Source organism: Salvelinus namaycush, unplaced genomic scaffold, assembly GCF_016432855.1.
Source record: "Salvelinus namaycush isolate Seneca unplaced genomic scaffold, SaNama_1.0 Scaffold312, whole genome shotgun sequence".
In the NCBI taxonomy this organism is placed as follows: domain Eukaryota; kingdom Metazoa; phylum Chordata; class Actinopteri; order Salmoniformes; family Salmonidae; genus Salvelinus; species Salvelinus namaycush.
The window spans coordinates 7,714-79,802 of record NW_024060031.1 but is presented as its reverse complement, the minus strand read 5'-3'; the positions used below and the strand labels follow the sequence as shown (position 1 = coordinate 79,802).

The window sequence follows — 72,089 nt, the reverse complement described above, 5'->3', positions numbered from 1 at the left end:
ACTAGACTAGTATTGATGTGTCTACATGTGTTGCCTGCTAGGCTGAACACTGGACTAGTATTGATGTGTCTTTACATGTGCTGCCTGCTGGGCTGAACACTGGACTAGTATTGATGTGTCTTTACATGTGTTGCCTGCTAGGCTGAACACTGGACTAGTATTGATGTGTCTACATGTGCTGCCTGCTAGGCTGAACACTGGACTAGTATTGATGTGTCTTTCTTTACATGTGTTGCCTGCTGGGCTGAACACTGGACTAGTATTGATGTGTCTTTACATGTGTTGCCTGCTAGGCTGAACACTGGACTAGTATTGATGTGTCTACATGTGCTGCCTGCTAGGCTGAACACTGGACTAGTATTGATGTGTCTTTACATGTGCTGCCTGCTGGGCTGAACACTGGACTAGTATTGATGTGTCTACATGTGCTGCCTGCTAGGCTGAACACTGGACTAGTATTGATGTGTCTTTCTTTACATGTGTTGCCTGCTGGGCTGAACACTGGACTAGTATTGATGTGTCTTTACATGTGTTGCCTGCTAGGCTGAACACTGGACTAGTATTGATGTGTCTACATGTGCTGCCTGCTAGGCTGAACACTGGACTAGTATTGATGTGTCTACATGTGTTGCCTGCTGGGCTGAACACTGGACTAGTATTGATGTGTCTTTACATGTGTTGCCTGCTGGGCTGAACACTGGACTAGTATTGATGTGTCTTTACATGTGTTGCCTGCTGGGCTGAACACTGGACTAGTATTGATGTGTCTACATGTGCTGCCTGCTAGGCTGAACACTGGACTAGTATTGATGTGTCTTTACATGTGCTGCCTGCTGGGCTGAACACTGGACTAGTATTGATGTGTCTTTCTCTACATGTGTTGCCTGCTGGGCTGAACACAGGACTAGTATTGATGTGTCTACATGTGTTGCCTGCTGGGCTGAACACTGGACTAGTATTGATGTGTCTACATGTGTTGCCTGCTGGGCTGAACACTGGACTAGTATTGATGTGTCTACATGTGTTGCCTGCTGGGCTGAACACTGGACTAGTATTGATGTGTCTACATGTGTTGCCTGCTGGGCTGAACACTGGACTAGTATTGATGTGTCTACATGTGTTGCCTGCTGGGCTGAACACTGGACTAGTATTGATGTGTCTTTACATGTGTTGCCTGCTAGGCTGAACACTGGACTAGTATTGATGTGTCTTTACATGTGTTGCCTGCTGGGCTGAACACTGGACTAGTATTGATGTGTCTACATGTGTTGCCTGCTGGGCTGAACACTGGACTAGTATTGATGTGTCTACATGTGTTGCCTGCTGGGCTGAACACTGGACTAGTATTGATGTGTCTACATGTGTTGCCTGCTGGGCTGAACACTGGACTAGTATTGATGTGTCTTTACATGTGTTGCCTGCTAGGCTGAACACTGGACTAGTATTGATGTGTCTTTACATGTGTTGCCTGCTGGGCTGAACACTGGACTAGTATTGATGTGTCTTTACATGTGTTGCCTGCTGGGCTGAACACTGGACTAGTATTGATGTGTCTTTACATGTGTTGCCTGCTAGGCTGAACACTAGACTAGTATTGATGTGTCTTTACATGTGCTGCCTGCTAGGCTGAACACTGGACTAGTATTGATGTGTCTTTACATGTGTTGCCTGCTAGGCTGAACACTGGACTAGTATTGATGTGTCTACATGTGCTGCCTGCTGGGCTGAACACTGGACTAGTATTGATGTGTCTACATGTGCTGCCTGCTGGGCTGAACACTGGACTAGTATTGATGTGTCTTTACATGTGCTGCCTGCTAGGCTGAACACTGGACTAGTATTGATGTGTCTTTACATGTGTTGCCTGCTGGGCTGAACACTGGACTAGTATTGATGTGTCTACATGTGTTGCCTGCTGGGCTGAACACTGGACTAGTATTGATGTGTCTACATGTGTTGCCTGCTAGGCTGAACACTGGACTAGTATTGATGTGTCTTTACATGTGCTGCCTGCTAGGCTGAACACTGGACTAGTATTGATGTGTCTACATGTGTTGCCTGCTGGGCTGAACACTGGACTAGTATTGATGTGTCTACATGTGTTGCCTGCTAGGCTGAACACTGGACTAGTATTGATGTGTCTTTACATGTGCTGCCTGCTAGGCTGAACACTGGACTAGTATTGATGTGTCTTTACATGTGTTGCCTGCTGGGCTGAACACTGGACTAGTATTGATGTGTCTTTACATGTGTTGCCTGCTAGGCTGAACACTGGACTAGTATTGATGTGTCTTTACATGTGTTGCCTGCTGGGCTGAACACTGGACTAGTATTGATGTGTCTACATGTGCTGCCTGCTGGGCTGAACACTGGACTAGTATTGATGTGTCTTTACATGTGTTGCCTGCTAGGCTGAACACTGGACTAGTATTGATGTGTCTTTACATGTGTTGCCTGCTGGGCTGAACACTGGATGTCTACATGTGTTGCCTGCTAGGCTGAACACTGGACTAGTATTGATGTGTCTTTACATGTGTTGCCTGCTAGGCTGAACACTGGACTAGTATTGATGTGTCTTTACATGTGTTGCCTGCTAGGCTGAACACTGGACTAGTATTGGAATGTTTGTTTATAAATGTGTTACTTAATCCCTAAGGCGTGGGTGGTCAGCTGGCAATATGACTTCATTCAACAGTTCTTGTGGCATTCTCTTCCAATTCAACAATACCGGTGGCATTATCTTCCATTCAACGGTACTGGTGGCATTATCTTCCATTCAACGGTACTGGTGGCATTATCTTCCCATTCAACAGTACTGGTGGCATTATCTTCCCATTCAACAGTACTGGTGGCATTATCTTCCATTCAACGGTACTGGTGGCATTATCTTCCATTCAACAGTAATGGTGGCATTATCTTCCCATTCAACAATGATGGTGGCATTATCTTCCATTCAACAACACTGATGGCATTATCTTCCCATTCAACAATACTGGTGGCATTATCTTCTCATTCAACAATACTGGTGGCATTATCTTCCATTCAGTGGTACTGGTGGCATTATCTTCCCATACAACAGTACTGGTGGCATTATCTATTCTCATTCAACAGTACGGGTGGCATTATCTTCCCATTCGGCAGTACTGGTGGCATTATCTTCCCATTCAGCAGTACTGGTGGCATTATCTTCCATTCAACCATACTGGTGGCATTATCTTCCCATTCAACAGTACTGGTGGCATTATCTTCCCATTCAGCAGTACTGGTGGCATTATCTTCCCATTCAACAGTACTGGTGGCATTATCTTCCCATTCAGCAGTACTGGTGGCATTATCTTCCCATTCAACAGTACTGGTGGCATTATCTTCCCATTCAACAGTACTGGTGGCATTATCTTCCCATTCAACAGTACTGGGGGCATTATCTTCCCATTCAACAGTACTGGTGGCATTATCTTCCCATTCAACAGTACTGGTGGCATTATCTTCCATTCAACGGTACTGGTGGCATTATCTTCCATTCAACAGTAATGGTGGCATTATCTTCCCATTCAACAATGATGGTGGCATTATCTTCCATTCAACAACACTGATGGCATTATCTTCCCATTCAACAATACTGGTGGCATTATCTTCTCATTCAACAATACTGGTGGCATTATCTTGCATTCAGTGGTACTGGTGGCATTATCTTCCCATACAACAGTACTGGTGGCATTATCTTCTCATTCAACAGTACTGGTGGCATTATCTTCCCATTCGGCAGTACTGGTGGCATTATCTTCCCATTCAACAGTACTGGTGGCATTATCTTCCCATTCAGCAGTACTGGTGGCATTATCTTCCCATTCAACAGTACTGGTGATATTATCTTCCCATTCAACAGTACTGGTGGCATTACACATAGTTATCAGAGCATAATGTCACTCCTACACATGCACACAGTGTTATCAGAGCTATGGTGACACTCCTCTCTGGCTGATGTTATGCTCTTGGGCTGTGTCCCAAATGGCCCTCCATTCCCTTTAGGGTGAACTATTGTTGCACTGCTATCGATGGGCTCTGGTCAAAATAAGTGCCCTATATACGGAATAGGGTGTAATTTGGGACGCACACTAGTCTCTCCTAATAGAAGTTACAGTGTGTGTGGCTACAGTCAGCTCAGCCAATAGCAGCAGGACAGGTTCAGGAGGAGGCTGAGCTTCAGACCAACAATGACACGCACGCACACACACACACACCGAATACAACAGGTGCGCTGAATACACCTTACAGTGAAATGCTTACTTACAAGCCCTTAACCAACAATGCAGTTAAGAAAATACCCCCCAAAAAGTAAGAGATAAGAATATCAAATAATTAAAGAGCAGCAGTAAAATAACAAAAGCGAGATTATATACAAGGGGTACAGGTACAGAGTCAATGTGGAGGCTATATACAGGGGGTACCGGTACAGAGTCAATGTGGAGGCTATATACAGGGGGTACAGGTACAGAGTCAATGTGGAGGCTATATACAGGGGGTACAGGTACAGAGTCAATGTGGAGGCTATATACAGGGGGTACAGGTACAGAGTCAATGTGGAGGTTATATACAGGGGGTACAGGTACAGAGTCAATGTGGAGGCTATATACAGGGGGTACAGGTACAGAGTCAATGTGGAGGTTATATACAGGGGGTACCGGTACAGAGTCAATGTGGAGGCTATATACAGGGGGTACCGGTACAGAGTCAATGTGGAGGTTATATACAGGGGGTACCGGTACAGAGTCAATGTGGAGGCTATATACAGGGGGTACAGGTACAGAGTCAATGTGGAGGTTATATACAGGGGGTACCGGTACAGAGTCAATGTGGAGGCTATATACAGGGGGTACCGGTACAGAGTCAATGTGGAGGTTATATACAGGGGGTACCGGTACAGAGTCAATGTCCGTGGGCATCGGTGTTGAGGTAATTGAGGTAATTATGTACATACAGGTAGGGTTATTAAAGTTGCTATGCATAGATAATAACAGATAATAACAGAGAGTAGCGTAGAAGGGAAATGTACAATTTCATGACCAACAAGGAACAATTTTGGTTGCTCGAGTAAAATGCAAATAGTCTAGGTAGTCATATGGCTTGGGGGTAGAAGCTGTTTAGAAGCCTCTTGGACCAAGACTTGGCGCTCCGGTACCGCTTGCCGTCCAGTAGCAGAGAGAACAGTCTTTGACTAGGGTGGCTGGAGTCTTTGACAATTTTTAGGGCATTTCTCTGACACTGTCTGGTATAGAGGTCCTGGATGGCAGGAAGCTTGGCACCGATGATGTACTGGGCCGAACGCACTACCCTCTGTAGTGCCTTGCGGTCGGAGGCCGAGCAGTTGCCATACTAGACAGTGATGCAATCTTTCAGGATGCTCTCGATGGTGCAGCTGTAAAACCGTTTGAGGATCTGATGGCCCATGCCAAATCTTTATAGTCTCCTGAGGGGGAATAGGTTTTGTCGTGCCCTCTTCACGACTGTCTTGATGTGCTTGGACCATGTTAGTTTGTTGGGGATGTGTACGCCAAGGAACTTGAAGCTCTCAACCTGCTCCACTGCAGCCCCGTTGATGAGAATAGGGCCGTGCTCAGTCCTCTTTTTCCTGTAGTCCACAATCATCTCCTTTGTCTTGATCACGTTGAGGGAGAGGTTGTTGCCCTTACATAACACGGTCAGGTCTCTGACCTCCTCCCTATAGGCTGGCTCATCATTGTCGGTGATCAGGCCTACCACTGTTGTGTCATCGGCAAACTTAATGATGGTGTTGGAGTTGTGCGTAGCCGTGCAGTCATGAGTGAACAGGGAGTACAGGAAGAGACTGAGCATGTACCCCTGAGGGGCCCCCGTGTTGAGGATCAGCGTGGATCAGGTTGGCTGATGTGTTGTTACCTACCCTTACCACCTGGGGGTGACCCGTCAGGAAGTCTAGGATCCAGTTGCAGAGGGAGGTGTTTAGTCCCAGGGTCCTTAGCTTGGTGATGAGCATTCTCACATAGGTGTTCCTTTTGTCCAGGTGAGAAAGAGCAGTGTGGGGTGCAATAGAGATTGCATAAGGTTGAACATGTCAGTGGAGACACCTGCCAGTGGGTCAGCACATGCTCGGAGCACACATCCTGGTAATTAGTCCGTGTGAATGTTGACCTGTTTAAAGGTCTTACTCACATTGGCTGCGGCGAGAGTGATGACACAGTCATACGGGTCATGCAGGTTTCAGTGTTACTTACCTCGAACCGAGCATAGAAGTTATTTATCTCATCTGGTAGGCTCGTGTCACTGAGCAGCTCTCGGCTGGGCTTCTCTTTGTAGTCTGAAATAGTTTGCAAGCCCTGCCACATCCGACGAGCATCGGAGCCGGTGTAGCACGATTCGATCTTAGTCCTATATTGACACTTTGCCTGTTTGATGGTTCGTCGGAGGGCATAGCGGGATTTCTTATAAGCTAACGGGTTAGGGTCCCGCTCCTTGAAAGCGGCAGCTCTACCCTTTAGCTCAGTGCGAATGTTGCCTGTAATCCATGACTTCTGGTTGGGGTATGTACGCACAGTCACAGTGGGGACAACGTCATCGATGCACTTTGTCACGCCCTGGCCTTAGTATTCTTTGTTTTCTTTATTATTTTAGTTAGGTCAGGGTGTGACATGGGAAGTTTGTGTGTTTTGTCTAGTTTAGGGTGTGTGTATTGTTTAGGGGGTGTTGTATAGTGTATGGGGTTGTGTTCAGGAGAGAGTTCTAGGAAAGTCTATGGTTGCCTGGTTTGGTTCTCAATCAGAGACAGATGTCATTAATTGTCTCTGATTGGGAGCCATATTTAAGGCAGCCATAGGCTTTAGGTGATTGTGGGAGATTGTCTATGTTGAACGTAAGTAGCTTGTGTGTGCACTTTCGTTTGTAGCTTCACGGTTGTTTGTTGTTTTGTATAGTTTGTATAAGTGTTTCGTTTCGTGTTCATCTTCGTCGTAAAATAAAAGAAGATGTATTCATATCACGCTGCGCCTTGGTCCATTCATTCACCTCAAGACGACCGTGACAGAATCTCCCACCACACATGGATCAAGCATCGTGAGCGGAACCAACAACAGCGGCAAAGTAACCAGGACTCGTGGACATGGGAGGATGTATTGGACGGCAAGGGTTGCTACACATGGGAGGAGATCCGAGCTGGAAGAGATCGCCTTCCATGGGAACAGCTGGAGGCGATTAGGAGAGCAGAGGCAACCGGAGAGAGGAACCGAAGTTATGAGGGTACGCGACTAGCAAGGAAGCCTGTGAGCAAACCCCAAAAATGTATTGGGGGGGGGCTAAGAGGTAGTGGGCCGAGGGCAGGTAGGAGACCTGCGCCCACTTCCCAGGCTAACCGTGGAGAGCGGGAGTACGGGCAGACACCGTGTTACGCAGTAGAGCGCACGGTGTCTCCTGTACGTGTGCATAGCCCGGTGCGGGTTATTCCACCTCCCCGCACTGGCAGGGCTAGATTGAGTATTGAGCCGGATGTCATGAAGCCGGCCCTACATATCTGGCCACCAGTGCGTCTCCTCGGGCCGGTTTACATGGCACCAGCCTTACGCATGGTGTCCCCGGTTCGCCTACATAGCCCGGTGCGGGTTATTCCACCTCCCCGCACTGGTCGGGCGACGGGGAGCATTCAACCAGGTAAGGTTGGGCAGGCTCAATGCTCAAGGGAGCCAGTACGCCTGCACGGTCCGGTATTTCCGGTGCCACCTCCCCGCCCCAGCCCAGTACCACCAGTGCCTACTCCACGCACCAGGCTTCCAGTGCGTTTCCAGAGCCCTGTTCCTCCTCCACGCACTCTTCCTATGGTGCGTGTCTCCAGTCCAGTACCACCAGTTCCAGCACCACGCACTAAGCCTCCTGTGCGTCTCCAGAGCCCTGTACGCACTGTTCCTTCTCCCCGTACTCGCCCTGATGTGCGTGCCCTCAGCCCGGTACCACCAGTGCCGGTACCACGCACCAGGCCTATAGTACGCCTTGAGAGTCCAGTGTGCCCTGTTGTTGTTCCCCGCACTAGCCTGAAGGTGCATGTCCTTAGCCCGGTACCTCCAGTTCCGGCACCACGCACCAGGCCTACAGTGCGTCTCAGCCGGCCTGAACTGCCCGTCTGCCCAACGGCGCCCGAATTGCCCGTCTGCCCAACGGCGTCTGAACTGTCCGTCTGCCCTACGCCGCATGAGCTGCCCGTCTGTATTGAGCCTTCAAAGCCGCCCGTCTGCCATGAGCCTGCAAAGCCGCCCGTCTGCCATGAGCCTACAGAGCCGTCCGCCAGACAGGAGCCGCTAGAGCCGTCCGCCAGACAGGAGCCGCTAGAGCCTTCCGCCAGACAGGATCAGCCAGAGCCTTACGCCAGACCGGATCAGCCAGAGCCTTCCGCCAGACCGGATCAGCCAGAGCCTTCCGCCAGACCGGATCAGCCAGAGCCGTCAGCGAGCCATGACCAGCCAGAGCCGTCAGCGAGCCATGACCAGCCAGAGCCGTCAGCGAGCCATGACCAGCCAGAGCCGTCAGCGAGCCATGACCAGCCAGAGCCGTCAGCGAGCCATGACCAGCCAGAGCCGTCATCCAGCCATGACCAGCTAGAGCCGTCATCCAGCCATGACCAGCTAGAGCCGTCATCCAGCCATGACCAGCCAGAGCCATCATCCAGCCATGACCAGCCAGAGCCGTCATCCAGCCAGGATCCACCAGAGCCAGCCAGCCAGGATCCGCCAGAGCCAGCCAGCCAGGATCCGCCAGAGCCAGCCAGCCAGGATCCGCCAGAGCCAGCCAGCCAGGATCCGCCAGAGCCAGCCAGCCAGGATCCGCCAGCCAGTCCGGTGTTGTCCCTCAGTCCGGAGCTGCCGTCCCTCAGTCCGGAGCTGCCCCTTATCCTGGTGCTGCCCCTTATCCTGGTGCTGCCCCTTATCCTGGTGCTGCCCCTTAGTCCGGTGCTGCCCCTTAGTCCGGTGCTGCCCCTTAGTCCGGTGCTGCCACTTAGTCCGGTGCTGCCCCTTAATCCAGTGGGGTTAATTTGGAGGAGGATACGAAAGCGGGTAGTGACTATGGTGGGGTGGGGACCACGACCAGCGCCAGAGCCGCCACCGTGGACAGACGCCCACCCAGACCCTCCCCTAGACTTTATGCTGGTGCGTCCGGAGTTCGCACCTTGAGGGGGGGGTTATGTCACGCCCTGGCCTTAGTATTCTTTGTTTTCTTTATTATTTTAGTTAGGTCAGGGTGTGACATGGGAAGTTTGTGTGTTTTGTCTAGTTTAGGGTGTGTGTATTGTTTAGGGGGTGTTGTATAGTGTATGGGGTTGTGTTCAGGAGAGAGTTCTAGGAAAGTCTATGGTTGCCTGGTTTGGTTCTCAATCAGAGACAGATGTCATTAATTGTCTCTGATTGGGAGCCATATTTAAGGCAGCCATAGGCTTTAGGTGATTGTGGGAGATTGTCTATGTTGAACGTAAGTAGCTTGTGTGTGCACTTTCGTTTGTAGCTTCACGGTTGTTTGTTGTTTTGTATAGTTTGTATAAGTGTTTCGTTTCGTGTTCATCTTCGTCGTAAAATAAAAGAAGATGTATTCATATCACGCTGCGCCTTGGTCCATTCATTCACCTCAAGACGACCGTGACACACTTATTGATAAAGCCAGTGACTGATGTGGTGTACTCCTCAATGTCATTGGAAGAATCCTGGAATTTTCCAGTCTGTGCTAGCAAAACAGTCCTGTAGTTTAGCATCTGCTTCATCTTTTTTATAGACAGAGTCACTGGGGCTTCCTGCTTTCTAGGCAGAGTTCCTCTGTCCAGTGTCTGTGTTCTTTTGCACATCTTAATTTTTAGTTTTTTTTTGGCCAGTCTGAGATATGGCTTTTTCTTTGCAACTCTGCCTAGAAGGTCAGCATCCCGGAGTCAGCTCTTCACTGTTGACGTTGAGACTGGTATTTTGCGGGTACTATTTAATGAAGCTGCCAGTTGCGGACTTGTGAGGCGTCTGTATCTCAAACTAGACACTCTAATGTACTTGTCCTCTTCCTCAGTTGTGCGCCGGGGCCTCCCACTCCTCTTTCTATTCTGGTTAGAGCCAGTTTGCAGTGTTCTGTGAAGGGAGTAGTATACAGCGGTGTACGAGATCTTCAGCTTCTTGGCAATTTCTCGCCTGGTATAGCCTTCATTAATCAGAACAAGAATAGACTGATGAGTTTCAGAAGAAAGTTCTTTGGTTCTGGCCATTCAGAGCCTGTAAGGTTATATTGCACTGTAGGCTAAACAGTGAATTCGGAATGTATTCATATCCCTTCACCTTTTCCACATTTGTTACGTTACAGCCTTATTCTAAAATGTATTAAATAAAATGTGTCCCTCATCGATCTACACACACAATACCCCATAATTACGAAGCAAGAACTGGTTTTTAAAAATGTTTGCAAATTGATTAAACAAAACTCAAACTGAAATACCCTATTTACATAAGTATTCAGACCCTTTGCTATGAGACTAGAAATTGAGCTCAGGTGCATCCTGTTTCCATTGATCATCCTTGAGATGTTTCTTCAACTTGTTTGGAGTTCACCTGTTGTAAATGAAATTAATTGGACAAGATTTGGAAAGGCACACACCTGTCTATATAAGGTCCTACATTTGACAGTGCATGTCAGAGCAAAAGCCAAGCGATGAGGTCAAAGGAATTGTCCGTAGAGCTCAGAGACAGGATTGTGTCGAGGCACAGATCTGGGGAAGGGTACCAAAAAATGTCCCCAAGAACACAGTGGCCTCCATCATTCTTTAATGGAAGAAGTTTGGAACCACCAAGACTCTTCTTAGAGCTGGCCGCTTGGCCAAATTGAGCAATGGGGGAGAAGGGCCTTGGTCAGGGAGGTGTCCAAGAACCCAATAGTCACTCTGACAGAGCTCCAGAGTTATTCTGTGGAGATGGGAGAAACTTCCAGAAGGACAACCATCCCTGCAGCACTCCACCAATCAGGCCTTTATGGTAGAGTGGACAGACGGAAGCCACTCCTCAGTGAAAGGCAAATGACAGCCGACTTGGAGTTTGCCAAAAGGCACCTAAAGGACTTTGACCATGAGAAACAAGTTTCTCTGGTGTGATGAAACCAAGATTGAACTCTTTCGCCTGAATGCCAAGCATCACGTCTGGAAGAAGCCTGGCACCGTCCCCACAGTGAAGTACTGTGGTGGCAGCATCGTGCTGTGGTGATGTTTTTCAGCGGCAGGGACTGGGAGACTAGTCAGGATTGAGTGAAAGATAAACGAAGCAAAGTAGAAAGAGATCCTTGATGAAATCTTGCTCCAGAGTGCACAGGACCTCAGACTTGGGTGAAGGTTCACCTTCCAAAAGGAAAACGACCCTAAGCACAAATCCAAGACAACGCAGGAGTGACTTCGGGACATGTCTCTGAATGTCCTTGAGTGGCCCAGCCAGAGCCCGGACTTGAACATGATCGAACATCTCTGGAGAGACATGAAAATGGTTGTGCAGCGACGCCCCCCATCAAACCTGACAGAGCTTGAGAGGATCTGCAGAGAAGAATTTGAGAAATTCCCCAAATACAGGTGTACCAAACTTGTAGCTTCATACCGAAGAAGACTTGAGGCTGTAATCGCTCCCGAAGTTGATTCAACAAAGTACTGAGTAAAGGGTCTGAATACTTATGTAAATGTGAATTTTGTGTTTTTACAATTGTTTTTTCTTCGTCATTATGGGGTTATTGTTAGATTCTGAATAAAAGCATGTAATCCATTTTAGAATAACGTAACAAAATGTGGAAAAAGTGAAGGGGTCTGAATACTTTCCGAATGCACTGTATGTTGAAGGCAAAAATAGGCTATCGCGCTGTAGGCTATATAAAGGCTATATGAAGCTATCACACTGTAGGCTATATGAAGGCTATATGAAGCTATCCCACTGTAGGCTATATGAAGGCTATATGAAGCTATCACACTGTAGGCTATATGAAGGCTATATGAAGCTATATGAAGGCTATATGAAGGCTATATGAAGGCTATATGAAGCTATCCCACTGTAGGCTATATGAAGGCTATATGAAGCTATCCCACTGTAGGCTATATGAAGGCTATATGAAGCTATCCCACTGTAGGCTATATGAAGGCTATATGAAGCTATCCCACTGTAGGCTATATGAAGGCTATATGAAGCTATCCCACTGTAGGCTATATGAAGGCTATATGAAGGCTATATGAAGCTATCCCACTGTAGGCTATATGAAGGCTATATGAAGCTATCCCACTGTAGGCTATATGAAGGCTATATGAAGGCTATATGAAGGCTATATGAAGCTATCCCACTGTAGGCTATATGAAGGCTATATGAAGCTATCCCACTGTAGGCTATATGAAGGCTATATGAAGGTTATATGAAGCTATCCCACTGTAGGCTATATGAAGGCTATATGAAGCTATATGAAGCTATCCCACTGTAGGCTATATGTAAGCTATCACACTGTAGGCTATATGAAGGCTATATGAAGGCTATATGAAGGCTATATGAAGGCTATATGAAGGCTATATGAAGGCTATATGAAGGCTATATGAAGCTATCACACTGTAGGCTATATGAAGGCTATATGAAGGCTATATGAAGGCTATATGAAGGCTATATGAAGGCTATATGAAGGCTATATGAAGGCTATATGAAGGCACCGTGTTCTTGTTTGTCCACTGCAGTTATCACGATTCAGGTCCACACGTGTTTCGCAACTCCGTAGTTGGTGAAGAAATGGTGCATGTAGTTGATGACTGCGCTGCTGCCTTTGCTGGAGGACAATCCAGCATCAATCAAGTAGTTGACTTGTTGTGGTCTTCCTTCACAGCAGACATCAAACAAGCCACACATGCGAGGACTTAAAAAGTAGATGGGACCTGGCTGCATAGCGTCTCTTATACTTCTGGCCCTTAATATAATGTTTACATACCCTACATTACTCATCTCATATGTATATACTGTACTCGATACCATCTACTGCATCTTGCCTATGCCGTTCTGTACCATCACTCATTCATATATTTTTATTTACATATTCTTCATCCCTTTATACTTGTGTGTGTATAAGGTAGTAGTTGTGAATTGTTAGGTTAGATTACTCGTTGGTTATTACTACATTGTCGGAACAAGAAGCACAAGCATTTCGCTACACTCGCATTACCATCTGCTAACCATGTGTATGTGACAAATAAAATTTTATTTAATTTGATTTGATTCTCTGGACACTGTGTTAACAAACCTGTAACTGGCCTCCAACTGTTCCTAAATGCTAGTAAAACTAAATGCATGCTTTCAACCGATCGCTGCCCGCACCCGCCCGCCCGACTAGCATCACTACTCTGGACGGTTCTGACTTAAAATATGTGGACAACTATAAATACCTAGGTGTCTGGTTAGACTGTAAACTCTCCTTCCAGACTCACATTAAGCATCTCCAATCCAAAATTAAATCTAGAATCGGCTTTCTATTTCACAACAAAGCCTCCTTCACTCATGCTGCCAAACAGACCCTCGTAAAACTGACTATCCTACCGATCCTTGACTTCGGCGATGTCATTTACAAAATAGCCTCCAACACTCTACTCAGCCAACTGGATGCAGTCTATCACAGTGCCATCCGTTTTGTCACCAAAGCCCCATATACCACCCACCACTGCGACCTGTATGCTCTCGTTGGCTGGCCCTCGCTACATATTCATCGCCAAAACCACTGGCTCAAGGTCATCTATAAGTCTTTGCTAGGTTAAGCCCTGTCTTATCTCAGCTCAATGGTTACCATAGCAACACTCACCCATAGCAAGTCCTCCAGCAGGTATATCTCTCTGGTCATCCCCAAAGCCAATACCTCGTTTGGCCGCCATTCCTTCCAGTTCTCTGCTGCCAATGACTGGAACGAATTGCAAAAATCACTGAAGCTGGAGACTCATATCTCCCTCTAACTTTAAGCACCAGCTGTCAGAGCAGCTTACCAATCACTGCACCTGTAAATAGCCCACCCAACTACCTCATCCCCATATTGTTATATATTTTTGCTCTTTGCACCCCAGTATCTCTACTTGCACATTCATCTTCTGCACATCTATCACTCCAGTGTTTCATTGCTAAATTGTAATTATTTTGCCACTATGGTCTATTTATTGCCTTATCTCATTTGCTCACACTGTATATAGATTTTTCTATTGTGTTATTGACTGTACGCTTGTTTATTCCCTGTGTAACTCTTTGTTGTTGTTTGTGTCGCACTGCTTTGCTTTATCTTGACCAGGTCGCAGTTGTAAATGAGAACTTGTTCTCAACTGGCCTACCTGGTTAAATAAAGGTGAAATAAAACATGTTTATAAAGAAGGATAGTAGATGGGACCTGGCTACATAGGGTCAGAAGGATAGTAGATGGGACCTGGCTGCATAGGGTCAGAAGGATAGTAGATGGGACCTGGCTGCATAGGGTCAGAAGGATAGTAGATGGGACCTGGCTACATAGGGTCAGAAGGATAGTAGATGGACCTGGCTACATAGGGTCAGAAGGATAGTAGATGGGACCTGGCTGCATAGGGTCAGAAGGATAGTAGATGGGACCTGGCTACATAGGGTCAGAAGGATAGTAGATGGGACCTGGCTGCATAGGGTCAGAAGGATAGTAGATGGGACCTGGCTGCATAGGGTCAGAAGGATAGTAGATGGACCTGGCTACATAGGGTCAGAAGGATAGTAGATGGACCTGGCTGCATAGGGTCAGAAGGATAGTAGATGGGACCTGGCTGCATAGGGTCAGAAGGATAGTAGATGGACCTGGCTACATAGGGTCAGAAGGATAGTAGATGGGACCTGGCTGCATAGGGTCAGAAGGATAGTAGATGGACCTGGCTACATAGGGTCAGAAGGATAGTAGATGGGACCTGGCTACATAGGGTCAGAAGGATAGTAGATGGGACCTGGCTACATAGGGTCAGAAGGATAGTAGATGGGACCTGGCTGCATAGGGTCAGAAGGATAGTAGATGGGACCTGGCTACATAGGGTCAGAAGGATAGTAGATGGGACCTGGCTACATAGGGTCAGAAGGATAGTAGATGGGACCTGGCTACATAGGGTCAGAAGGATAGTAGATGGGACCTGGCTACATAGGGTCAGAAGGATAGTAGATGGGACCTGGCTACATAGGGTCAGAAGGATAGTAGATGGGACCTGGCTACATCGGGTCAGAAGGATAGTAGATGGGACCTGGCTGCATAGGGTCAGAAGGATAGTAGATGGGACCTGGCTACATAGGGTCAGAAGGATAGTAGATGGGACCTGGCTACATAGGGTCAGAAGGATAGTAGATGGGACCTGGCTACATAGGGTCAGAAGGATAGTACATGGACCTGGCTACATAGGGTCAGAAGGATAGTAGATGGGACCTGGCTACATAGGGTCAGAAGGATAGTAGATGGGACCTGGCTACATAGGGTCAGAAGGATAGTAGATGGGACCTGGCTACATAGGGTCAGAAGGATAGTAGATGGACCTGGCTACATAGGGTCAGAAGGATAGTAGATGGGACCTGGCTACATAGGGTCAGAAGGATAGTAGATGGGACCTGGCTACATAGGGTCAGAAGGATAGTAGATGGACCTGGCTACATAGGGTCAGAAGGATAGTAGATGGGACCTGGCTACATAGGGTCAGAAGGATAGTAGATGGGACCTGGCTACATAGGGTCAGAAGGATAGTAGATGGGACCTGGCTACATAGGGTCAGAAGGATAGTAGATGGGACCTGGCTACATAGGGTCAGAAGGATAGTAGATGGGACCTGGCTGCATAGGGTCAGAAGGATAGTAGATGGGACCTGGCTACATAGGGTCAGAAGGATAGTAGATGGGACCTGGCTGCATAGGGTCAGAAGGATAGTAGATGGGACCTGGCTACATAGGGTCAGAAGGATAGTAGATGGGACCTGGCTACATAGGGTCAGAAGGATAGTAGATGGGACCTGGCTACATAGGGTCAGAAGGATAGTAGATGGGACCTGGCTACATAGGGTCAGAAGGATAGTAGATGGGACCTGGCTACATAGGGTCAGAAGGATAGTAGATGGGACCTGGCTACATAGGGTCAGAAGGATAGTAGATGGGACCTGGCTACATAGGGTCAGAAGGATAGTAGATGGGACCTGGCTACATAGGGTCAGAAGGATAGTAGATGGGACCTGGCTACATAGGGTCAGAAGGATAGTAGATGGGACCTGGCTACATAGGGTCAGAAGGATAGTAGATGGGACCTGGCTACATAGGGTCAGAAGGATAGTAGATGGGACCTGGCTGCATAGGGTCAGAAGGATAGTAGATGGGACCTGGCTACATAGGGTCAGAAGGATAGTAGATGGGACCTGGCTACATAGGGTCAGAAGGATAGTAGATGGGACCTGGCTACATAGGGTCAGAAGGATAGTAGATGGGACCTGGCTACATAGGGTCAGAAGGATAGTAGATGGGACCTGGCTACATAGGGTCAGAAGGATAGTAGATGGGACCTGGCTACATAGTGTCAGAAGGATAGTAGATGGGACCTGGCTACATAGGGTCAGAAGGATAGTAGATGGGACCTGGCTACATAGGGTCAGAAGGATAGTAGATGGGACCTGGCTACATAGGGTCAGAAGGATAGTAGATGGGACCTGGCTACATAGGGTCAGAAGGATAGTAGATGGGACCTGGCTGCATAGGGTCAGAAGGATAGTAGATGGGACCTGGCTACATAGGGTCAGAAGGATAGTAGATGGGACCTGGCTACATAGGGTCAGAAGGATAGTAGATGGGACCTGGCTACATAGGGTCAGAAGGATAGTAGATGGGACCTGGCTGCATAGGGTCAGAAGGATAGTAGATGGGACCTGGCTACATAGGGTCAGAAGGATAGTAGATGGGACCTGGCTACATAGGGTCAGAAGGATAGTAGATGGGACCTGGCTACATAGGGTCAGAAGGATAGTAGATGGGACCTGGCTGCATAGGGTCAGAAGGATAGTAGATGGACCTGGCTACATAGGGTCAGAAGGATAGTAGATGGGACCTGGCTGCATAGGGTCAGAAGGATAGTAGATGGGACCTGGCTACATAGGGTCAGAAGGATAGTAGATGGGACCTGGCTACATAGGGTCAGAAGGATAGTAGATGGGACCTGGCTGCATAGGGTCAGAAGGATAGTAGATGGGACCTGGCTACATAGGGTCAGAAGGATAGTAGATGGGACCTGGCTACATAGGGTCAGAAGGATAGTAGATGGGACCTGGCTACATAGGGTCAGAAGGATAGTAGATGGGACCTGGCTGCATAGGGTCAGAAGGATAGTAGATGGGACCTGGCTACATAGGGTCAGAAGGATAGTAGATGGGACCTGGCTACATAGGGTCAGAAGGATAGTAGATGGGACCTGGTTACATAGGGTCAGAAGGATAGTAGATGGGACGTGGCTACATAGGGTCAGAAGGATAGTAGATGGGACCTGGCTACATAGGGTCAGAAGGATAGTAGATGGGACCTGGCTACATAGGGTCAGAAGGATAGTAGATGGGACCTGGCTACATAGGGTCAGAAGGATAGTAGATGGACCTGGCTACATAGGGTCAGAAGGATAGTAGATGGGACCTGGCTACATAGGGTCAGAAGGATAGTAGATGGGACCTGGCTACATAGGGTCAGAAGGATAGTAGATGGGACCTGGCTACATAGGGTCAGAAGGATAGTAGATGGGACCTGGCTACATAGGGTCAGAAGGATAGTAGATGGGACCTGGCTACATAGGGTCAGAAGGATAGTAGATGGGACCTGGCTACATAGGGTCAGAAGGATAGTAGATGGGACCTGGCTACATAGGGTCAGAAGGATAGTAGATGGGACCTGGCTACATAGGGTCAGAAGGATAGTAGATGGGACCTGGCTACATAGGGTCAGAAGGATAGTAGATGGGACCTGGCTGCATAGGGTCAGAAGGATAGTAGATGGGACCTGGCTACATAGGGTCAGAAGGATAGTAGATGGGACCTGGCTACATAGGGTCAGAAGGATAGTAGATGGGACCTGGCTACATAGGGTCAGAAGGATAGTAGATGGGACCTGGCTGCATAGGGTCAGAAGGATAGTAGATGGGACCTGGCTACATAGGGTCAGAAGGATAGTAGATGGGACCTGGCTACATAGGGTCAGAAGGATAGTAGATGGGACCTGGCTACATAGGGTCAGAAGGATAGTAGATGGACCTGGCTACATAGGGTCAGAAGGATAGTAGATGGGACCTGGCTACATAGGGTCAGAAGGATAGTAGATGGGACCTGGCTGCATAGGGTCAGAAGGATAATAGATGGGACCTGGCTACATAGGGTCAGAAGGATAGTAGATGGGACCTGGCTACATAGGGTCAGAAGGATAGTAGATGGGACCTGGCTACATAGGGTCAGAAGGATAGTAGATGGGACCTGGCTACATAGGGTCAGAAGGATAGTAGATGGGACCTGGCTACATAGGGTCAGAAGGATAGTAGATGGGACCTGGCTGCATAGGGTCAGAAGGATAGTAGATGGGACCTGGCTGCATAGGGTCAGAAGGATAGTAGATGGGACCTGGCTACATAGGGTCAGAAGGATAGTAGATGGGACCTGGCTACATAGGGTCAGAAGGATAGTAGATGGGACCTGGCTGCATAGGGTCAGAAGGATAGTAGATGGGACCTGGCTACATAGGGTCAGATATATCTACACTATATATTATTATTATTATTATTATTATATTATTATATATATTATATATCTACACTACCGGTCAATAGTTTTAGGACACCTACTTATTAAAGGGATTTTAATTTTTTCAAAGATTTTTACATTGTAGAATAATAGTGAAGACATGAAAACTATGAAATGACACATATGGAATCACGTAGTAACCAAAAAAGTGTTAAAAAAATCTAAATATATTTTAGAGTGTGCAAAGCTGTCATCAAGGCAAAGGGAGGCTATTTTGAAGAATCTCAAATATAAAATACATTTTAATTGGTTTAATGCTTTTTTGGTTACTACATGATTCCATATGTGTTATTTCATAGTTTTGATGTCTTCACTATTATTCTACAATGTAGAAAATAGTAAAAATAAAGAAAAACCCTAGAATGAGTAGGTGTGTCCAAACTTTCGACTGGTACTGTATGTGTCCCTCAGTGTTTGTCATTGGTGTTACCGTCTTGAAAATCACTTATTACAAAGATAAACATTCCCTTGAGCATTCCCTCCAAAAACTTAGCGTGCAACTAAATATTTTTAAAAACCTTTTAGCTACAAATTAGAAAGAGGATTGCAGTGTCACCTGGTGAACGTAATTTAAATGGAATGAAATTACATTATAAGCAAAATTATGAATCACATCACTATTACGTATTTTTAGGAGTTATTGACCTTAAATTTGAGCATCTTTGGCCTCCATGTCTGAAACTCCTCATTTACAGAGCAAATGAAACGTATTCCTTTCCTTTCTCCACATTATGTTACATTACTTCCTTATTCGATAATGAGCAGGATTAAATATGGATTAAGTATTTTTTCCCCCATCAATCTACAAACAATACCCTATAATGACAAAGCAAAAACATTTTTTTTGCCATTTTTGCAAAAAGTGAAATTACATCTTTAAATGTTCAAACATTTCTAAAAACCAGTTTTTGCTTTGTCGTTATGGGATATTGTGATGTCATGATGGGGTATTGTGATGTCGTTATGGGTTATTGTGATGTCATGATGGGGTATTGTGATGTCATGATGGGGTTTTGTGATGTCGTTAAGGGTTATTGTGATGTCATGATGGGGTAATGTGATGTCATGATGGGGTTTTGTGATGTCGTTATGGGTTATTGTGATGTCATGATGGGGTATTGTGATGTCGTTATGGGTTATTGTGTGTAGATTGATGAGGGAAAAAAACTATTGAATCCACTTCAGAATAAGGCTGTAATGTAACAAAATGTGGAAAAAGTAAAGTGGTCTGAATACTTTCTGAATGCACTGTACCTACTACTCCTGCTGGTGCCACAATGTTACCCTAATGGAGCTACCACCCCTAACATCTTCTCTCATCAGCCTGCTCATCAGCCTGCTCCTCAGTCTGCTCCTCAGCCTGCTGCTCAGTCTGCTCCTCAGCCTGCTCCTCAGTCTGCTCATCAGCCTGCTCATCAGCCTGCTCATCAGCCTGCTCCTCAGCCTGCTCATCAGCCTGCTCATCAGCCTGTTCCTCAGTCTGCTCCTCAGCCTGCTCATCAGTCTGCTCCTCAGCCTGCTCCTCAGTTTGCTCCTCAGCCTGCTCATCAGCCTGCTCCTCAGCCTGCTCCTCAGCCTGCTCATCAGCCTGCTCCTCAGTCTGCTCCTCAGTCTGCTCCTCAGTCTGCTCACCAGCCTGCTCATCAGCCTGCTCCTCAGCCTGCTCATCAGCCTGCTCATCAGCCTGCTGCTCAGCCTGCTCATCAGCCTGCTCATCAGCCTGCTGCTCAGCCTGCTCCTCAGCCTGCTCATCAGTCTGCTCATCAGCCTGCTGCTCAGCCTGCTCATCAGTCTGCTCATCAGCCTGCTCCTCAGCCTGCTCCTCAGTCTGCTCACCAGCCTGCTCATCAGCCTGCTCCTCAGCCTGCTCATCAGCCTGCTCATCAGTCTGCTCATCAGTCTGCTCCTCAGCCTGCTCCTCAGCCTGCTCATCAGCCTGCTGCTCAGCCTGCTCATCAGCCTGCTCATCAGCCTGCTGCTCAGCCTGCTCATCAGTCTGCTCATCAGCCTGCTGCTCAGCCTGCTCATCAGTCTGCTCATCAGCCTGCTCCTCAGCCTGCTCCTCAGCCTGCTCCTCAGCCTGCTCATCAGCCTGCTCCTCAGTCTGCTCCTCAGTCTGCTCCTCAGTCTGCTCATCAGCCTGCTCCTCAGTCTGCTCCTCAGTCTGCTCATCAGCCTGCTCCTCAGTCTGCTCCTCAGTCTGCTCCTCAGTCTGCTCATCAGCCTGCTCCTCAGCCTGCTCATCAGCCTGCTCATCAGTCTGCTCATCAGTCTGCTCATCAGTCTGCTCATCAGTCTGCTCATCAGCCTGCTCCTCAGCCTGCTCATCAGCCTGCTCATCAGTCTGCTCATCAGTCTGCTCCTCAGCCTGCTCCTCAGCCTGCTCATCAGCCTGCTGCTCAGCCTGCTCATCAGCCTGCTCCTCAGCCTGCTGCTCAGCCTGCTCATCAGTCTGCTCCTCAGCCTGCTCCTCAGCCTGCTCATCAGCCTGCTCCTCAGCCTGCTCATCAGTCTGCTCCTCAGCCTGCTCCTCAGCCTGCTCATCAGTCTGCTCCTCAGCCTGCTCATCAGCCTGCTCATCAGCCAGCACCCCGTTACATTGCTGCTTGTAGCTATATTTCAACTTATTTTAGCTCCAATCTTCAATCAGTAGTTGAAGCTATATAATAATCTCTTTAAATTATTATGAAACCAATTATTATATTAAAACCCCCCCACAAAAAATGTCAAACTGACAATTGATCTAGATGCCATAGGAATCCAATACATACCACCAATTAAAACATTTGCATTGGGCCTATCAAAACAATTGAAATGAAACGGTTGATATAGCTATAGGCTTAATGAGAGTGAGAGTGACAATCAACACAAGAGTGACAATAGGGACAATCCTATTAGAAGTCTTTAGGTACAGAGGGGTATTAGTTATAATGCTGATCCACTGGGAAGACCTCTATCTGTCCCGCAGTGCGTCCTATGTGAACCCGCCGTGAACCGTACCCTACAGCTCTACGGTGAACCTCTCCACCGTTTGCGCCAATGCACCCCAGCTGTGGAGAAATTACACCTCCTCATCTGTTACCAAACAACCTTTCATCAGGTAGGACTGAGTCTACTTCTACATAACTTCAGGTAGGACTGAGTCTACTTCTAGATAACTTCAGGTAGGACTGAGTCTACTTCTAGATAACTTCAGGTAGGACTGAGTCTACATCTAGATAACTTCAGGTAGGACTGAGTGTACATCTAGATAACTTCAGGTAGGACTGAGTGTACTTCTAGATAACTTCAGGTAGGACTGAGTGTACTTCTAGATAACTTCAGGTAGGACTGAGTGTACTTCTAGATAACTTCAGGTAGGACTGAGTGTACTTCTACATAACTTCAGGTAGGACTGAGTGTACTTCTACATAACTTCCTTGTTCGGACCCAGGAAGTTGTCCATTTTATGTTAACATTTTGATAATAGATTGGAAATATTATGCATGATAGCAACATTTGTGATTTTAGAAAATGATACAGAATACTGTATATAATATGGGAAGACATTGCTTTACTGTATATTAATGTTTTGTCAGCATTTATAAATCAAATCAAATGTTATTGGTCATATTCACATGGTTAGCAGATGCGAGTGTAGCGACATGCTTGTGCTTCTAGTTCCGACAGTGCAGCAATATCTAACAAGTAGTATGAACAATTCCACAATAACTACCTTATACACACAAATTTAAGTAAGGAATGGAATAAGAATAAATAAATATAAAAATATGGATGAGCAACGACAGAGCGGCATCGAGCAAGATGCAGTAAATAGTATAAAATACAGTATATACATATGAGATGAGTAATGTAAGATCTGTAAACAAAATTAAAGTGGGATTAATACAGTGACTTGTGTTCCGTTTATTAAAGTGGCCAATGATTTTAGGTCAGTATGTAGGCAGCAGCCTCTCTGTGCTAGTGATGGCTGTTTAACAGTCTGATGGCCTTGAGATAGAATCTGTTTTTCAGTCTCTCGGTCCCTGCTTTGATGCACCTGTACTGACCTCGCCTTCTGGATGATAGCGGGGTGAACAGGCAGTGGCTCGGGTGGTTGTTGTCCTTGATGATCTTTTTGGCCTTCCTGTCACATCGGGTGGTGTAGGTGTTGTCGTAGCTGAATCAGAATTAGTTAGGTAACATATATAAATAAGATGTTTTATTTATCTTTATGCTTGTCATTAGAATGTCTTCTTTTGGACTATACTGTTGGCAGTTGCATTTTCCTTTCTCTCTAGGGAAAAGTCACTTGGGGCCCAGAGAGGGGAGAGGTCAGGCTTGTCTTTTACATGTCTGGTAATATGCAGAATATCAGAAAGGGAGAAGTCAGGTTTGTCTTTTACATTTCTGGTAATATGTGAATCATCTGTGAAACCATGTGAAGGGCTCCACTATGTCTGTAATCCAGTCACTCCCTTCTTTTCCCATTGGGGGGAGGAGTATGGCAGTGTCTGGAACCATTGTATTACCCCTCTGATGTGTTGAATTTATCTTTCGTAGTATATGACCTAGAGGTTCACTCCCCTTAGTGAGCTTCTCCAGGAGTGAGGAGAAGAGGGGGGGTGTATTTTAGATGGGAGTATCTAGAATTGACAATTGATATATGCCATTGGATGAGGTAATGTTTTGGTCCTAAGTGGTACCAAGAACGAGATTAGAATCTCATCTAAAGAGACCAAACTGAACGATAATTTATAGCTAATGCTATCTGGCTATGGGATACTCCTCTTTCAAGTAAAAGGCCCTTTGTAATGTTCCTAAGATCTGTGGTTCGTCATGTGAGTTGAGAGAGGTGTATCTTGGCTATAAAAGATACTAAGAATTATTTTGTAAGCACTCTCAGAGAATTCATTTATAGACACTGAATTGATCTGAGAGTCAAAGGGCTATGGTGAAGCTCATATATAATTAAAGATGGACTTCAAAATATAACTCTGACTTGTGTGTGGTTTGCTCTCTCATCATTTAGTAATACAGGAAATTCCCACGACAGTGTCCTGGAGGGCAGGTTGTTTGCTCCCATTGATTCTTTGTGCAGACTGCACCACCCTCTAGAGAGCCCTGCGTTTAGGGGCGGTGCAGTTGCCATACCAGGCGGTGATACAGCCCGACAGGAGGCCCTCAATTGTGTTTCTGTAAAAGTTTGTGAGGGTTTTAGGTGACAAGCCAAATTTCTTCAGCCTCCTGAGTTTGAAGAGCCGCTGTTGCGCCTTCTTCACCACACTGTCTTTGTGGGTGGACCATTTCAGTTTGTCCGTGATGTGTACGCCAAGGAACTTAAAACGTTCCATGGCCACGCAGTCATGGGTGAACAGGGAGTACAGGAGGGGGCTGAGCACGCAACCTTGTGGTGTCCCTGTGTTGAGGATCAGTGAAGTGGAGATGTTGTTACCTACCCTCACCACTTGGGCGCAGCCCGTCAGGAAGTCCAGGACACAATTCCAGAGAGCGGAGTTTGAGCCCCTTGGCCTCGAGCTTAATGATGAGCTTGGAAGGTACTATGGTGTTGAATGCTGAGCTATAGTCAATGAACAGCATTCTTACATTGGTATTCCTGTTGTACAGATGGGATAGGGCAGTGTGATGACGATTGCATCGTCTGTGGATCTATTGGGGCGGTAAGCAAATTGAAGTGGGTCTAGGGTGACAGGTTAGATGGAGGTGATATGATCCTTGACTAGTCTCTCAAAGCTCTTCATTATGACAAGAGTGAGTGCTACAGGGTGATAGTCATTTAGTTCAGTTACCTTTGCATTCTTGGGTACAGGAACAATGGTGGCCATCTTGAAGCATGTGGACACGGCTAGGGATGCCTTCTGGGCCGGCAGCCTTGCGAGGGTTAACACGTTTAAATGTCTTACTCACGTCAGCCACGGAGAAGAGCCCACACAGTCCTTAGTAGTGATCTTTAATTTTCACTCTCTTTCTATAGATCACTATAGCCACATATTTATTGAATACAACAGGGGGCAATAGCCTAATGACTCATAGTAACATGTACATGCATGGCCTGTTCCTTATCCCCAGACACTCATGTCTCAATGTGTTAATAATTATCCTGACATTAAAGAGACGGAGGATTTATTATTCAAAAGACTGTTCATCTGTTGTCACCTGTTCCTTAACCTGTCATGTCTGGGCCCATATTCATAAACCAGTCTCAGAGTAGTAGGAGGGCTGATCTGGGGTCAGCTTAGCCATTTAGACCATAATAAATAAGATTAAATGGATGCTTTATTCATACGGAATCTGATTCATTCAAACTTGGTGTTTCCTTTCCTTTACAACAGGTTGGGGAGGAGTTGGATTCTTCCCTGAATCACTCTGCCAGGGACCCGTATTCTGAATCACTCTGCCAGGGACCCGTATTCTGAATCACTCTGCCAGGGACCTGTATTCTGAATCACTCTGCCAGGGACCCGTATTCTGAATCACTCTGCCAGGGACCCGTATTCTGAATCACTCTGCCAGGGACCTGTATTCTGAATCACTCTGCCAGGGACCCGTATTCTGAATCACTCTGCCAGGGACCTGTATTCTGAATCACTCTGCCAGGGACCTGTATTCTGAATCACTCTGCCAGGGACCCGTATTCTGAATCACTCTGCCAGGGACCTGTATTCTGAATCACTCTGCCAGGGACCCGTATTCTGAATCACTCTGCCAGGGACCTGTATTCTGAATCACTCTGCCAGGGACCTGTATTCTGAATCACTCTGCCAGGGACCCGTATTCTGAATCACTCTGCCAGGGACCTGTATTCTGAATCACTCTGCCAGGGACCCGTATTCTGAATCACTCTGCCAGGGACCTGTATTCTGAATCACTCTGCCAGGGACCCGTATTCTGAATCACTCTGCCAGGGCCCTGTATTCTGAATCACTCTGCCAGGGACCTGTATTCTGAATCACTCTGCCAGGGACCTGTATTCTGAATCACTCTGCCAGGGACCTGTATTCTGAATCACTCTGCCAGGGACCTGTATTCTGAATCACTCTGCCAGGGACCTGTATTCTGAATCACTCTGCCAGGGACCTGTATTCTGAATCACTCTGCCAGGGACCTGTATTCTGAATCACTCTGCCAGGGCCCTGTATTCTGAATCACTCTGCCAGGGACCTGTATTCTGAATCACTCTGCCAGGGACCTGTATTCTGAATCACTCTGCCAGGGACCTGTATTCTGAATCACTCTGCCAGGGACCTGTGTTCTGAATCACTCTGCCAGGGCCCTGTATTCTGAATCCAATTGAATGGTGCAATTAACGACTTCTCAAGCTGAGGAGTGAGTTCACAAATAAATTACACCACAATCACCATCTCTTCATAAATGTATTGTACCCAAAGGAAGAGACTGAAGCTGAGCCGAGTCATATTCCTCCTATCTGGTGTTCTACTGTGTTGTCTCTACCAGCTGTCTATCACCTCCAAGCTCTCCCCAGGACCCTGGCCCCATGCCCTGCCCCAAATAGGTGAGGGGTCTGGGGATGGAGAGGGACTGACAGGGGCCCTCCTGGAGGAAGTTGCATTGGAGACCTTAAGGGAGGGGGGACGCAGTATTGACACACAAGAGGAGGAAATTATAGATTTAATGACAACTGAAGTGTACGATTATTACTCTGAGACGACTACAGATGATGTCACACCCTCCACTACCACTGAGGTCTCATCATCATCATCATCATCCTCATCAGTGACTACAATCCGGACTATCGTTCACTGCATCTATGTAGACCCAGAGCCTCCCATTCAGATCCCCACCCTGCCCAACCCACCACCCACCCATCTAGTCCCCAACACCACCCAATCCTCCCCTGCCGACCCGGGGGACGCCCCTCATCAGAAAGGAGACTACCCCACTGATATCTTCTCCGTGGAGGACCGGAGACGAGGCTGGGTGTCGCTCCACATCTTCGGGATGATGTACATGTTCGTCTCACTCGCCATTGTGTGTGACGAATTTTTTGTCCCCGCGCTCGGCGTCATCACAGACCAGCTGGCCATCTCCGACGACGTGGCCGGGGCAACCTTCATGGCGGCAGGAGGCTCCGCTCCGGAGCTGTTCACCTCTCTGATTGGCGTGTTCATCTCTCATAGCAATGTGGGCATCGGGACGATCGTGGGGTCGGCGGTGTTCAATATCCTGTTTGTCATCGGGATGTGTGCCATCTTCTCCAGGGAGATGCTGCACCTCACCTGGTGGCCCCTGTTCAGGGACGTCTCCTTCTACATCATAGGTAATAATATACTATCACAGGTAAAGGGAGATGCTGCACCTCACCTGGTGGCCCCTGTTCAGGGACGTCTCCTTCTATATCATAGGTAATAATATACTATCACAGGTAAAGGCAGATGCTGCACCTCACCTGGTGGCCCCTGTTCAGGGACGTCTCCTTCTACATCATAGGTAATAATATACTATCACAGGTAAAGGGAGATGCTGCACCTCACCTGGTGGCCCCTGAGGTGCAGCCCCTGAGGTGAGGTGCAGCATTTACCTATCACAGGTAAAGGGAGATGCTGCACCTCACCTGGTGGCCCCTGTTCAGGGACGTCTCCTTCTACATCATAGGTAATAATATACTATCACAGGTAAAGGCAGATGCTACACCTCAGCGCTTTTTACATCAGCAGTTGTCAAAGTTCATTACAGTAACTCGGCGTAGGCCTCGGAGAGCAAAGGTAGAAGCGAGAGCACAGTGGCCAGGAGAAACTACCTAGAAGGAAGAAACCTACTGTAGAGAGGAACCTGGCTCAGAGGGGCTATATTCCTCTGGCTGTACCAGGTGGAGATTAAGAGTATATGTGGCCATCAAGGCCAGATAGAGTCCAGAGGACGGGAGAGAAGAGGCTCCACTCATAAATAAATGATAGTGTGCTTGGAGACAACAGTCGATCTCAATCACAAAACATTTAAGGATAAATGCCAGCACTCACTGCATATAGTTGGAGACAACAGTCGATCTCAATCACAAAACATTTAAGGATAAAGGCCAGCACTCACTTGCATATAGTTGGAGACAACAGTCGATCTCAATCACAACATGACAATTTACGTAACCTCTTACTGTGTTCTCTAACCTCTAACCTCTTACTGTGTTCTCTAACCTCTAACCTCTTACTGTGTCCTCTAACCTCTTACTGTGTTCTCTAACCTCTTACTGTGTTCTCTAACCTCTAACCTCTTACTGTGTTCTCTAACCTCTTACTGTGTTCTCTAACCTCTAACCTCTTACTGTGTTCTCTAACCTCTAACCTCTTACTGTGTTCTCTAACCTCTAACCTCTTACTGTGTTCTCTAACCTCTAACCTCTTACTGTGTCCTCTAACCTCTTACTGTGTTCTCTAACCTCTTGCTGTGTTCTCTAACCTCTAACCTCTTACTGTGTCCTCTAACCTCTAACCTCTAACCTCTTACTGTGTTCTCTAACCTCTAACCTCTTGCTGTGTACTCTAACCTCTTACTGTGTTCTCTAACCTCTAACCTCTTACTGTGTCCTCTAACCTCTAACCTCTAACCTCTTACTGTGTTCTCTAACCTCTTACTGTGTTCTCTAACCTCTAACCTCTTACTGTGTCCTCTAACCTCTAACCTCTAACCTCTTACTGTGTACTCTAACCTCTTACTGTGTTCTCTAACCTCTAACCTCTTACTGTGTTCTCTAACCTCTAACCTCTTACTGTGTTCTCTAACCTCTAACCTCTAACCTCTTACTGTGTTCTCTAACCTCTTGCTGTGTTCTCTAACCTCTTACTGTGTTCTCTAACCTCTTACTGTGTTCTCTAACCTCTTACTGTGTTCTCTAACCTCTAACTGTGTTCTCTAACCTCTAACCTCTAACTGTGTTCTCTAACCTCTAACCTCTTGCTGTGTCCTCTAACCTCTTACTGTGTCCTCTAACCTCTAACCGTGTCCTCTAACCTCTAACCGTGTCCTCTAACCTCTTACTGTGTCCTCTAACCTCTAACCTCTAACCTCTTACTGTGTTCTCTAACCTCTAACCTCTTACTGTGTTCTCTAACCTCTAACCTCTTACTGTGTTCTCTAACCTCTTACTGTGTCCTCTAACCTCTAACCGTGTCCTCTAACCTCTAACCGTGTCCTCTAACCTCTTACTGTGTCCTCTAACCTCTAACCTCTAACCTCTTACTGTGTTCTCTAACCTCTTACTGTGTTCTCTAACCTCTAACCTCTTACTGTGTTCTCTAACCTCTTACTGTGTTCTCTAACCTCTAACCGTGTTCTCTAACCTCTTACTGTGTCCTCTAACCTCTAACTGTGTTCTCTAACCTCTAACCTCTAACTGTGTTCTCTAACCTCTAACTGTGTTCTCTAACCTCTAACTGTGTTCTCTAACCTCTAACCTCTTACTGTGTTCTCTAACCTCTTACTGTGTCCTCTAACCTCTAACCTCTTACTGTGTTCTCTAACCTCTTACTGTGTTCTCTAACCTCTAACCTCTTACTGTGTTCTCTAACCTCTTACTGTGTTCTCTAACCTCTAACCTCTTACTGTGTTCTCTAACATCTAACCTCTTACTGTGTTCTCTAACCTCTAACCTCTTACTGTGTTCTCTAACCTCTAACCTCTTACTGTGTCCTCTAACCTCTTACTGTGTTCTCTAACCTCTTGCTGTGTTCTCTAACCTCTAACCTCTTACTGTGTCCTCTAACCTCTAACCTCTAACCTCTTACTGTGTTCTCTAACCTCTAACCTCTTGCTGTGTTCTCTAACCTCTAACCTCTTACTGTGTACTCTAACCTCTTACTGTGTTCTCTAACCTCTAACCTCTTACTGTGTCCTCTAACCTCTAACCTCTAACCTCTTACTGTGTTCTCTAACCTCTTACTGTGTTCTCCAACCTCTAACCTCTTACTGTGTCCTCTAACCTCTAACCTCTAACCTCTTACTGTGTACTCTAACCTCTTACTGTGTTCTCTAACCTCTAACCTCTTACTGTGTTCTCTAACCTCTAACCTCTTACTGTGTTCTCTAACCTCTAACCTCTTACTGTGTTCTCTAACCTCTTGCTGTGTTCTCTAACCTCTTACTGTGTTCTCTAATCTCTTACTGTGTTCTCTAACCTCTTACTGTGTTCTCTAACCTCTAACTGTGTTCTCTAACCTCTAACCTCTAACTGTGTTCTCTAACCTCTAACCTCTTGCTGTGTCCTCTAACCTCTTACTGTGTCCTCTAACCTCTAACCGTGTCCTCTAACCTCTAACCGTGTCCTCTAACCTCTTACTGTGTCCTCTAACCTCTAACCTCTAACCTCTTACTGTGTTCTCTAACCTCTAACCTCTTACTGTGTTCTCTAACCTCTAACCTCTTACTGTGTTCTCTAACCTCTTACTGTGTCCTCTAACCTCTAACCGTGTCCTCTAACCTCTAACCGTGTCCTCTAACCTCTTACTGTGTCCTCTAACCTCTAACCTCTAACCTCTTACTGTGTTCTCTAACCTCTAACCTCTTACTGTGTTCTCTAACCTCTTACTGTGTTCTCTAACCTCTAACCTCTTACTGTGTTCTCTAACCTCTAACCTCTTACTGTGTTCTCTAACCTCTAACCTCTTACTGTGTTCTCTAACCTCTAACCTCTTACTGTGTTCTCTAACCTCTAACCTCTTACTGTGTTCTCTAACCTCTAACCTCTAACCTCTTACTGTGTTCTCTAACCTCTTACTGTGTTCTCTAACCTCTTACTGTGTTCTCTAACCTCTAACCTCTTACTGTGTTCTCTAACCTCTTACTGTGTTCTCTAACCTCTTACTGTGTTCTCTAACCTCTAACCTCTTGCTGTGTTGTCTAACCTCTTACTGTGTTCTCTAACCTCTAACCTCTAACCTCTTACTGTGTTCTCTAACCTCTAACCTCTTACTGTGTTCTCTAACCTCTTACTGTGTTCTCTAACCTCTTACTGTGTTCTCTAACCTCTAACCTCTTACTGTGTTCTCTAACCTCTAACCTCTTACTGTGTTCTCTAACCTCTAACCTCTTACTGTGTTCTCTAACCTCTAACTGTGTTCTCTAACCTCTAACCTCTTACTGTGTTCTCTAACCTCTAACCTCTTACTGTGTTCTCTAACCTCTTACTGTGTTCTCTAACCTCTTACTGTGTACTCTAACCTCTTACTGTGTTCTCTAACCTCTAACCTCTTACTGTGTTCTCTAACCTCTAACCTCTTACTGTGTTCTCTAACCTCTAACTGTGTTCTCTAACCTCTAACCTCTTACTGTGTTCTCTAACCTCTAACCTCTTGCTGTGTTCTCTAACCTCTAACCTCTTGCTGTGTTCTCTAACCTCTAACCTCTAACCTCTTACTGTGTTCTCTAACCTCTAACCTCTTGCTGTGTTCTCTAACCTCTAACCTCTAACCTCTTACTGTGTTCTCTAACCTCTAACCTCTTACTGTGTTCTCTAACCTCTTACTGTGTTCTCTAACCTCTAACCGTGTTCTCTAACCTCTTACTGTGTCCTCTAACCTCTAACTGTGTTCTCTAACCTCTAACCTCTAACTGTGTTCTCTAACCTCTAACTGTGTTCTCTAACCTCTAACCTCTTACTGTGTTCTCTAACCTCTTACTGTGTCCTCTAACCTCTAACCTCTTACTGTGTTCTCTAACCTCTTACTGTGTTCTCTAACCTCTAACCTCTTACTGTGTTCTCTAACCTCTTACTGTGTTCTCTAACCTCTAACCTCTTACTGTGTTCTCTAACCTCTTACTGTGTTCTCTAACCTCTTGCTGTGTTCTCTAACCTCTAACCTCTTACTGTGTTCTCTAACCTCTAACTGTGTTCTCTAACCTCTAACCTCTTACTGTGTTCTCTAACCTCTAACCTCTTGCTGTGTTCTCTAACCTCTAACCTCTAACCTCTTGCTGTGTTCTCTAACCTCTAACCTCTAACCTCTTACTGTGTTCTCTAACCTCTAACCTCTTGCTGTGTTCTCTAACCTCTAACCTCTAACCTCTTACTGTGTTCTCTAACCTCTAACCTCTTACTGTGTTCTCTAACCTCTTACTGTGTTCTCTAACCTCTAACCGTGTTCTCTAACCTCTTACTGTGTCCTCTAACCTCTAACTGTGTTCTCTAACCTCTAACCTCTAACTGTGTTCTCTAACCTCTAACTGTGTTCTCTAACCTCTAACTGTGTTCTCTAACCTCTAACCTCTTACTGTGTTCTCTAACCTCTTACTGTGTCCTCTAACCTCTAACCTCTTACTGTGTTCTCTAACCTCTTACTGTGTTCTCTAACCTCTAACCTCTTACTGTGTTCTCTAACCTCTTACTGTGTTCTCTAACCTCTAACCTCTTACTGTGTTCTCTAACCTCTTACTGTGTTCTCTAACCTCTTGCTGTGTTCTCTAACCTCTAACCTCTTACTGTGTTCTCTAACCTCTTACTGTGTTCTCTAACCTCTAACCTCTTACTGTGTTCTCTAACCTCTAACCTCTTACTGTGTTCTCTAACCTCTTGCTGTGTTCTCTAACCTCTAACCGTGTCCTCTAACCTCTTACTGTGTTCTCTAACCTCTTACTGTGTTCTCTAACCTCTAACCTCTTACTGTGTTCTCTAACCTCTTACTGTGTTCTCTAACCTCTAACCTCTTACTGTGTTCTCTAACCTCTTACTGTGTTCTCTAACCTCTAACCTCTTACTGTGTCCTCTAACCTCTAACCTCTTACTGTGTTCTCTAACCTCTAACCTCTTACTGTGTTCTCTAACCTCTAACCTCTTACTGTGTTCTCTAACCTCTAACCTCTTACTGTGTTCTCTAACCCCTTACTTATGATGAATTAACATCTGTATTGTTTTCAGACCTGATCATGTTGATAATCTTCTTCCTGGACAACACCATCATGTGGTATGAGAGTATAATGCTGGTGGCTGGCTACAGCTCCTATGTCTGCTTCATGAAGTACAATGATCAGCTGGAGGCAGCATTCAAGAACCAGCTCAGGAAACACCAGCACATCATTAATATCATCACTGTGGCTGTTGAGGATGAACCTGACAAGGTACATTTTATTTGCATTTATTTATTTAACCTTTATTTAACTAGGCAAGTCAGTTAAGAACAAATTCTTAGAGTATACCGGGGAACTTACACTACCGTTCAAAAGTTTGGGGTCACTAAGAAATGTCCTTGTTTGTGGGGCTCAAAATGGCCAGAAACAAAGAACTTTCTTCTGAAACTCGTCAGTCTGTTCTTGTTCTGAGAAATGAAAGCTCAACGTCAACAGTGAAGAGGCGACTCCGGGATGCTGACCTTCTAGACAGAGTTGCAAAGAAAAAGCCATATCTCAGACTGGCCAATAAAAATAAAAGATTAATATGGGCAAAGGAACACAGACACTGGACAGAGGTGTTTTGCAGGTACTATTTAATGAAGCTGCCAGTTGAGGACTTGTGAGACGTCTGTTTCTCAAACTAGACATTCTCATTTTTATTTATTTATTTATTTATTTCACCTTTATTTAACCTGTACTGCTCTGGCGTTCCGCCAGCGGAACTCCTCCCACATTCCACTGAAAAGGCAGAGCGCGAAATTCAAAATATATTTTTTTAGAAATATTTAACTTTCACACATTAACAAGTCCAATACAGCAAATGAAAGGTACACATCTTGTGAATCCAGCCAACATGTCCGATTTTTTAAATGTTTTACAGCGAAAACAGCACGTATATTTATGTTAGCTCACCACCAAATACAAAAAAGGACAGACATTTTTCACAGCACAGGTAGCATGCACAAAGCCAACCTAACTAACCAAGAACCAACCAAACTAACCAACAAACAACTTCATCAGATGACAGTCTTATAACATGTTATTCAATAAATCTATGTTTTGTTCGAAAAATGTGCATATTTCAGGTATAAATCATAGTTTACATTGCAGCTACAATCAGAAATTGCACCGAAAGCAGCCAGAATAATTACAGACACCAACGTCAAATACCTAAATACTCATCATAAAACATTTCTGAAAAATACATAGTGTACAGCAAATGAAAGACAGGCATCTTGTGATTCCAGCCAATATTTCCGATTTCTTAAGTGTTTTACAGCGAAAACACAATATAGCGTTATATTAGCTTACCACAATAGCCAGAAACACAAGCCATTTCCCAGTAGCAAAAGTTAGCGATCGTAACAAACCAGCAAAAGATATATAATTTTTGACTAACCTTGATAAGCTTCATCAGATGACAGTCCTATAACATCAGGTTATACATACACTTATGTTTTGTTCGAAAATGTGCATATTTAGAGCTGAAATCAGTGGTTATACATTGTGCTAACGTAGCATCTTTTTCCCACAACGTCCGGATATTTTTCTGACACTTTTTCTGACACACATATTCTGACCAAATAACTATTCATAAACATAACTAAAAAATACATGTTGTATAGGAAATGATAGATACACTAGTTCTTAATGCAATCGCCGTGTTAGAATTCTAAAAATAACTTCATTACGACATACAGCTTAGGTATGGCGAGAGAGTACCCAAAAGCTGGGCGCAAACGACTAGTTCACATGTTCGACAGATATATGAAATAGCATCATAAAATGGGTCCTACGTTTGCTGATCTTTCATCAGAATGTTGTACAAGGGGTCCTTTGTCGGGAACAATCTTTGTTTCGATTTAGAACGGCCTTTTTCCCTCTCGATTTAGCAAGAACACTTGCCAAGTGGCGCGAATCTCTCCATGTCAACAAACGGAAGAGAACGGAACACGGCAAAACTCCCGAAAAAAATTCAATAATCTGATTAAACTATATTGAAAAAACATACTTTACGATGATATTGTCACATGTATCAAATAAAATCAAAGCCGGAGATAGTAGTCGCCTATAACGACAGCTTTTCAAAAGGCAATCCCCGGTTCCTTCTTGCGCCTTCCTGAAAACAGGAAATGGGTGACACATCATTCCAAGAGGATTTATTCCAACTCAGACCAAGATAAACACTCCATTTCTTCTCTCACTGCCTCTTGACATCTAGGGGAAGGTGTATGACGTGCATGTATACTAATACGTATCATGCCCATTTATAGGCAGGACCTAGAACAGAGCATCGATTTCAGATTTTCCACTTCCTGGTCAGGAAGTTTGTGCCAAATGAGTTCTGTTTTACTCACAGATATAATTAAAACGGTTTTAGAAACTAGAGAGTGTTTTCTATCCAATAGTAATAATAATATGCATATTGTAGGAGCAAGAATTGAGTACTTAGGCCGTTTAAATTGTGCACGATTTTCCCCCAAAGTGAAAACAGCGCCCTCTGTCCTCAACAGGTTTTAACCAGGTAGGCCAGTTGAGAACAAGTTCTCATTTACAACTGCGACCTGGCCAAGATAAAGCAAAGCAGTGTGACACAAAACAACAACACAGAGTTACACGTGGAATAAACAAGCGTACAGTCAGTAACACAGTAGAAAAGTCTATACAGTGTGTGCAAATGGCGTAAGGAGGCAAGGCAGTAAATAGGCCATAGTAGCAAAGTAATTACAATTTAGCAAATTAACACTGGAGTGATAGATGTGCAGATGATGTGCAAATAGAAATACTGGAAATACTGGTGTGCAAAAGAGCAAAAAAGTTAATAAAAACAATATGGGGATGAGGTAGGTAGATTGGCTGGGCTATTTACAGATGGGCTGTGTACAGCTGCAGCGATCGGTAAGCTGCTCAGATAGCTGATGCTTAAAGTTATTGAGGGAGATATAAGTCTCCTACTTCAGCCATTTTTGCAATTCGTTCCAGTCATTGGCAGCAGAGAACTGGAAGGAAAGGCGGCCAAAGGAGGTGTTGGCTTTGGGGATGACCAGTGAGATATACCTGCTGGAGCGCGTGCTACGGGTGGGTGTTGTTATCGTGACCAGTGAGCTGAGATAAGACGGATCTTTACCTAGCAGAGACTTATAGATGACCTGGAGCCAGTGGGTCTGGCGACGAATATGTAGCGAGGGCCAGCCGATGAGAGCACACAGGTCGCAGTGGTGGGTGGTATATGGGGCTTTGGTGACAAAACGGATGGCACTGTGATAGACTGCATCCAGTTTGCTGAGTAGAGTGTTGGAGGCTATTTTGTGACATCGCCGAAGACGAGGATCGGTAGGATAGTCAGTTTTACGAGGGTATGTTTGGCAGCGTGAGTGAAGGAGGCTTTGTTGCAAAATAGGAAGCCGATTCAAGATTTAATTTTGGATTGGAGATGCTTAATGTGAGTCTGGAAATAGAGTTTACAGTCTAGCCAGACACCTAGGTATTTGCAGTTGTCCATATATTCTAAGTCAGAACTGTCCAGAGTAGTGGTGCTAGTTGGGCGTGCGGGTGCGGGCAGCGATCGGTTGAAGAGCATGCAATGTACTTATCCTCTTGTTCAGTTGTGCACCGGGGCTTCCCACTCCTCTTTCTATTCTGGTTAGAGACAGTTTGCGCTCTTCTGTGAAGGCAATTTCTCGTATGGAATAGCCTTCATTTCTCAGAACAAGTATAGACTGAGGAGTTTCAGAAGGAAGTTATTTGTTTCTGGCCATTTTGAGCCTGTAATCAAACCCACAAATGCTGATGCCCCAGATACTCAACTAGTCTAAAGAAGTCCAGTTGTATTGCTTCTTTAATCAGAACAACAGTTCTCAGCTGTGCTAACATAATTGCAAAAGGGTTTTCTAATTATTAATTAGCCTTTTAAAATGATAAACTTGGATTAGCTAACACAACGTGCCATTGGAACACAGGAGTGATGGTTGCTGATAATGGGCCTCTACGCCTATATAGATATTCCACAAAAAATCTGCCGTTTCCAGCTACAATAGTCCTTTACAACATTAACAATGTCTACACTATTTTAATGGACAAAAAAATTAGCAGGAAATTTCTAAGTGACCCCAAACTTTTGAACGTTAGTGTATATTTGAACGATTTTTGGTACAGTGTTCTTTTGTTACAGATACTGTCTTGATGTAGGCCAAGGGTGTCCAACTCTTTTTGCCCCATGGGCTGCATTCGGTTCTCAACAAGGTCCAAAGGGTTATATTTCCTTGCCGTCAACATTTGCTAAACATTGTCCTCTATCCATCGTTTTGGGAATTTTCAATGCTCTCGGACTGTCTAGCTTTCATTTAAGTGATTATTAGCTGGAAACAGTCAAACACTATGAATGTAGGTCCCGTATAATTTCTACACCGTTTCCATTTGGTTTGAGTCCTTTAAACTGTATTGAGCTCGTTTCCCAAAATGGGTTTTATTTTTAAATCCCATGATTATTATTTCTGTTGACAGCAGCGTAGCCTCGTGGTTAGAGTGGAGGAGTGGCAGTGTAGCCTAGTGGTTAGAGTGGAGGGGTGGCAGTGTAGCCTAGTGGTTAGAGTGGAGGAGTGGCAGTGTAGCCTAGTGGTTAGAGTGGAGGGGTGGCAGGTAGCCTCGTGGTTAGAGTGGAGGGGTGGCAGGTAGCCTCGTGGTTAGAGTGGAGGGGTGGCAGGTAGCCTCGTGGTTAGAGTGGAGGGGTGGCAGGTAGCCTAGTGGTTAGAGTGGAGGAGTGGCAGCGTAGCCTAGTGGTTAGAGTGGAGGAGTGGCAGTGTAGCCTAGTGGATAGAGTGGAGGGGTGGCAGGTAGCCTAGTGGTTAGAGTGGAGGGGTGGCAGGTAGCCTAGTGGTTAGAGTGGAGGGGTGGCAGTGTAGCCTAGTGGTTAGAGTGGAGGGGTGGCAGGTAGCCTCGTGGTTAGAGTGGAGGGGTGGCAGGTAGCCTCGTGGTTAGAGTGGAGGGGTGGCAGGTAGCCTCGTGGTTAGAGTGGAGGGGTGGCAGCGTAGCCTAGTGGTTAGAGTGGAGGGGTGGCAGCGTAGCCTAGTGGTTAGAGTGGAGGGGTGGCAGGTAGCCTAGTGGTTAGAGTGGAGGGGTGGCAGCGTAGCCTAGTGGATAGAGTGGAGGGGTGGCAGGTAGCCTAGTGGTTAGAGTGGAGGGGTGGCAGTGTAGCCTAGTGGTTAGAGTGGAGGGGTGGCAGTGTAGCCTCGTGGTTAGACTGGAGGGGTGGCAGGTAGCCTCGTGGTTAGAGTGGAGGGGTGACAGGTAGCCTCGTGGTTAGAGTGGAGGGGTGGCAGGTAGCCTAGTGGTTAGAGCGTTGGACCAGTAACCAGCGGGTAGCCTAGTGGTTAGAGCGTTGGACTAGTAACCAGCGGGTAGCCTAGTGGTTAGAGCGTTGGACCAGTAACCAGCGGGTAGCCTAGTGGTTAGAGCGTTGGACCAGTAACCAGCGGGTAGCCTAGTGGTTAGAGCATTGGACCAGTAACCAGCGGGTAGCCTAGTGGTTAGAGCGTTGGACCAGTAACCAGCGGGTAGCCTAGTGGTTAGAGCGTTGGACCAGTAACCAGCGGGTAGCCTAGTGGTTAGAGCGTTGGACCAGTAACCAGCGGGTAGCCTAGTGGTTAGAGCGTTGGACCAGTAACCAGCGGGTAGCCTAGTGGTTAGAGCGTTGGACCAGTAACCAGCGGGTAGCCTAGTGGTTAGAGCGTTGGACCAGTAACCAGCGGGTAGCCTAGTGGTTAGAGCGTTGGACCAGTAACCAGCAGGTAGCCTAGTGGTTAGAGCATTGGAGAATCAGAGGCTGGCTCCTGTGTTAGGAGAATCAGAGGCTGGCTCCTGTGTTAGGAGAATCAGAGGCTGGCTCCTGTGTTAGGGGAATCAGAGGCTGGTTCCTGTGTTAGGGGAATCAGAGGCTGGCTCCTGTGTTAGGAGAATCATGTCATACAGCTCATTATTCATCTGGTTCCCTCAAACATGCGTGGATGACATGATTAAGCCATATATCTCCTTCAAAATCCCTCCATAAACTTCATCCGTTTTTAAGGCAGATGTTGTTGATCATAGGCTCTAATTCAGCCATATTTCCTTTAAAGTAAAAGCATGTTCTCAAAGCAAATGATACAGCCATACCTCATTCAAAATCAGATGTTGCTGATCAAACATGATGGGTCATTCACTCAGGGTGAGTCATTCACTCACTGATGAGTCATTCACTCACTGATGAGTTGTGTATTCACTGATGGGTCATTCATTCAGGGTGAGACATTCACTCGCTGATGAGTCATTCACTCACTGATGAGTCGTGTATTCACTGATGAGTCATTCACTCACTGATGAGTCGTGTATTCACTGATGAGTCATTCACTCACTGATGAGTCATTCACTCACTGATGAGTTGTGTATTCACTGTTGAGTAAATCACTCACCGATGAGTCATTCACTCACCGATGAGTCATTCACTCACTGATGAGTCATTCACTCACTGATGATCGTCATCGTTCTTTCTGGTTCGTCAGCAACTGCAGTGCAGCGTGGGCAGTTCTGGTTCTTTAATAAGGGAGAGCTGAGACTGAGAGCATCACTTGAGATGGGAATGACATCTGTGTACACACACCTGGTGATGTTGGGAGTGGGAGGATTCTTACCTAGGCCCTTGCTGATCAAAGAACCAAAGCTGATCACGCAACCCTTACAAGCCTGAGGGGCTGCAGTGATACACACTCTTTTACTTGAAGCATCAACATATACACCTAACTCCTGTAATGGTGATTGAGCATTATATAGACTACATAGGGTAAGAAGCATGCTTCATCAGGGGTTGTTGTTGCGCCCAATACGTAATTCCCATATTACAACCAAAACATTATGTATGTACTGTATGTACTGTAGCTGTGAGCTTTACTGCCTCTCCTTTATATAAACAAATATGTTGGGAAATATTTTAGTCCATTTGAAGGGGTGGCGTGTTCTGGAATGTTTTAACATCTGGTGAATCCTTGTTGTCCACAGGACAAGACAGCAAGTCAGAATAGTAGCCCTCCTGCCGCAGAAGACAAGAAACTATTAAAGGTAAACAACTAGACAGTGATCAAGTAGTAGTTTAGCAGGATCCCCAGTGGTAGTTTGGTAGGATCCCCCGTAGTAATTTATCAGGATCCCCAGTAGTAATTTATCAGGATCCCCAGTAGTAATTTATCAGGATCCCCAGTAGTAATTTATCAGGATCCCCAGTAGTACTTGATCCCCAGTCGTAGTTTAGTAGGATCCCCAGTAGTAATTTATCAGGATCCCCAGTAGTAATTTATCAGGATCCCCAGTAGTACTTGATCCCCAGTAGTAATTTAGTAGGATCCCCAGTAGTAGTTTAGTAGGATCCCCAGTAGTAGTTTAATAGGATCCCCAGTAGTAGTTTAGTAGGATCCCCAGTAGTAGTTTAGTAGGATCCCCAGTAGTAGTTTAGCAGGATCCCCAGTCGTAGTTTAGTAGGATCCCCAGTAGTAGTTTAGTAGGATCCCCAGTAGTAGTTTAATAGGATCCCCAGTCGTAGTTTAGCAGGATCCCCAGTCGTAGTTTAGCAGGATCCCCAGTCGTAGTTTAGTAGGATCCCCAGTAGTAGTTTAGTAGGATCCCCAGTAGTAGTTTAGTAGGATCCCCAGTAGTAGTTTAGTAGGATCCCCAGTAGTAGTTTAATAGGATCCCCAGTCGTAGTTTATCAGGATCCCCAGTAGTAGTTTAGTAGGATCCCCAGTAGTAGTTTAGTAGGATCCCCAGTCGTAGTTTAGCAGGATCCCCAGTAGTAGTTTAGTAGGATCCCCAGTAGTAGTTTAGTAGGATCCCCAGTAGTAATTTAGTAGGATCCCCAGTCGTAGTTTAGCAGGATCCCCAGTAGTAGTTTAGTAGGATCCCCAGTAGTAGTTTAGTAGGATCCCCAGTAGTAGTTTAGTAGGATCCCCAGTGGTAGTTTAGCAGGATCCCCAGTAGTAGTTTAGTAGGATCCCCAGTGGTAGTTTAGCAGGATCCCCAGTAGTAGTTTAGTAGGATCCCCAGTAGTAGTTTAGTAGGATCCCCAGTAGTAGTTTAGTAGGATCCCCAGTAGTAGTTTAGCAGGATCCCCAGTCGTAGTTTAGCAGGATCCCCAGCCGTAGTTTAGTAGGATCCCCAGTGGTAGTTTGGTAGGATCCCCTGTAGTAGTTTAGCAGGATCCCCAGCCGTAGTTTAGTAGGATCCCCAGTCGTAGTTTAGCAGGATCCCCAGTAGTAGTTTAGCAGGATCCCCAGCCGTAGTTTAGTAGGATCCCCAGTGGTAGTTTGGTAGGATCCCCTGTAGTAGTTTGGTAGGATCCCCTGTAGTAATTTATCAGGATCCCCTGTAGTAATTTATCAGGATCCCCAGTCGTAGTTTAGTAGGATCCCCAGTGGTAGTTTGGTAGGATCCCCAGTAGTAATTTATCAGGATCCCCAGTCGTAGTTTAGTAGGATCCCCAGTGGTAGTTTGGTAGGATCCCCAGTAGTAGTTTATCAGGATCCCCAGTAGTAATTTAGTAGGATCCCCAGTAGTAATTTATCAGGATCCCCAGTAGTAATTTAGTAGGATCCCCAGTCGTAGTTTAGTAGGATCCCCAGTAGTAATTTATCAGGATCCCCAGTCGTAGTTTAGTAGGATCCCCAGTAGTAATTTACCAGGATCCCCTGTAGTAATTTATCAGGATCCCCAGTAGTAATTTATCAGGATCCCCAGTCGTAGTTTGGTAGGATCCCCTGTAGTAATTTATCAGGATCCCCTGTAGTAATTTATCAGGATCCCCAGTAGTAATTTATCAGGATCCCCAGTAGTAGTTTAGTAGGATCCCCAGTAGTAGTTTAGTAGGATCCCCAGTAGAAATTATAGGATCCCCAGTAGTAATTTATCAGGATCCCAGTAGTAATTTATCAGGATCCCCAGTAGTAATTTATCAGGATCCCAGTAGTAATTTATCAGGATCCCCAGTAGTATTTAGTAGGATCCCCAGTAGTAATTTATCAGATCCCAGTCGTAGTTTAGCAGGATCCCCAGTAGTAATTTATCAGGATCCCCAGTAGTACTTGATCCAGTGTAGTTAGTAGGTCCCAGGGTAATATCAGGATCCCCAGTAGTACTTGATCCCCAGTAGTAATTTATCAGGATCCCCAGTAGTAATTTATCAGGATCCCCAGTAGTAATTTATCAGGATCCCCAGTAGTAATTTAGTAGGATCCCCAGTAGTAATTTATCAGGATCCCCAGTCGTAGTTTAGTAGGATCCCCAGTAGTAATTTATCAGGATCCCCAGTAGTAATTTAGTAGGATCCCCAGTAGTAATTTATCAGGATCCCCAGTAGTAATTTATCAGGATCCCAGTAGTAGTTAGTAGGATCCCCAGTAGTAGTTTAGTAGGATCCCCAGTCGTAGTTTAGTTGGATCCCCAGTAGTAATTTATCAGGATCCCCAGTAGTAGTTTAGTAGGATCCCCAGTAGTAGTTTAGTTGGATCCCCAGTAGTAATTTAGTAGGATCCCCAGTAGTAATTTATCAGGATCCCCAGTAGTAATTTATCAGGATCCCCAGTAGTAATTTATCAGGATCCCCAGTAGTAATTTATCAGGATCCCCAGTAGTAATTTATAGATCCAGTAGTGTTTAGTAGGATCCCAGTAGTAGTTTATAGGATCCCCAGTAGTAGTTTAGTAGGATCCCCAGTAGTTTGTAGGATCCCCAGAGTAGTTTATAGGATCCCCAGTAGTAGTTTAATAGGATCCCAGTAGTAGTTTAGTAGATCCCCAGTAGTAGTTTAGTAGGATCCCCAGTAGTAGTTTAATAGGATCCCCAGTAGTAGTTAGTAGGATCCCCAGTAGTAGTTTAATAGGATCCCCAGAGTAGTTTAGTAGGACCCCAGTAGTAGTTTAGTAGGATCCCCAGTAGTAGTTTAATAGGACCCCAGTAGTAGTATCAGGATCCCCAGTAGTAGTTTAGTAGGATCCCAGTAGTAGTTATGGTCCCCGTAGTGTTTAGTAGGATCCCAGTAGTAGTTTAGTAGGATCCCCAGTAGTAATTTATCAGGATCCCCAGTAGTAGTTTAGTAGGATCCCCAGTAGTAGTTTAGTAGGATCCCCAGTAGTAGTTTAGTAGGATCCCCAGTAGTAGTTTAGTAGGATCCCCAGTAGTAATTTATCAGGATCCCCAGTAGTAATTTAGTAGGATCCCCAGTAGTAATTTATCAGGATCCCCAGTAGTAATTTATCAGGATCCCCAGTAGTAGTTTAGTAGGATCCCCAGTAGTAGTTTAGTAGGATCCCCAGTAGTAGTTTAGTTGGATCCCCAGTAGTAATTTATCAGGATCCCCAGTAGTAGTTTAGTAGGATCCCCAGTAGTAATTTATCAGGATCCCCAGTAGTAATTTATCAGGATCCCCAGTAGTAATTTAGTAGGATCCCCAGTAGTAGTTTAGTTGGATCCCCAGTAGTAATTTAGTAGGATCCCCAGTAGTAATTTCTCACCTCTCGCTCTCACCTCTCGCTCTCGATCTCACCTCTCGCTCTCGATCTCACCTCTCGCTCTCGATCTCACCTCTCGCTCTCGATCTCACCTCTCTCTCTCGATCTCACCTCTCTCTCTCGATCTCACCTCTCTCTCTCGATCTCACCTCTCTCTCTCGATCTCACCTCTCTCTCTCGATCTCACCACTCTCTCTCGATCTCACCTCTCTCTCTCAATCTCACCTCGCTCTCAATCTCACCTCTTCTCTCATCACTCCTCCTCAATCTCACCTCTCTCTCTCAATCTCACCTCTCTCTCTCAATCTCACCTCTCTCTCTCAATCTCACCTCTCTCTCTCAATCTCACCTCTCTCTCTCAATCTCACCTCTCTCTCTCAATCTCACCTCTCTCTCTCAATCTCACTCTCTCTCTCAATCTCACCTCTCTCTCTCAATCTCACTCTCCTCTCAATCTCCCTCTCCTCTAATCTCACCTCTCTCTCTCCAATCTCACCTCTCTCTCTCAATCTCACCTCTTCTCTCAATCTCACCTCTCTCTCTCAATCTCACCTCTCTCTCTCAATCTCACTCTCTCTCTCTCTTCAATCTCACCTCTTCTCATCTCACCTCTCTCTCTCTCAATCTCACCTCTCTCTCTCTCTCAATCTCACCTCTCTCTCTCTCTCAATCTCACCTCTCTCTCTCTCTCAATCTCACCTCTCTCTCTCAATCTCACCTCTCTCTCTCTCAATCTCACCCCTCTCTCTCTCTCAATCTCACCTCTCTCTCTCAATCTCACCTCTCTCTCTCAATCTCACCTCTCTCTCTCAATCTCACCTCTCTCTCAATCTCACCTCGCTCTCGCTCTCACCTCTCGCTCTCGCTCTCACCTCTCGCTCTCACCTCTCGCTCTCACCTCTCGCTCTCACCTCTCGCTCTCACCTCTCGCTCTCACCTCTCGCTCTCACCTCTCGCTCTCACCTCTCGCTCTCACCTCTCGCTCTCGATCTCTCCTCTCGCTCTCGATCTCACCTCTCGCTATCGATCTCACCTCTCGATCTCACCTCTCGATCTCACCTCGCTCTCAATCTCACCTCGCTCTCAATCTCACCTCGCTCTCAATCTCACCTCTCTCTCAATCTCACCTCTCTCTCAATCTCACCTCTCTCTCAATCTCACCTCTCTCTCAATCTCACCTCTCTCTCAATCTCACCTCTCTCTCAATCTCACCTCTCTCTCAAGCTCACCTCTCGCTCTCAATCTCACCTCTCGCTCTCGCTCTCAATCTCACCTCTCGCTCTCGCTCTCAATCTCACCTCTCGCTCTCGCTCTCACCTCTCGCTCTCGCTCTCACCTCTCGCTCTCACCTCTCGCTCTCACCTCTCGCTCTCACCTCTCGCTCTCACCTCTCGCTCTCACCTCTCGCTCTCGCTCTCTCCTCTCGCTCTCAATCTCACCTCTCTCTCTCAATCTCACCTCTCTCTCTCAATCTCACCTCTCGCTCTCAATCTCACCTCTCTCTCTCAATCTCACCTCTCTCTCTCAATCTCACCTCTCTCTCTCAATCTCACCTCTCTCTCTCAATCTCACCTCTCTCTCTCAATCTCACCTCTCTCTCTCTCTCAATCTCACCTCTCTCAATCTCACCTCTCTCTCTCTCTCAATCTCACCTCTCTCTCTCTCAATCTCACCTCTCTCTCTCACTCACCTCTCTCTCTCAATCTCACCTCTCTCTCTCAATCTCACCTCTCTCTCTCAATCTCACCTCGCTCTCGCTCTCACCTCGCTCTCGCTCTCACCTCTCGCTCTCGATCTCACCTCTTGCTCTCACCTCTCGCTCTCACCTCTCGCTCTCACCTCTCGCTCTCGATCTCTCCTCTCGCTCTCGATCTCACCTCTCGCTCTCGATCTCACCTCTCGCTCTCGATCTCACCTCTCGATCTCATCTCTCGATCTCACCTCGCTCTCAATCTCACCTCGCTCTCAATCTCACCTCTCTCTCAATCTCACCTCTCTCTCAATCTCACCTCTCTCTCATACCCTCTTCAATCTCACCTCTCTCTCAATCTCACCTTCTCTCAATCTCACCTCTCTCTAATCTCACCTCTTCTCAATCTCACCTCTCTCTCAAGCTCACTCTCTCAAGCTCACCTCTCTCAAGCTCACCTCTCGCTCTCAAGCTCACTCTCAGCTCCCTCTCACCTTCGCTCTCGCTCTCACCTCTCGATCTCGATCTCACCTCGCGCTCTCACCTCTCGCTCTCACCTCTCGCTCTCACCTCTCGCTCTCACCTCTCGCTCTCACCTCTCGCTCTCACCTCTCGCTCTCGCTCTCTCCTCTCGCTCTCGATCTCACCTCTCGCTCTCGATCTCACCTCTCGCTCTCGATCTCACCTCTCGCTCTCGATCTCACCTCTCGCTCTCGATCTCACCTCTCGATCTCACCTCTCGCTCTCGATCTCACCTCTCGCTCTCGATCTCACCTCTCGCTCTCACCTCTCCTCTCGCTCTCGATCTCACCTCTCCTCTCGCTCTCGATCTCACCTCTCGCTCTCACCTCTCGCTCTCGATCTCACCTCTCGCTCTCGATCTCACCTCTCGATCTCGATCTCACCTCTCGATCTCACCTCTCGCTCTCCATCCTCACTCTCGCTCTCCATCTCCCTCTCGCTCTCTCCCTCTCCATCTCACCTCTCGCTCTCCAATCTCACCTCTCATCTCACCTCTCGCTCTCGATCTCACCTCTCGCTCTCCGATCTCACTCTCGCTCTCGATCTCACCTCTCGCTCTCGATCTCACCTCTCGCTCTCGATCTCACCTCTCGCTCTCGATCTCACCTCTCGCTCTCGATCTCACCTCTCGCTCTCACCTCTCTCTCTCTCGATCTCACCTCTCTCTCTCTCGATCTCACCTCTCTCTCTCTCGATCTCACCTCTCTCTCTCTCTCGATCTCACCTCTCCTCTCTCGATCTCACCTCTATCTCTCTCGATCTCACCTCTCTCTCTCTCGATCTCACCTCTCTCGATCTCACCTCTCTCTCTCTCCTCTCTCTCTCTCTCGATCTCACCTCTCTCTCTCTCGATCTCACCTCTCTCTCTCTCTCGATCTCACCTCTCTCTCTCTCTCGCTCTCCCTCTCTCTCTCTCTCGATCTCACCTCTCTCTCTCTCGATCTCACCTCTCTCTCTCTCGATCTCACCTCTCGATCTCACCTCTTAATCTCACCTCGCTCTCAATCTCACCTCGCTCTCAATCTCACCTCGCTCTCGATCTCACTCTCTCTCAATCACTCACCTCTCTCTCAATCTCCCCTCTCTCTCAATCTCACCTCTCTCTCAATCTCACCTCTCTCTCCAATCTCACCTCTCTCTCAATCTCACCTCTCTCTCAATCTACCTCTCTCTCATCTCACCTCTCTCTCAAGCTCACTCTCTCAAGCTACCTCTCGCTCTCATTCACCTCTCGCTCTATCTCACCTCTCGCTCTCGTCTCACCTCTCGCTCTCGATCTCACTCTCCGCTCTCGATCTCACCTTCGATCCACTCTCGCTCTCACCTCTCGCTTATCTCGCTCTCACCTCTCGCTCTCACCTCTCGCTCTCACCTCTCGCTCTCACCTCTCGCTCTCATCTCGCTCTACCTCTCGCTTCCCCTCTGCTCTCGTCTCTCCTCTCGCTCTCGACTCACCTCTCGCTCTCAATCTCACCTCTCGCTCTCAATCTCACCTCTCGCTCTCGATCTCACCTCTCGCTCTCGATCTCACCTCTCGCTCTCGATCTCACCTCTCGATCTCGATCTCACCTCTCGATCTCGATCTCACCTCTCGATCTCACCTCTGCTCTCGATATCACTCTCGCTCTCACCTCTCCTCTCGCTCTCGATCTCACCTCTCCTCTCGCTCTCGATCTCACCTCTCGCTCTCACCTCTCGCTCTCGATCTCACCTCTCGCTCTCGATCTCACCTCTCGATCTCGATCTCACCTCTCGATCTCACCTCTCGCTCTCGATCTCACCTCTCGCTCTCCATCTCACCTCTCGCTCTCCATCTCACCTCTCGCTCTCCATCTCACCTCTCCATCTCACCTCTCGCTCTCGATCTCACCTCTCGCTCTCGATCTCAACTCTCGCTCTCGATCTCACCTCTCGCTCTCGATCTCACCTCTCGCTCTCGATCTCACCTCTCGCTCTCGATCTCACCTCTCGCTCTCGATCTCACCTCTCGCTCTCGATCTCACCTCTCGATCTCACCTCTCTCTCTCTCGATCTCACCTCTCTCTCTCTCGATCTCACCTCTCTCTCTCTCGATCTCACCTCTCTCTCTCTCGATCTCACCTCTCTCTCTCTCGATCTCACTCTATCTCTCTCGATCTCACCTCTCTCTCTCGATCTCACCTCTCTCGATCTCACCTCTCTCATCCTCTCTCGATCTCACCTCTCTCTCTCTCCTCTCTCTCTCTCTCGATCTCACCCTCTCTCTCTCGATCTCACCTCTCTCTCGCTCTCGCTCTCTCCCTCTCTCTCTCTCGATCTCACCTCTCTCTCTCTCTCGATCTCACCTCTCTCTCTCTCTCGATCTCACCTCTCTCTCTCTCTCGATCTCACCTCTCGATCTCCTCTCCTCTTCGATTCACCTCTCTCGATTCACCTCTCTCTCTCGATCTCACCTCTCTCTCTCTCTCTCTCTCGATCTCACCTCTCTCTCTCGATCTCACCTCTCTCTCGAGATCTCACCTCTCTCTCTCTCTCGATCTCACCTCTCTCTCGAGATCTCACCTCTCTCTCTCTCGAGATCTCACCTCTCTCTCTCTCTCGCTCTCACCTCTCTCTCTCTCTCTCGAATCACCCTCTCTCTCTCACCTCTATCTCTCGATCTCACCTCTCTCTCTCTCGATCTCACCTCTCTCTCTCTCGATCTCACCTCTCTCTCTCTCGATCTCACCTCTCTCTCTCTCGACCTCACCCCTCTCTCTCTTGACCTCACCTCTCTCTCTCTCGATCTCACCTCTCTCTCTCTCTCGATCTCACCTCTCTCTCTCGATCTCACACCTCTCTCTCTCGATCTCACACCTCTCTCTCTCTTGATCTCACACCTCTCTCTCTCTCGATCTCACCCCTCTCTCTCTCTCTTGATCTCACCTCTCTCTCTCTCTCTCTCTCTCTCTCTCTCTCTCTCTCCCCCCAGTTGAAGCCTGTCCTCCAGAGAGGAGGAAGTTCAGCCTCTCTTCACAACTCCACCATGAGGAACACAATCTACAAGCTGATGATTCACACACTAGACCCCCTGGGAAACAGTAGGTTACCTTTTCACCTAATTCTAGAAAAGACAACAGACCTGAGTTCAAATACTATCACACATCATTTCAAATAGTTCAGCTGGGCTTGACTGAGATCGTCTGGTGCAATGGACCCAATAGAATAGTTGCCAAATCCCTTATCTTTCACTCTGTTAAGAGAATTATGTTTCTCGATGTTCATAAACTGAACTTCAATTAACTACTCAGTCTGCAACCCAGAATTGATAAGATACTGGTTGAAATGAACACAGACAGAGGCCCAGCCTACAATAGTCAAATGTTTATTCACGAGAGCGCTCTGAAGTCCATTATACAGACACCCATTTTATAGCGCCGCACATACTTCCACACAAACAGTAGATATCTTACGCACATACTGACACACAAACAGTAGATATCCTACGCACATACTTCCACACAAACAGTAGATATCCTACGCACATACATACACACGAACAGTAGGTGAGTTCTCACCGCTGTTTATCACTACCAGCCGGCAGTTCCATTTCCCCGAGATTAGGGAAACCTTGAGAAGTCCTCCCTGTCCTCCTAAGTTATCTCACTTCCTGCCAGGTGGGTTCAAACACAGTCTAACTGTTCTCGGTATCTTTCTCCCCCCCCCCCCCCCCCCCCCCCCCTTAAGTGGCTTAAGAAATGGCTTTGTACCTGCCACTACAACTATCAATATTATGGTAACTTCTTACAGGGTTACTATATTAACAGTAAACGAGTATACCTCATATGCTGATGCGGGATTATCGTTATACTACAGCCCGCTACCAAAACAGTGAAACATGTTGATATGGACGGAGTACCTTTGTCCTTCTCTCAGTCAGTCAGTGAGATTAATTATCAAAGTGTTCCACGTTAAGCTTTGGCACTAAATCCAGATTGGTCCTAAGCAGATTAATACCCGTGTCAGTTTATCACCTCAACAAGGCTCTCATTCATACAGCACTACAGTATAGTAGACAACTGGTCACATAGGGTGCAATTTCTGTCCCTATTCCCTATAAAGTGCACTACATCTGACATACACTAGGTAGGGAATAGGATTAACGCTTGGGACGCAACCGGACAATCAGGATCCACATCAGAATAGTGACACAGGAAACAGGAAACACAACACTATCCAGTAACACAGACAACACAACACTATCCAGTAACACAGACAACACAACACTATCCAGTAACACAGACAACATTATCCAGTAACACAGACAACACAACAATATCCAGTAACACAGACAACACAACATTATCAAAGTAAACAGGACCACACAACAACTATCCAGTAACACAGACAACACAACACTATCCAGTAACACAGCACAACACAAACATTATCAGTAAACACAGACAACACAACAATATCCAGTAACACAGACAACACAACATTATCCAGTAAAACAGACAACACAACATTATTCCAGTAACACAGACAACACCACACACTATCCAGTAACACAGACAACACAACATTATCCAGTAACACAGACAACACAACATTATCCACTAACACAGACAACACAACACTATCCAGTAACACAGACAACACAACACTATCCAGTAACACAGACAACACAACATTATCCAGTAATACAGACAACACAACATTATCCACTAACACAGACAACACAACACTATCCAGTAACACAGAAACACAACACTATCCAGTAACACAGACAACACAACACTATCCAGTAACACAGACAACACAACATTATCCAGTAACACAGACAACACAACATTATCCAGTAACACAGACAACACAACATTATCCAGTAACACAGACAACACAACATTATCCAGTAACACAGACAACACAACACTATCCAGTAACACAGACAACACAACACTATCCAGTACACAGACAACACAACATTATCCAGTAACACAGACACACAACACTATCCAGTCACAAGACAAACACAACACTATCCAGTAACACAGACAACACAACCATATCCAGTAACACAGACACAACAACACATCCAGTAACACAGACAACACAACACTATCCAGTAACAACATATCCAGTAACACAGACAACACAACATTATCCAGTAACACAGACAACACAACACTATCCAGTAACACAGACAACACAACATTATCCAGTAACACAGACAACACAACACTATCCAGTAACACAGACAACACAACACTATCCAGTAACACAGACAACACAACATTATCCAGTAACACAGACAACACAACATTATCCAGTAACACAGACAACACAACACTATCCAGTAACACAGACAACACAACACTATCCAGTAACACAGACAACACAAACATCCAGTAACACAGACAACACAAACACTATCCAGTAACACAGACAACACAACATTATCCAGTAACACAGACAACACAACACTATCCAGTAACACAGACAACACAACACTATCCAGTAACACAGACAACACAACACTATCCAGTAACACAGACAACACAACACTATCCAGTAACACAACACTATCCAGTAACACAGACAACATTATCCAGTAACACAGACAACACAACATTATCCAGTAACACAACACTATCCAGTAACACAGACAACACAACACTATCCAGTAATACAGACAACACAACATTATCCAGTAATACAGACAACACAACACTATCCAGTAACACAGACAACACAACACTATCCAGTAACACAGACAACATTATCCAGTAACACAGACAACACAACATTATCCAGTAACACAGACAACACAACACTATCCAGTAACACAGACAACACAACACTATCCAGTAACACAGACAACACAACATTATCCAGTACACAGACAACACAACACTATCCAGTAACACAGACAACACAACACTATCCAGTAACACAGACAACACAACACTATCCAGTAACACAACACTATCCAGTAACACAGACAACACAACATTATCCACTAACACAGACAACACAACATTATCCAGTAACACAGACAACACAACACTATCCAGTAACACAGACAACACAACACTATCCAGTAACACAGACAACACAACACTATCCAGTAACACAGACAACACAACATTCCAGTACACAGAAACACAACACATCCAGTAACACAGAAACACAACACTATCAGTAACACAGAAACACAAACATCATCCAGTAACACAGACAACACAACATTATCCAGTAACACAACACTATCAGTAACAGGACAACACAAACACTATCCAGAAACACAACATTATCAGTAACACAGACAACACAAAACATTATCCAGTAACCACGAACACAACACTATCCAGTAACACAGACAACACAACACTATCCAGTAACACAGACAACACAACACTATCCAGTAACACAGACAACACAACATTATCCAGTAACACAACACTATCCAGTAAACAGACAACACAACAATATCCAGTAACACAACAATTATCCGTAACACAACAACAAATTATCCAGTAACACAACACTATCCAGTAACACAGACAACACAACATTATCCACTAACACAGACAACACAACACTATCCAGTAACACAGACAACACTATCCAGTAACACAGACAACACAACACTATCCAGTAACACAGACAACACTATCCAGTAACACAGACAACACAACACTATCCAGTAACACAGACAACACAACACTATCCAGTAACACAACATTATCCAGTAACACAGACAACACAACATTATCCAGTAACACGACAACACAACATATCAGTAACACAGACAACACAACATTATCCAGTAACACAGACAACACAACATTATCCAGTAACACAGACAACACAACACTATCCAGTAACACAGACAACACAACACTATCCAGTAACACAGACAACACAAACATATCCAGTAACACAGACAACACAACATTATCAGTAACACAGACAACACAACAATTATCCAGTAACACAGACAACACAACACTATCCAGTACCACAGAACAACACAACTATCCAGTAACACAGACAACACAACATTATCCAGTAACACAGACACACACATCACAATAGTAACACAGACAACACAACACATCCAGTAACACAGACAACACAACACTATCCAGTAACACAGCAACACAACACTATCAGTAACACAACCTATCCAGTAACACAGACAACATATCCAGTAACACAGACAACACAACATTATCCAGTAACACAACACTATCCAGTAACACAGACAACACAACACTATCCAGTAATACAGACAACACAACATTATCCAGTAATACAGACAACACAACACTATCCAGTAACACAGACAACACAACACTATCCAGTACAAGACACATTAATCCAGTAACACAGACAACACAACATTATCCAGTAACACAGACAACACAACACTATCCAGTAACACAGACAACACAACACTATCCAGTAACACAGACAACACAACACTATCCAGTAACACAACACTATCCAGTAACACAGACAACACAACATTTCACTAACAGACACACAACATTATCCAGTAACACAGACAACACAACACTATCCAGTAACACAGACAACACAACACTATCCAGTAACACAGACAACACAACACTATCCAGTAACACAGACAACACAACATTATCCAGTAACACAGAAACACAACACTATCCAGTAACACAGACAACACAACACTATCCAGTAACACAGACAACACAACACTATCCAGTAACACAGACAACACAACATTATCCAGTAACACAACACTATCCAGTAACACAGACAACACAACACTATCCAGTAACACAACATTATCCAGTAACACAGACAACACAACATTATCCAGTAACACAACACTATCCAGTAACACAGACAACACAACATTATCCACTAACACAGACAACACAACACTATCCAGTAACACAGACAACACTATCCAGTAACACAGACACACAACACTATCCAGTAACACAGACAACCACTATCCAGTAACACAGACACACAACACTATCATCAGTAACACAGACAACACAACACTATCCAGTAACACAACACTATCAGAACACAGACAACACAACACTATCCAGCTATACAGAAACACAACACTATCCAGTAACACAGACAAACACAACACCCAGTATAACAGACAACACAACACTATCCAGTAACACAGACAACACAACACTATCCAGTAACACAGACAACACAACACTATCCAGTAACACAGACAACACAACATTATCCAGTAACACAGACAACACAACACTATCCAGTAACACAGACAACACAACACTATCCAGTAACACAGACAACACAACATTATCCAGTAACACAGACAACAACAGTTTTAACATAATGGCGCCGGAGGAGATGGCTGCCGTTTTACGGGCTTCAAACCAATTGTGCTTTTGTGTGTTTTTTTGCGTTATTTGTAACTTATTTTGTACATAATGTTTCCGCCACCGTCTCTTATGACTGAAAACAGCTTCTGGACATCAGAACAGAGATTACTCACCTCGAACTGGAAGAAGATTCTTTCTTTAACGAGTCGGACGCAAAGGATTTACTGCTGATACCGGACAAGGCTCAAATCCCCATCATTGACATGAAGAAGAGATGGAGATATAGGGGTTGTAGGTCAGGGTGCCTTGTAAGAATCCGACGGCGAGTGGGTAACCTGCCTCTACCATCAGTACTATTAGCCAACGTGCAATCACTGGAGAATAAACTGGATGAGCTCCGATCAAGACTATCCTACCAACGGGACTTTAACACCTGTAATATCTTGTGTTTCACCGAGTCGTGGCTGAACGACGACATGGATTTACGGTTCATCGGGAAGAGAGAACATACAGCTGGCTGGGTTTTCGGTTCATCGGGAAGAGAGAACATACAGCTGGCTGGGTTTTCGGTTCATCGGGAAGAGAGAACATACAGCTGGCTGGGTTTTCGGTTCATCGGGAAGAGAGAACATACAGCTGGCTGGGTTTACGGTTCATCGGGAAGAGAGAACATACAGCTGGCTGGGTTTACGGTTCATCGGCAAGAGAGAACATACAGCTGGCTCCGGTAAGACAAAGGGTGGCGGTCTGTGTGTATTTCTAAATAACAGCTGGTGCACGAAATCTAATACGAAGGAAGTCTCAAGGTTTGCTCACCTGAGGTAGAGTATCTCATGAGGAGCTGTAGACCGCACCCTTTACTGAAAGTTTTCATCTATATTTGTAATAGCTGTCTATTTACCACCACAAACCGATGCTGGCACTAAGACCGCACTCAACCAACTCTATAAGGCCATATGCAAACAAGGAAATGCTCATCCAGAAGCGGCGCTCCTTGTGGCCGGGGACTTTAATGCAGGCAAACATAAATCAGTTTTACCTAATTTCTACCAGCATGTTATATGTGCAACCAGAGGGAAAAACTCTAGACCACCTTTACTCCACACACAGAGACACGTACAAAGCTCTCAATCTCCTTCCATTTGGGAAATCTGGCCATAACTCTATCCTCCTGATTTCTGCGTACAAGCAAAAACTAAAGCAGGAAGTACCAGTGACTCCCTCAATACGGAAGTGGTCAGATGATGGAGATGCTAAGCTACAGGACTGTTTTGCTAGCACAGACTGGAATATGTTCTGGGAGTCTTCCGATGGCATTGAGGAGTACATCACGTCAGTCACTAGCTTCATCAATAAGTGCATGGATGATGTCGTCCCCACAGTGACCGTACATACCCCAACCAGAAGCCATAGATTACAGGCAACATCCCCACTGAGCTAAAGGGTAGAGCTGACGCTTTCAAGCAGCGGGACTCTAACCCGGACGCTTATAAGAAATTCCTCTATGCCCTCCGACAAACCATCAAACAGGCAAACTGTCAATACAGGACTAATATTGAATAGTACTACCCCGGCTCAGACTCTCATCGGATATGGCAGGACTTGCAAACAATTATGGACTACAAATGGAAGCACAGCCACGAGCTGCCCAATGACACGATCCTACCAGATGAGCTAAATTACTTCTATGCTCGCTTAGAGGCAAGCAACTCTGAAGCATACATGAGAGCACCAGCTGTTCCGGACGACTATGTCATCACGCTCTCTGTAGCCGATGTGAGTAAGACCTTTAAACAGGTCAACATATACAAGGCCACAGGGCCAGACATATTACCAGGACATGTACTCCGAGCATAAGCTGACCAAATGACAAGTGTCTTCACTGACATGTTTAACCTGTCCCTGACCAAGTCTGTAATACCAACATATTTCAAGCAGACCACCATAGTCCTTGTGCCCAAGAACACCAAGGTAACCTGCCTAAATGACCACCATACCACTCACGCCTGTAGCCATGAAGTGCTTTGAAAGGCTGGTCATGGCTCACATCAACACCATTATCCCAGAAACCCTAGAAACCCTAGACCCACTCCAACTTGTATACCTCACCAACAGATCCACAGATGACTCAATCGCCATTGCACTCCACACTGCCCTTTCCCACCTGGACAAAAGGAACACCTATGTGAGAAGGCTGTTCATTGACAACAGCTCAGCGTTCAACATCATAGTGCCCTCAAAGCTCATCACTAAGCTAAGGACTCTGGGACTAAACATCTCCCTCTGCAACTGGATTCTGGACTTCCTGACGGGGCGCCCCCAGGTGGTGAGGGTAGGGAACAACACATCCGCCACGCTGATCCTCAACACAGGAGCTCCCCAGGGGTGCGTGCTTAGTCCCCTCCTGTACTCCCTGTTCACCCATGACTGCATGGCCATGCACAACTCCAACACCATCATTAAGTTTGCCAACGACACAACAGTGGTAGGCCTGATCACCGACAATGATGAGACAGCCTATAGGGAGGAGGTCAGAGACCTGGCATTCTGGTGCCAGGATAACAACCTCTCCCTCAACGTGATCAAGACAGATGAGATGATCGTGGACTACAGGAAAAGGAGGACCGAGCACGCCCCCATTCTCATCGACGGGACTGCAGTGGAGCAGGTTGAGAGCTTCAAGTTCCTTGGTGTCCACATCACCAACGAACTATCATGGTCCAAACACACCAATACAGTCATGAAGAGGGCCCGACAATGCCTATTCCCCCTCAGGAGACTGAAAAGATGTGTCATGGGTCCTCAGATCCTCAAAAAGTTATACAGCTGCACCATCGAGAGCATCCTGACTGGTTGCATCACCGCCTGGTATGGCAACTGCTCGGCCTCTGACCGCAAGGCACTACAGAAGGTATTGCATACAGTCCCGTACATCACTGGGGCCAAGCTTCCTGCCACGCTTTCGGACCTCTATACCAAACGGTGTCAGAGGAAGGCCCTAAAAATGGATTCCAGCCACACTAGTCATAGACTGTTCTCTATGCTACCGCACGGCAATCGGTACCGGAGCGCCAAGTCTAGGTCCAAAAGGCTTCTTAATACCCCCAAGCTAATCAAATGGCTACCCGGACTATTTGCATTGACCCCCTCCCATCCCCATTCTTATGCTGCTGTACTTCTCTGTTTATTATCTATGCATCACTTTACCTCTACCTAGATGAACATATTATCTGAATTACCTCGACTAACCAGTACCCCCTGTATATAGCCTCGTTACTGTTATTCTATTTTTGCTCTTTAACTATTTGTTATTTTTCAATTTTCTTCTAAACTGTATTGTCGGTTAAGGGCTTGTAAGTAAGCATTTCACTATTGTATTCGGTGCATGTGACAAATTTGATTTGATGTCATCTCAATCCCTTGATTATCCATACAGCAGGAGTACAGTAGATCACCAGCGCTCAGATAGGGACCCTATTCCTACTGAACTACTGGAAGAGCTGCTTCCTGTGCTTGGCCCTTGTATGTTGAACATAATAAATGGCTCCCTATCAACCATATGTGTACCAAACTCACTAAAAGTGGCAGTAATTAAGCCTCTCTTGAAAAAAGCCAAACCTTGACCTAGAAAATATAAAAAACTATCGGCCTATATCGAATCTCCCATTCCTCTCAAACAATTTGAAAAAAGCTGTTGCACAATAACTCACTGCCTTCCTGAAGACAAATAATGTATACGAAATGCTTCAGTCTGGTTTTAGACCCCATCATAGCACTGAGACTGCACTTGTGAAGGTGGTAAATTACCTTTTAATGACGTTAGACCGAGGCTCTGCATCTGTCCTCGTGCTCCTAGACCTTAGTGCTGCTTTTGATACCATCGATCACCACATTCTTTTGGAGAGATTGGAAACCCAAATTGGTCTACACGGACAAGTTCTTGCCTGGTTTAGATCTTATCTGTTGGAAAGATATCAGATATCAGTTTGTCTCTTTGAATGATTTGTCCTCTGACAAATCAATTGTACGTTTCGGCATTCATCAAGGATACAAGGATAGTATGCAGCTTGTAGGTTTAGAGGCCATGATTAATTTCATCAATGTGTCAAGAGATATAGTACTTGATCCTAGGTCCTGGCAGAGTTGTGCAGACTCAGGACAACTGAGTTTTGTAGGAATACGCAGATTTAAAGAGGAGTCCGTAATTTGCTTTCTAATGATCTAGATCTTTTCCTCAAAGAAGTTCATGAATTTATCACTGCTGAAGTGAAAGCCATCCTCTCTTGGGGAATGCTGCTTTTTAGTTAGCTTTAAGACAGTATCAAAAATACATTTTGGGTTGGTCTTATTTTCCTCAATTAAGTTGAAAAATAGGATGATCGAGCAGCAGTGAGGGATCTTCGATACTGCACGGTACTGTCTTTCCAAGCTAGTCGGAAGACTTCCAGTTTGGTGTAGCGCCATTTCCGTTCCAATTTTCTGGAAGCTTACTTCAGAGCTCGGGTATTTTCTGTACACCAGGGAGCTAGTTAGGTGGTCAACTGATTTTTGTACTCTGACTTCCTTGGGTAGGCGGAGGGAGTCTGGAAGGGCATCTAGGAATCTTTGGGTTGTCCGAGAATTTATAGCACGACTTTTGATGATCCTTGGTTGGGGTCTGAGCAGATTATTTGTTGCGATTGCAAACGTAATAGAATGGTGGTCCGATAGTCCAGGATTATGAGGAAAAACATTAAGATCCACAACATTTATTCCATGGGACAAAACTAGGTCCAGAGTATTACTGTGGCAGTGAGTAGGTCCGGAGACATGTTGGACAAAACCCACTGAGTCGATGATGGCTCCAAAAGCCTTTTGGAGTGGGTCTGTGGACTTTTACATGTGAATATGAAAGTCACCAAAAATTAGAATATTATCTGCCATGACTACAAGGTCCGATAGGAATTCAGGAAACTCAGAGAGGAACGCTGTATATGGCCCAGGAGGCCTGTAAACAGTAGCTATAAAAAGTGATTGAGTAGGCTGCATAGATTTCATGACTAGAAGCTCAAAAGACGAAAATCATTTTTTTGGTAAATTTTAATTTGCGATCGTAAATGTTAGCAACACCTCCGCCTTTGCGGGATGCGCGGGGGATATGGTCACTAGTGTAACCAGGAGGTGAGGCCTCATTTAACACAGTAAATTCATCAGGCTTAAGCCATGTTTCAATCAGGCCAATCACATCAAGATTATGATCAGTGATTAGTTAATTGACTCTAACTGCCTTGGAAGTGAGGGATCTAACATTAAGTAACCCTATTTTGAGATGTGAGGTATCACGATCTCTTTCAATAATGGCAGGAATGGAGGAGGTCTATATCCTAGTGAGATTGCTAAGGCGAACACCACTATGTTTAGTTTTGCCCAACCTAGGTCGAGGCACAGACACAGTCTCAATGGGGATAGCTGAGCTGACTACACTGACTGTGCTAGTGGCAGACTCCACTAAGCTGGCAGGCTGGCTAACAGCCTGCTGCCTGGCCTGCACCCTATCTCATTGTGGAGCTAGAGGAGTTAGAGCCCTGTCTATGTTCATAGATAAGATGAGAGCACCCCTCCAGCTAGGATGGAGTCCGTCACTCCTCAACAGGCCAGGGTTGTGGGTGAGTCCCAGAAAGAGGGCCAATTATCTACAAATTCTATCTTTTGGGAGGAGCAGAAAACAGTTTTCAACCAGCGATTGAGTTGTGAGACTCTGCTGTAGAGCTCATCACTCCCCCTAACTGGGAGGGGGCCAGAGACAATTACTCGATGCCGACACATCTTTCCAGCTGATTTACACGCTGAAGCTATGTTGCGCTTGGTGACCTCTGACTGTTTCATCCTAACATCGTTGGTGCCGACGTGGATAACAATATCTCTATACTCTCTACACTCGCCAGTTTTAGCTTTAGCCAGCACCATCTTTAGATTAGCCTTAACGTCGGTAGCCCTGCCCCCTGGTAAACAGTGTATGATCGCTGGGTGATTCGTTTTAAGTCAATGCTGCGGGTAATGGAGTCGCCAATGACTAGGGTTTTGAATTTGTCAGAGCTAATGGTGGGAAGCTTCGGTGTCTCAGACCCCGTAACGGGAGGAGTAGAGACAAGAGAAGGCTCGGCCTCAGACTCCGACTCGCTACTTAATGGGAAGAACCGGTTGAAAGTTTCTGTCGGATGAATGAGCGACACCGGTTGAGCATTCTGACAGCATTTCCTGTCACGTACAGTAATGTGTCGTCACTGTAATCTCCTTATTTGAATCCCCAGATTTTCTTCTACAATACACAAATATACAATTTTGCAAATTAATCTACATAATTGTCTAGTACTGGTAAAATATATAAGACATCACATAATTCAGTATAAAAACGAACAAATGTAGATATTTACGTTGAAGACAACTTGAAATGAAATGCCTCAATTTGACTTGCTATGACATAGGAATTCACCATTTCACAAAGTAAAATGAATGAATCCTCAAAACCTTTAAAAATGACACCATTAAATTGTCATGTTTAATTGTCATGTCTTCAGACTGTCACGTACAGTAATGTGTCGTCAGACTGTCACGTACAGTAATGTGCCGTCAGACTGTCACGTACAGTAATGTCGTCTTCAGACTGTCACGTACAGTAATGTGTCTTCAGACTGTCACGTACAGTAATGTGTCGTCAGACTGTCACGTACAGTAATGTGTCGTCAGACTGTCACGTACAGTAATGTCTTCAGACTGGCACGTACAGTAATGTCTTCAGACTGTCACGTACAGTAATGTGTCTTCAGACTGTCACGTACAGTAATGTGTCGTCAGACTGTCACGTACAGTAATGTCTTCAGACTGTCACGTACAGTAATGTGTCGTCAGACTGTCACGTACAGTAATGTGTCGTCAGACTGTCACGTACAGTAATGTGTCGTCAGACTGTCACGTACAGTAATGTGTCGTCAGACTGGCACGTACAGTAATGTCTTCAGACTGTCATGTACAGTAATGTGTCTTCAGACTGTCACGTACAGTAATGTGTCTTCAGACTGTCACGTACAGTAATGTGTCGTCAGACTGTCACGTACAGTAATGTCTTCAGACTGTCACGTACAGTAATGTGTCGTCAGACTGTCACGTACAGTAATGTGTCGTCAGACTGTCACGTACAGTAATGTGTCGTCAGACTGTCACGTACAGTAATGTGTCGTCAGACTGTCACGTACAGTAATGTGTCGTCAGACTGTCACGTACAGTAATGTGTCGTCAGACTGTCACGTACAGTAATGTGCCGTCAGACTGTCACGTACAGTAATGTGCCGTCAGACTGTCACGTACAGTAATGTGTCGTCAGACTGTCACGTACAGTAATGTGTCTTCAGACTGTCACGTACAGTAATGTGTCGTCAGACTGTCACGTACAGTAATGTCTTCAGACTGTCACGTACAGTAATGTCGTCGTCAGACTGTCACGTACAGTAATGTGTCGTCAGACTGTCACGTACAGTAATGTCGTCTTCAGACTGTCACGTACAGTAATGTCGTCGTCAGACTGTCACGTACAGTAATGTGTCGTCAGACTGTCACGTACAGTAATGTGTCTTCAGACTGTCACGTACAGTAATGTGTCGTCAGACTGTCACGTACAGTAATGTGTCGTCAGACTGTCACGTACAGTAATGTGTCGTCAGACTGTCACGTACAGTAATGTCTTCAGACTGTCACGTACAGTAATGTCGTCGTCAGACTGTCACGTACAGTAATGTGTCGTCAGACTGTCACGTACAGTAATGTGTCTTCAGACTGTCACGTACAGTAATGTGTCGTCAGACTGTCACGTACAGTAATGTGTCGTCAGACTGTCACGTACAGTAATGTGTCGTCAGACTGTCACGTACAGTAATGTGTCGTCAGACTGTCACGTACAGTAATGTGTCGTCAGACTGTCACGTACAGTAATGTCTTCAGACTGTCACGTACAGTAATGTCGTCGTCAGACTGTCACGTACAGTAATGTGTCGTCAGACTGTCACGTACAGTAATGTCATCTTCAGACTGTCACGTACAGTAATGTCATCTTCAGACTGTCACGTACAGTAATGTCGTCGTCAGACTGTCACGTACAGTAATGTCGTCGTCAGACTGTCACGTACAGTAATGTGTCGTCAGACTGTCACGTACAGTAATGTGTCTTCAGACTGTCACGTACAGTAATGTGTCGTCAGACTGTCACGTACAGTAATGTGTCGTCAGACTGTCACGTACAGTAATGTGTCGTCAGACTGTCACGTACAGTAATGTGTCTTCAGACTGTCACGTACAGTAATGTGTCGTCAGACTGTCACGTACAGTAATGTCTTCAGACTGTCACGTACAGTAATGTGTCGTCAGACTGTCACGTACAGTAATGTCTTCAGACTGTCACATACAGTAATGTCGTCGTCAGACTGTCACGTACAGTAATGTCGTCGTCAGACTGTCACGTACAGTAATGTGTTGATAATGATCAAGTAATTGCATCATGTTTCCATCCATTAAAGTTATTGTACTGCGTTCTGCAGACTAGCGAGTTATTCTCTGAAATACAGTCTGCATTCTGCAGACTAGTTATTCTCCGAAATACTGTCTGCTTGTCTTGTTTGCAGTGAAGTTTAAAAAGAAAAGGCAACCATTCTAAACAGCGTTGCCATGGGGACAGCAAAGACAGACAAACCTAAAGGTGAGATGGACACAAAGGAATGAGGAGTTCTTCTGAACCGGCTGTAATGCCGAGGTGGTGGATATACACTGAGAGTACAAAACATTAAGAACATCTGCTCTTTCCATGACGTAGACTGACCAGGTGAATCCAGGTGAAAGATTATCGACTGTCAACTGTTAAATCCTCTTCAATCAGTGTAGATGAAGGGGAGGAGACAGGTTAAAGAAGGACTTTTAACCTTTGAGACAATGGAGACATGGATTGTGTTTATGCCATTCACAGGGTGAACGGGCAAGACAAGATATTTAACTGACAGTTTGAGCGTCAAGAACAGCAACACTGCTGAATTTGTCACACTCATCAGTTTCCCGTGTGTATCAAGAATGGTCCACCACCCAAAGGACATCCAGCCAACTTGACACAACTGAGGCTGTTCTGAAGGCAAAAGGGAGGGTGGGGGGGGACAAGTCAATATTAGGAAGCTGTTCCTAATGTTTTGTTCACTCAGTGTGTAGCAGATGAGGATCTGTAGAACTCACTCCTCAGTCTGAAGTGCCTCCACTTAGGTGGTGCAACTGGGTAAAACGCTTCAGGAAGGCGGTCAGGTGTGTTTGCGATGCAGAGGTCCTGGGTTTGAGCCTCGGTATGAATCAGGAGAAAGCGGTACTTATTAAAGCAAGAAGGTGGAGCTATTGTCCTTTGGATAAAAAATGTTCTGCTGTAGGAAAGGTTACTGCTACCTGCCAGCAGGTGGAGCTGTTATCCTCTGGATTAAAGCATTCTGCTGTAGGAGAGGTTACTGCTACCTGCCAGCAGGTGGAGCTGTTATCCTCTGGATTAAAGCATTCTGCTGTAGGAGAGGTTACTGCTACCTGCCAGCAGGTGGAGCTGTTATCCTCTGGATTAAAGCATTCTGCTGTAGGAGAGGTTACTGCTACCTGCCAGCAGGTGGAGCTGTTATCCTCTGGATTAAAGCGTTCTGCTGTAGGAGAGGTTACTGCTACCTGCCAGCAGGTGGAGCTGTTATCCTCTGGATTAAAGCATTCTGCTGTAGGAGAGGTTACTGCTACCTGCCAGCAGGTGGAGCTGTTATCCTCTGGATTAAAGCGTTCTGCTGTAGGAGAGGTTACTGCTACCTGCCAGCAGGTGGAGCTGTTATCCTCTGGATTAAAGCATTCTGCTGTAGGAGAGGTTACTGCTACCTGCCAGCAGGTGGAGCTGTTATCCTCTGGATTAAAGCATTCTGCTGTAGGAGAGGTTACTGCTACCTGCCAGCAGGTGGAGCTGTTATCCTCTGGATTAAAGCATTCTGCTGTAGGAGAGGTTACTGCTACCTGCCAGCAGGTGGAGCTGTTATCCTCTGGATTAAAGCGTTCTGCTGTAGGAGAGGTTACTGCTACCTGCCAGCAGGTGGAGCTGTTATCCTCTGGATTAAAGCATTCTGCTGTAGGAGAGGTTACTGCTACCTGCCAGCAGGTGGAGCTGTTATCCTCTGGATTAAAGCATTCTGCTGTAGGAGAGGTTACTGCTACCTGCCAGCAGGTGGAGCTGTTATCCTCTGGATTAAAGCATTCTGCTGTAGGAGAGGTTACTGCTACCTGCCAGCAGGTGGAGCTGTTATCCTCTGGATTAAAGCATTCTGCTGTAGGAGAAGTTACTGCTACCTGCCAGCAGGTGGAGCTGTTATCCTCTGGATTAAAGCATTCTGCTGTAGGAGAGGTTACTGCTACCTGCCAGCAGGTGGAGCTGTTATCCTCTGGATTAAAGCATTCTGCTGTAGGAGAGGTTACTGCTACCTGCCAGCAGGTGGAGCTGTTATCCTCTGGATTAAAGCATTCTGCTGTAGGAGAGGTTACTGCTACCTGCCAGCAGGTGGAGCTGTTATCCTCTGGATTAAAGCATTCTGCTGTAGGAGAGGTTACTGCTACCTGCCAGCAGGTGGAGCTGTTATCCTCTGGATTAAAGCATTCTGCTGTAGGAGAAGTTACTGCTACCTGCCAGCAGGTGGAGCTGTTATCCTCTGGATTAAAGCATTCTGCTGTAGGAGAGGTTACTGCTACCTGCCAGCAGGTGGAGCTGTTATCCTCTGGATTAAAGCATTCTGCTGTAGGAGAGGTTACTGCTACCTGCCAGCAGGTGGAGCTGTTATCCTCTGGATTAAAGCGTTCTGCTGTAGGAGAGGTTACTGCTACCTGCCAGCAGGTGGAGCTGTTATCCTCTGGATTAAAGCATTCTGCTGTAGGAGAGGTTACTGCTACCTGCCAGCAGGTGGAGCTGTTATCCTCTGGATTAAAGCATTCTGCTGTAGGAGAGGTTACTGCTACCTGCCAGCAGGTGGAGCTGTTATCCTCTGGATTAAAGCATTCTGCTGTAGGAGAGGTTACTGCTACCTGCCAGCAGGTGGAGCTGTTATCCTCTGGATTAAAGCATTCTGCTGTAGGAGAGGTTACTGCTACCTGCCAGCAGGTGGAGCTGTTATCCTCTGGATTAAAGCATTCTGCTGTAGGAGAGGTTACTGCTACCTGCCAGCAGGTGGAGCTGTTATCCTCTGGATTAAAGCATTCTGCTGTAGGAGAGGTTACTGCTACCTGCCAGCAGGTGGAGCTGTTATCCTCTGGATTAAAGCATTCTGCTGTAGGAGAGGTTACTGCTACCTGCCAGCAGGTGGAGCTGTTATCCTCTGGATTAAAGCATTCTGCTGTAGGAGAGGTTACTGCTACCTGCCAGCAGGTGGAGCTGTTATCCTCTGGATTAAAGCATTCTGCTGTAGGAGAAGTTACTGCTACCTGCCAGCAGGTGGAGCTGTTATCCTCTGGATTAAAGCATTCTGCTGTAGGAGAGGTTACTGCTACCTGCCAGCAGGTGGAGCTGTTATCCTCTGGATTAAAGCATTCTGCTGTAGGAGAGGTTACTGCTACCTGCCAGCAGGTGGAGCTGTTATCCTCTGGATTAAAGCGTTCTGCTGTAGGAGAGGTTACTGCTACCTGCCAGCAGGTGGAGCTGTTATCCTCTGGATTAAAGCATTCTGCTGTAGGAGAGGTTACTGCTACCTGCCAGCAGGTGGAGCTGTTATCCTCTGGATTAAAGCATTCTGCTGTAGGAGAGGTTACTGCTACCTGCCAGCAGGTGGAGCTGTTATCCTCTGGATTAAAGCGTTCTGCTGTAGGAGAGGTTACTGCTACCTGCCAGCAGGTGGAGCTGTTATCCTCTGGATTAAAGCGTTCTGCTGTAGGAGAGGTTACTGCTACCTGCCAGCAGGTGGAGCTGTTATCCTCTGGATTAAAGCATTCTGCTGTAGGAGAGGTTACTGCTACCTGCCAGCAGGTGGAGCTGTTATCCTCTGGATTAAAGCATTCTGCTGTAGGAGAGGTTACTGCTACCTGCCAGCAGGTGGAGCTGTTATCCTCTGGATTAAAGCATTCTGCTGTAGGAGAGGTTACTGCTACCTGCCAGCAGGTGGAGCTGTTATCCTCTGGATTAAAGCATTCTGCTGTAGGAGAGGTTACTGCTACCTGCCAGCAGGTGGAGCTGTTATCCTCTGGATTAAAGCGTTCTGCTGTAGGAGAGGTTACTGCTACCTGCCAGCAGGTGGAGCTGTTATCCTCTGGATTAAAGCATTCTGCTGTAGGAGAGGTTACTGCTACCTGCCAGCAGGTGGAGCTGTTATCCTCTGGATTAAAGCATTCTGCTGTAGGAGAGGTTACTGCTACCTGCCAGCAGGTGGAGCTGTTATCCTCTGGATTAAAGCATTCTGCTGTAGGAGAGGTTACTGCTACCTGCCAGCAGGTGGAGCTGTTATCCTCTGGATTAAAGCATTCTGCTGTAGGAGAGGTTACTGCTACCTGCCAGCAGGTGGAGCTGTTATCCTCTGGATTAAAGCATTCTGCTGTAGGAGAGGTTACTGCTACCTGCCAGCAGGTGGAGCTGTTATCCTCTGGATTAAAGCATTCTGCTGTAGGAGAGGTTACTGCTACCTGCCAGCAGGTGGAGCTGTTATCCTCTGGATTAAAGCGTTCTGCTGTAGGAAAGGTTACTGCTACCTGCCAGCAGGTGGAGCTGTTATCCTCTGGATTAAAGCGTTCTGCTGTAGGAGAGGTTACTGCTACCTGCCAGCAGGTGGAGCTGTTATCCTCTGGATTAAAGCATTCTGCTGTAGGAGAGGTTACTTCTACCTGCCAGCAGGTGGAGCTGTTATCCTCTGGATTAAAGCGTTCTGCTGTAGGAGAGGTTACTGCTACCTGCCAGCAGGTGGAGCTGTTATCCTCTGGATTAAAGCATTCTGCTGTAGGAGAGGTTACTGCTACCTGCCAGCAGGTGGAGCTGTTATCCTCTGGATTAAAGCATTCTGCTGTAGGAGAGGTTACTGCTACCTGCCAGCAGGTGGAGCTGTGATCCTCTGGATTAAAGCATTCTGCTGTAGGAGAGGTTACTGCTACCTGCCAGCAGGTGGAGCTGTTATCCTCTGGATTAAAGCATTCTGCTGTAGGAGAGGTTACTGCTACCTGCCAGCAGGTGGAGCTGTTATCCTCTGGATTAAAGCATTCTGCTGTAGGAGAGGTTACTGCTACCTGCCAGCAGGTGGAGCTGTTATCCTCTGGATTAAAGCATTCTGCTGTAGGAGAGGTTACTGCTACCTGCCAGCAGGTGGAGCTGTTATCCTCTGGATTAAAGCATTCTGCTGTAGGAGAGGTTACTGCTACCTGCCAGCAGGTGGAGCTGTTATCCTCTGGATTAAAGCATTCTGCTGTAGGAGAGGTTACTGCTACCTGCCAGCAGGTGGAGCTGTTATCCTCTGGATTAAAGCATTCTGCTGTAGGAGAGGTTACTGCTACCTGCCAGCAGGTGGAGCTGTTATCCTCTGGATTAAAGCATTCTGCTGTAGGAGAGGTTACTGCTACCTGCCAGCAGGTGGAGCTGTTATCCTCTGGATTAAAGCGTTCTGCTGTAGGAGAGGTTACTGCTACCTGCCAGCAGGTGGAGCTGTTATCCTCTGGATTAAAGCGTTCTGCTGTAGGAGAGGTTACTGCTACCTGCCAGCAGGTGGAGCTGTTATCCTCTGGATTAAAGCATTCTGCTGTAGGAGAGGTTACTGCTACCTGCCAGCAGGTGGAGCTGTTATCCTCTGGATTAAAGCATTCTGCTGTAGGAGAGGTTACTGCTACCTGCCAGCAGGTGGAGCTGTTATCCTCTGGATTAAAGCATTCTGCTGTAGGAGAGGTTACTGCTACCTGCCAGCAGGTGGAGCTGTTATCCTCTGGATTAAAGCGTTCTGCTGTAGGAGAGGTTACTGCTACCTGCCAGCAGGTGGAGCTGTTATCCTCTGGATTAAAGCGTTCTGCTGTAGGAGAGGTTACTGCTACCTGCCAGCAGGTGGAGCTGTTATCCTCTGGATTAAAGCATTCTGCTGTAGGAGAGGTTACTGCTACCTGCCAGCAGGTGGAGCTGTTATCCTCTGGATTAAAGCATTCTGCTGTAGGAGAGGTTACTGCTACCTGCCAGCAGGTGGAGCTGTTATCCTCTGGATTAAAGCATTCTGCTGTAGGAGAGGTTACTGCTACCTGCCAGCAGGTGGAGCTGTTATCCTCTGGATTAAAGCGTTCTGCTGTAGGAGAGGTTACTGCTACCTGCCAGCAGGTGGAGCTGTTATCCTCTGGATTAAAGCATTCTGCTGTAGGAGAGGTTACTGCTACCTGCCAGCAGGTGGAGCTGTTATCCTCTGGATTAAAGCATTCTGCTGTAGGAGAGGTTACTGCTACCTGCCAGCAGGTGGAGCTGTTATCCTCTGGATTAAAGCATTCTGCTGTAGGAGAGGTTACTGCTACCTGCCAGCAGGTGGAGCTGTTATCCTCTGGATTAAAGCATTCTGCTGTAGGAGAAGTTACTGCTACCTGCCAGCAGGTGGAGCTGTTATCCTCTGGATTAAAGCATTCTGCTGTAGGAGAGGTTACTGCTACCTGCCAGCAGGTGGAGCTGTTATCCTCTGGATTAAAGCATTCTGCTGTAGGAGAGGTTACTGCTACCTGCCAGCAGGTGGAGCTGTTATCCTCTGGATTAAAGCGTTCTGCTGTAGGAGAGGTTACTGCTACCTGCCAGCAGGTGGAGCTGTTATCCTCTGGATTAAAGCGTTCTGCTGTAGGAGAGCCTTAGACCATGAAATCAAACATGAAAATCCATTCCAACTCTGGTTTTGTCTTTGTCCAGGCCTGTACACAATATAGTATAACCATCATGTTCCCTCTTACTAATGGAAATTACTGCTAATTTACCCTGTATTGAAAGAAGAATAGACAGATTGATAACCCCCTAGAATGACTCCATAAGACTCCTGAACACCTATTAAAATGGCTACTCAGACTATTTGCATTGCTCCGGTGGTGGTTGATTTATTTACTATAAATGAGGAGAGACAAACTTATCACACAAGTCAGAGTTATACTTAAACTAAATCTTTAATAATGAGAGCTTTGCAATAGCAACGGCATTTCGACTAATCACCGTTTCTGATGAAAAGCCCCAAGACAAAAGGCCCCGTGTGGCTCAGTTGGTAGAGCATGGCGCTTGCAACGCCAGGGTTGTGGGTTCGATTCCCACGGGGGACCAGTACAAAAAAGTATGAATGTATGTACTTGTAAGTCGCTCTGGATAAGAGTGCCTGCTAAATGACTTAAATGTAAATGTAAAAGAACAGTGGTCTTGGATAGCCAAGATAGACCCCTTTCAACCTACTTGACGAACAACAGATATATAGAACGGGTCACAAGATGTGACTTTTTAAATGAGAAAGGAGTATCCCGTAGCCAGATAGCATTCGCTATAAATTATCGTTCAGTTTGGTCCCTAAGACGAGGTTCCGATCTCGTATCTGGTACTCATAGCACAAAAACACCAACTCGACCAACGGCATAAATCACTTGTTAACTCTAGACACTACCGCACACATCCCACAATGCCAAAGGAGAGAGTGACTGGCGCACAGACATTGTGGAAACCAGTAATTGGTTCCCCATAAATCACGCCATCCCTTCACATGGTTTAAGAATAGGTAAAGACACATTCACATAGGAAGACAATGTTCCCTTCTGTCCTCTTCCCTTTCTGATATTCTGCATAGCACCAGGGACATGTGAAAGACAAGCCTGACCTCTGACCTCTCTGGGCCCCAGGTGACTGAGCCCCAGCTGAGGGAGGAAGTGCAACTGCCAACACCAGAGTCCAAAGGGACACATTCTAATAACAAGTATATCACATAAACATATTATGCAGATAAGACATCTTAATTATCTTTGTTACCCAACTCATTATGATTCTTGTGCTGCTACTCTCTGTTATTATCTATGTTACACAACTCATTCTGATTCTTGTGCTGCTACTCTCTGTTATTATCTTTGTTACCCAACTCATTCTGATTCTTGTGCTGCTACTCTCTGTTATTATCTATGTTACACAACTCATTCTGATTCTTCTGCTGCTACTCTCTGTTATTATCTATGTTACACAACTCATTCTGATTCTTCTGCTGCTACTCTCTGTTATTATCTATGCATAGTACCTTTATTAACTCTACCTACATGTACATATTACCTCAATTACCTTGACTAACCGGTTCCCCTGCACATTGACTCTGTACCAGTACCCCCTGTATATAGCCTCCACATTGACTCTGTACCGGTACCCCCTGTATATAGCCTCCACATTGACTCTGTACCAGTACCCCCTGTATATAGCCTCCACTTTGACTCTGTACCGGTACACCCTGTATATAGCCTCCACATTGACTCTGTACCGGTACCCCCTGTATATAGCCTCCACATTGACTCTGTACCGTAACACCCTGTATATAGCCTCCACATTGACTCTGTACCGTAACACCCTGTATATAGCCTCCACATTGACTCTGTACCGGTACCCCCTGTATATAGCCTCCACATTGACTCTGTACCGGTACCCCCTATATATAGCCTCCACATTGACTCTGTACCGGTACACCCTGTATATAGCCTCCACATTGACTCTGTACCGTAACACCCTGTATATAGCCTCCACATTGACTCTGTACCGGTACACCCTGTATATAACCTCCACATTGACTCTGTACCGGTACACCCTGTATATAGCCTCCACATTGACTCTGTACCGTAACACCCTGTATATAGCCTCCACATTGACTCTGTACCGGTACCCCCTGTATATAGCCTCCACATTGACTCTGTACCGGTACCCCCTGTATATAGCCTCCACATTGACTCTGTACCGGTACCCCCCTGTATATAGCCTCCACATTGACTCTGTACCGTAACACCCTGTATATAACCTCCACATTGACTCTGTACCTGTACCCCCTGTATATAGCCTCCACATTGACTCTGTACCGGTACCCCCTGTATATAGCCTCCACATTGACTCTGTACCCTGGTACCCCCTGTATATAGCCTCCACATTGACTCTGTACCGGTACCCCCCTGTATATAGCCTCCACATTGACTCTGTACCGGTACCCCCCTGTATATAGCCTCCACATTGACTCTGTACCGGTACCCCCTGTATATAGCCTCCACATTGACTCTGTACCGGTACCCCCTGTATATAGCCTCCACATTGACTCTGTACCGGTACCCCCTGTATATAGCCTCCACATTGACTCTGTACCGGTACCCCCTATATATAGCCTCCACATTGACTCTGTACCGGTACCACCTGTATATAGCCTCCACATTGACTCTGTACCGGTACCCCCTGTATATAGCCTCCACATTGACTCTGTACCGGTACCCCCTGTATATAGCCTCCACATTGACTCTGTACCGGTACCCCCTGTATATAGCCTCCACATTGACTCTGTACCGGTACCACCTGTATATAGTCTCCACATTGACTCTGTACCAGTACCCCCTGTATATAGCCTCCACATTGACTCTGTACCAGTACCTCCTGTATATAGCCTCCACATTGACTCTGTACCAGTACCCCCTGTATATAGCCTCCACATTGACTCTGTACCGGTACCCCCTGTATAAAGCCTCCACATTGACTCTGTACCGGTACCCCCTGTATATAGCATCCACATTGACTCTGTACCGGTACCCCCTGTATAAAGCCTCCACATTGACTCTGTACCAGTACCCCCTGTATATAGCCTCCACATTGACTCTGTACCGGTACCCCCTGTATAAAGCCTCCACATTGACTCTGTACCGGTACCCCCTGTATATAGCCTCCACATTGACTCTGTACCGGTACCCCCTGTATAAAGCCTCCACATTGACTCTGTACCGGTACCCCCTGTATATAGCCTCCACATTGACTCTGTACCGGTACCCCCTGTATATAGCCTCCACATTGACTCTGTACCGGTACCACCTGTATATAGTCTCCACATTGACTCTGTACCAGTACCCCCTGTATATAGCCTCCACATTGACTCTGTACCAGTACCTCCTGTATATAGCCTCCACATTGACTCTGTACCAGTACCCCCTGTATATAGCCTCCACATTGACTCTGTACCGGTACCCCCTGTATAAAGCCTCCACATTGACTCTGTACCGGTACCCCCTGTATATAGCATCCACATTGACTCTGTACCGGTACCCCCTGTATAAAGCCTCCACATTGACTCTGTACCGGTACCCCCTGTATATAGCCTCCACATTGACTCTGTACCGGTACC

General features: G+C 46.1%; 1 protein-coding gene across 1 annotated transcript; it reads left to right on the top strand.

Annotated features, from left to right (window-relative positions):
* Positions 1-26,191: 26,191 nt before the first annotated feature.
* On the top strand, positions 26,192-48,450 carry LOC120039939 (sodium/potassium/calcium exchanger 1-like; the record flags this gene model as incomplete). The annotated part of the gene is made up of 6 exons (XM_038985254.1): positions 26,192-26,310; positions 26,404-27,098; positions 32,682-32,881; positions 38,718-38,723; positions 39,683-39,742; positions 48,342-48,450. Coding segments are annotated over exons 1-6 (1,189 nt in total), but the record flags the coding sequence as incomplete, so codon positions are not given.
* Between the last annotated feature and the right edge of the window lie 23,639 nt (positions 48,451-72,089).